Genomic DNA, 72,089 nt, shown 5'->3' on the forward strand with positions numbered 1-72,089 from the left:
AATCTCAATGAACTGGGACTAAGCGGTGAGCCCGTGGAACGTACAGTCTCTCCAACACAAGCAGAACTTGAACTTGAAAAGCTTGCATGCATATTTGCCATGACAATTCTATGCCAATTCAGCCGACTAAATTTTGCGAATCGCGTTCGAACTTCATTTAGTCCCAGGGCCCCCAGAAGCCCAAGCAATAAGTTCGTCGCCCGTCCCGACAATGGCCTATTCAAGCCAAGCAGAGAAGGGACTAGGTAAACTGGGACTCCACCGACAAATACAAAATGCAACAACGTGCAGTACTCTCCAATGAAAGCAAAATTAAACAAACTGGGACTCATCCTGACGCAGAGTACTCTCCAATGAAAGCAAAATTAAACAAATCGGGACTCACCCTAACACATGCATGAACAATGCAGCAATGAGTGATGTTCTCTAATAAAAGTAACGCAACAGGAAAACTCGCACCATTACCAAGTAACAGGGAAGTTCGACTGTGCTCGAACTCAAAATGGGTTACAATTCGACCTCGCTCTATTTAACACCCTTACGGCCATCGGCCATCGCCAAATGGGTTACAATTTGACCTTGCTCGATTTAACACCCTTACGGCCAACGGCCATCGCCAAACGGGTTACAATTCGACCTCACTCAATTTAACACCCTTACGACCATCGGCCATTACCAAATGGGTTACAATTCGGCCTCACTCGATTTAACACCCTTACTGCCATTGGCCATCGCCAAACGGGTAATAATTTGACCTCGCTCGCTTTAACACCCTTACGGCCATCGACCATTGCCAAACAGGTTACAATTTGACCTCGCTCGATTTAACACCCTTACGGCTATCGGCCATCGGCAAACGGGTTACAATTCAACCCTGCTCGATGTACATCGCAATAGTTGCACCTTATAAAAGGCCAAAAACAGAGAGATGAAAACGAACAAAAAAAACTAAGTACAAAAGCTGCAAGAAATTTTTTCACTCGACATCATCTCCATCGTCGTTCTCCCCAGCATCATCATCATCAGAAAGAAGTCCATCTTTAATCTTAGCATCCTCACTAGCCTCCGGTGTCGCAGGGTCATAACCACAAGCAAGACGAGCCTCGCGGGGCTTCGCCTGAGCGTCTTCAAAAGCGGCCTCAGGAACGCTCCTCGCCTCCTACAACCCTTGTATATATCTCGTTGGGCCTCAACATGGACCCATATCTCATACAAATGGCGGGGAACAGTAGTAGAGGCATATTCTTGAGGGGGAACCGGAGAGAACAGCTACGCCTTCTCGGTCTCAAGAGCCGCAACTCGGTCTCCTAGGCTTGAAGCCTCCCGATCAAGTTCACCAATCCGCTCCTCGAGCCGCGCCTCCCTCAGTGTGGTCGTCGCCCTCTCAGATTCCTGCTCAGACCTGAGGACGCGGATAGTGTCTTCTAGCGCCGCTGCCCTCGCTAAAGCCAACACCCGAGCCCCCTCGGCTATCTCCAACTCGGTCACCTTCTTTTCTAGCTCGGCCACCTTCTCCATCCATTCAACACTTAAATCAGTGACTCTAGCACCGTTTTGTTCAAGCTTGGCCAGCAAAGACTACACCTTTGCCTGAAGGTCTTCACACTCCGCCGCAACCCCTTTGCCTAATTCGATCTCCTCGTCCTTGGCATGGAGTAACTCCTCGAGCTCGCTGCATCTGCGGATAGACCGCATCAGTTCCTTATCCATTTCTCCAACTCTTCTCTAATGGACTAAGTATTACTGCCTACCCTAAGCTGCGCGTGCATCTCATGGCACTTGTCACGGTACCAGCGATACTTCGCATTCAGCCTTAGTCTCAGCCCTACGAGCACTCTCAATCTCCAGCATGTAAGTCTACAAAAAAAGGGAGTGGGAAGAAAAAGAGGGGATGAATAGCGAAGGCAAAATAGAGCAAAATAAAGAAAATGGCAAAAAGAAACTCACCCTCAAGGCCACCCCGGTCACACCTCATGACAAAGCAGAATCATTGATCTCTCGAAGAGACTTGCTTTCGATGGCAGAACACAGGAGGTCGAATTGAGGCACCAACTCCACCGTGTCCTCCAAAAGGTTGAAATCCGATGGAATCTCGAGAACACGAGAAGGACCTTCTGCCCTTACATCGACCCTGGTAAAGCCCTCCTCGAACATCCTCATATCCTCAGGGTCGATGTCGGAATCCGATTCATAATCATCCACAACCACGACCTTCCCCCTCTCATTAGTCGAAGAAGGGGCGAGGTTCTGCCGAGATGATGATGGGCCGCTCAGAACAATCGTGGTAGCCCTTGAACTCTGTCCTGCCGCCACGATGGTCTTTTCCGCAACTAGAATAGGCATTGCCTCCGCACCCCGGTCGGTGTCACCACCAGCTCCAGATACCGCCAGAGTAGGGTCGGCCCTCGAAGACGTCTCAACCAAAGACGCTCCCTCTGACAACCTCCACCTCTTTGATGGTGCCTCTCCGCTACTGTTGCGAGAAGGCTCGCCCGTTGAACGGACGACGAGAATCAGAGTATCTGACTGGGGAGAAACCTCCAAACAAACAGGCTCGGTCGCTGACGTGGTTTGTCGTGCAACCACATGTTGAGTGCTCTCATATGTAGGTGCCCTTTGAACGGGTCGGGTAGAGGAAGTCTGCGGGCGGAAAGCGAGCGCAACATCCCTCGCCCTTATCACTCCTCTCCGACCTACCAATGAGAAGAGATTCGATCAAGCAAAGATAAGGTAAAAGAAAATACAGAGCAAAGAACAAAGTAACGGGCCACAACGAGCCGACTCACTAACAAGAGGCTTGCGCCCAAACTTTTTATGGAAAGGTGTCATTCGCGAATATCAACAACTGGCGGAGGGGGTACTCTCTCGGCTGCAAAATCTAAAACAAACCCTTAACGAGGTCATTAAAGGGAGACGACCGACGACCATCTTAAGAAATGCATAAAGTAAAAAGAAAAGAAGACCTACGGGCAAAATTCCACATCTCAGGAAACCCCGTCAGGATCGACACAATGTGCTCTGTTCGGATGTAGAAGAAGCTCTTCCAAAAGAGGCGATTTGCCTTGTCGTCCATTTTTACCACCAAACTCTTGGTTCCTTGGTAACGCATGTGAATCATAGTACCCCGAAGAAAATGGGGGGCGAAGAGGTAAAACATATGTCGTAGAGAAATTCCTCGGCCGGCCAGCTCCGCGTACTTGATGAGCATAAGGAAACTCTTGTATGCGTATGGAGAGAGTTGAGCCGGGCACACCTCATAGAAGTGACAGAAATCCACCACCAAGGAAGGAAGAGGAAGCGTGTGCCCGATGATAAAGGGATACGCATAAAATGCGTAGTAGCCTGGACGGTGTAAATGCATTATGTCCTGATCCGCCGACACCAGTTCAATGTGATCAGGGATCCCCAATTTAGCTCTAAACGCCGTGAGCTCCACCACATCTATCGTAGAAGGAACAGGTTCCGGCTCATCTCCGGCATGGCTATTAAAGTCAGTCCTTGCCTTCCCTGGGCGTGGAACCACCTCATCCACCGTCGGAAAACCCTTGTCTTCCGCCATTTCCACTTCCTCTCCGAGCAGGGGTACGTCATCTTCCGGCACCGGAGCACCAACAACTCTATCAGAGTGGGAGGAAGCACTAGCCATTTTTTCTTTGATCAAAGAAATGAGAATGATAAGGGAAAAAGGTGGTGGTCACAGCAAATCCTAACAGAAATATAAATTTAAGAAACCGGAGAAGAAGAGTTGCAAAGTTCTCTATTGAGCGATTAAGAAGCGTAACATTCAAATGAGAGATTCTCCCCTATTTATAGGGATATAAATATCCTGAGCGGGAAAATCAAGCGCCGCCAGTTAAAAACAAAAAGGACACGGGAAACGACGCAAAACATAGAAAAGGTGCGTCATAATGATGCATGAGAAACATTAATGAAATTTTGAACTGACGTAATGGTCTAAGGTGCTCGTCTCTCGCACAAAGCATTCAGATCTCTCTTTCTCGAATCAACAAAGTCCTCCCATCGAGTTTGCCAAGAGGCGACCTCAATAGGCAGATGGACTAACTGTATGGGTCGAAATCTGACCAGACAAGAATCAGTGCGGAAAGGGGCGGCGAAAAGTTACTTGAAGCCGTCATATCCATATCACGCTGTAACAACACGCACCTAAGCTACGGACGAGGTCATGTATTTAGGATATCTGAGAGGCGAATTGGATATCCTGACATTTCAAGGGGACATCCCGTAATATAGTTAAATGACTTAAGTACTATGGTTAATGACCGTTGGGTAATGGAGAAGATCTAGTATATAAATTAAGTAAGAAGAAGAAGAAAGGGGGGCAGAACAAATCCAAATATAGAGATATTCCCTAAAAAGAGGAGGGATCTTCATCTCTCTCTCTCTCTCTCTCTCTCTCTCTCTCTCTCTTTCCCTTTCCTAAAAGGAGAAAGAAGCAAGGAAGCCCAGATCCTCAATGTATATCATTAATCTCACTGCACCAAGTGTATGAAGTTCTATCTTAATGAAGATCGGTGACCTTTTCCATCCATATATTTTTCTTTGTTGTTCAACATTATGGAAATCATCATCCTATTCTTATATAATGTAATCTGATCAATATTACAGTTAAATCTTATGTGTGCTATATTTGATTACTCTCATCTTCTATCTTAGATCTAGAGTAAATTATCGTTGGCTGAGATTTACCTAAAATCTTCTTATTTAATTAGTTTAACAAAAATATTAACTCTTTTTGGTCAAACAACTATCATCCATATTAATTACTAACTGCCGCCACCGCCTACCATTATCAGCTACCACTACCACCACCATCCTCAACCATAGCCGCCACCATTACCGCCACCCACCACTCCCATTATCATTATCATCAACCACACCACACACTCACCCACCTCAACTACCACAATCAACCACCCGTCACTATCAACAACCATAGCTGGCACCATCCACCATTATAAACTACCACTATCCATTATCACCACCACCATCCTCAACCATAATCGCCATCGCTACCAATCACCACTAGCTATTATCCAGAACCACCACTATCAATGAAAATCACCACTAACCATCATCTTTAATCGGTATTCACAAGCACCTTCGTTAGCCGTCATCAACACCAACTATCATATTTTAAAAATATATAAATTTTATTGATAAAATATTAGATTAATTAGTATTTTATTTAAATTTTATGTTTATTATTTTTAGATAAAGATAATTTTTATACATTCAGATATTAACAAAAAGAATTAATCATTTACTATTAAGAAATTAATACACATCTTATTATTTAGATGTGTATTCAAATTCAGATTAATCTTAATACATATTGATATTCAGATAATGTATTCAGATTCAGACATTTTAATCTAAAAATAAATAAATGAGGCCTAATTGCGTTTAATTTTTAAGCCTTAATCTTAATTATTCAAATCTTAATCGTTAAGTGTGTTTATTTTTTTTTGTTTCACAATCACTTAATGGGTCTTGAAGTGGAACCTTGGAGCAACAGTAAAGTTATTTCCATGTGACCTATAGATAATGAATTTGAGCAATGAAAGCAGCCACTAATGCTTGCATTAGGATAAGCTGTCTTCATCACACCCGTTGGGTGCGACCCTTCTTCGGAATAGGTATGAATGATTAAGATCTGTAATAAAGACTTAATTTTATTAAGATGCTATCATTCACATTCACTACTAACCGCCGCCGCCGCTCACTATTATTACCTACGGCCACCCACCTCTATTTTATACAACCACCACAACCAACTGCCACCATACTTAACTACTGCGCCGACCACCACTATCCTTAATCATAGACGACATCGCCATCATTATCAATTATCATCGCCCATCACCCCACCATTATCGACTACCATCACCTGCCATCCCCACCATTATCAACTAACATCACTACCATCATCTTCAATCACAATCACCCATCCATTCACCTCAACTACCACCACTGACTACCCCTACCACCATCATCAACCATAACTGCCATTGTCGATCATTATAAACTACTTCTACCACCCAGCATTACCATTAGCCATCACCACCACCAACTACCATATTATTTTTAAAAATATATTTTCTCAATAAAATATTAAATTAATTAGTATGTTATTTGATTTTTTATTTATTAATTTTTAAATAAAGATACATTTTGTACATTCAGATTGTTAAGAAAATTAACAGTGTTAATAATTTAATATTAAGATATTAATATACATCTCAATATTCAGATGTGTATTTAGATTCAGACGTTTTAATCGAAACACACATCTTAATATTCAAATGTGTATTCCGATTCAGATGTCCTAATCTTTAGAAAACAAATGGGGACTTAAGTATATCACCATTTAGGGACAAAGCTATTGATATATAGTTTCTTGATAAAGTACTTTTCTTTTATTATCTCGGTTTACATATCTAAATGTTATAAATGAATAATTTCTGGTAGAAAGCACCTTCTAAGATCTCATTTATTTGCACTTAATGAAGATCTGAATCTTAATTTGATCTCAGTCATTAAGTACGTTTGTTTTTTAGATATGAATCAAATAATTCAAATGTTAACCATTAAGTCTGTTTTTTCTTTAGTTTTACAACCGCTTAATGAGTCTAAGTAGATTTTAATGATTAAGATTTATAACAAAGTCGTAATTTCATTAATATATTATACATTTAAGAATTTATGTAAAAATAATATTTCACTATTATTCCTATACTTTCACTAGTAATCACCATCACAACTGCTATCATTGTCCCTCAAAATTATAGAGTATCACCACACACTAGTCACTACCCACCATCCATTACCATTATCCTCATCCACAACCACCAATCACACCGCTGCCAAGCACGAATATCAGTTGTCATTACCACTAACCATCATTTACAACAATCACCACCAACCATCATTATCACAGTAATTATCAATCACCACTATCAACCACCACTATATATCACCCATCACTGTTATCAGTTCCACTACCATCAACCACAACCGTATACTACTACTATCGTCCACCATTACTATTTATAATCACCGCTATCAACCAACACACCATCAACCACTACCTAGTCGGCACCCACAACCACCAGTGTTCGCCATCATCACCACCAACCACTATATAATTTTTAAAAAATAATTTATTAATATGGTATAGATTAATTAGTACTATTTAATTTGAATTTATATTTATTAATTTTTAAATAAAAATAAGTATTACAAATTCAGATATAGAGAAAACAAACAATTTTAACTATTCAGTATTCAAATCTTAATACAACATTTTAATATTTAAATATGTATTCGGATTGAAACATTTAAAACAAATGAGGCCTAATAAGTAGGCCTATTTAGTGCAATGAATAATTGAATATTTGTTATAAATAGAATTCTATTTAAGGTGAATGTCTATATTCTAGAGAGATTCTAGGGTTTATTACTTGGTGGCTAAGTCAACCTTTCCCTATAAATAAAGAGGTTCTATTCCATTGTAAATCATCCCATATCTATAAGAATTCCCTTTCTCTCTACTTTGCTCTGCAATACTCTTCTTCTTCTTTTATTGTTTCATAACACGTTATCAGCACGAGATTCTAACCAATTGAGTAGAAGCTTTGTGATTGAGCATAATGGTTGTCAATTGTTCCATGAACTTCCTTTATGATTAAATTCTGGATTAAAGGTAAGCATTTTACTTTTCTCTTTCGAATTCTTGACATTCTACAATTTGATTTTAAATACAAACAAAGACGATAAATTTTGATTGTAACTCTAATGGAGTTTGAAAGAAATTATAACCACTCGAAGTGGTAAAATTTCTATGTCTTGCCATGATCAAAGTCATGTATGATCGTGAGCACAAGAAGTGGAAACCCGTCCCATTGAATTTGTTTCATTCTCATTCCCTTACGAGAATGTAATAGCAGTATGTAATAAGTCTGAAAGAAGATAAAATTATTATTATGAATGTATCAATGGATGTGGACGTGGCAATAGATGAAATTATAATCGTCATTATTGTGGTAATGAGAACAATAAGGATTCTCAAAATAATCATTCACTCTGTGAAAGTAATATCTGTCATCGATTTGACATGAGATTTTATATAGCACATATAGATGATTATGGTCCATTCATGATGGGAATGTGACAACATCTGATTTATGAAGACATATTCATTCTTGGAAGAATATGAACGTGCTATTGATATTGAATATACCACACTCACCTCTAGAAGGAGGTTTGAGATGATATAAGAAAATAATGTCATTATTATGGCATGAATGGTCATTGTTCACGTACCTATTGTACGCCAAAATATTTTGGCAATATGATTATTAAAGGACAACAATAGTGCAAGAAACATATCTTGCATATAATTTTGACCATAACCATAATGGTATAACTTTCTCTTTAAAAGAGATATTCACCATATGGATGTTAATAAATATGTGGTAGTACCAAATTAATTAAGAACTCTGCAAGAGCCAATTATTACTATTTTGGAGAAACACAATTGATTACCAATAAGGTATTGTGTTGTAGTAAATCTCAAAGAAACTTATTCAGTTTCCAAAGTATACGCGAAAGCGGTTGATTATATTGAGACTATAAATAAAGAAAGATTTAATATCTTCTATTACTACAATTTGTAGCAGGATAATATGTATGTGAAAAGCTACCCACTTTATTCTCCAGTTTGTACTACACAAATAAAAGAATACCACAATAAACTGAATGTTTGTTGGTATGAAAACTCATATCATAATAAACTTGGAGTTTATTGATAATTGCACATATCATGATGTAAACCTGAAGTTTACTAATACAGACAATTTTATCAAGCATGGCGTATTGAGCAATCTTGATTTAAGTACGATGTGCAAAAATAAAAGAGAATTCACATGGGTAAACATTAAAGGACTAGAAAGTTCTTTATGAATTCTCTTATGTTGCTTGTTCTCACTAATTAATAGACCAACTAAAATTGGGATTGAATCCCATGAATTCTGAAAATATCAAAGGTGAATATGGGCTCATTCACCTGCCATGTATACCACATAAGATGCATCTATGAGATGATTACATGTGCGATTATTATTAACCCGCAACCTGGCCGGTGCTTGCGAGGTAACTTGCTCAGTAATTTAATTTCGAGCATAATTTCCAGATTTTCTATTCAAGAAGTTCATCTTGATAAGTTGGTTTACATCACAGTTGGTTTAGCAAAATAATTTATTGAGTGCCTCCACTTAATAGCTAAACTATTGCTTATGAGAACAAAGTTATCTATGTCAGTTTGATATAGGTTATATACGAAAGTATATTACATTCTCCCCTCGCAAGTGGTTCACAGTCAGGAACCAAATAATTCCATCTTATTATTATTGATGTGCGGTGTATATTTTGATTAACACCATAACACACAAAGATGATGAAGCAAGTTAGTTTTTCTAACATGATGGGGAGAGATGATAACATTTGAGAAAAAATTACGCGGAATGAATTATCATTTTTATATCTAGATCCTCGAATAAAATAATATGAACTTGAAGTTCGTAAAAAGATAATTCATTTGCAATATATTGCAAAGCATGCCAGACGCATTTGCTGACCCAAAGAAAGTAACTATATTCTCATTGCAAATGCTCCTATTAAGTCCTAGAAGGACAAAGTCTATGGTACGCTTAAACCATATAGACAATCGGTTTCAAATAAACTTCTTGATAAAGAAGATGAGCAAATGATCAAAGTGATCATAATAAAGGAGGCAAGTGATCTAGAAGATCACATGACATAACACATCATAAAATCTTATGAGAGATTCAGGTACCTGAATATATGAATGAAGAGATCTCTATGTTATGTTTTTATAGCGCTAAATATAGATGAGGATATTAAGTCTGTCGCCTATAGACACAAAAATATTGGCCAAATGGAAGAGACACAATTCGAATAGAATTGGTTTCATATAAAAGACATATAATTTTGTCTATGTTATTCAAATACTTGAAAGTATAAAGTCAATGGTATGTGCAATCAGTTTTCGATATCTTATATGTCTAGTATGACATAAAAACTTGATATGCATCTAAAGTCTATTATATGGCTTATATGACTTAACTTATATGACAATCCTTGAAGGATTTAAATCGCTTGAAGCATATACAATTCTTGGTCCCGAAGTACCGTATGATAAGTGTAATTTGTGCACATATGTATTTTGCTATAACTATAAGCATGATAATGTGATAGCGAGAATACCTCTACGGAGATATTGAAAAGGTCATTCTACGGCAGTTTATGAAGACATTACATCTCTATCAAGAATGATGATTCAAGATGCAATATATTCATTCAAGTTAATATGGCTGATTTGTTTATCAAGTCTCTACCAAAGATCGTTTGAAGATGGTGCACAAGATTGGAATGCAAATGCTTAAAGATGTGAATTAATGCTCTCATCAGGGGGAGTTAATGCGCGTTGCACTTTTTTTCCTTACAAAGTTTTTGTCTCACTGGGTTTTCCTTGCAAGGTTTTTAACGAGACAACCAAAAGGCGTATTGTTAGATATGTGTACTCTTTTTCTTTTACTAGAATTTTTTTCCCATTGAGTTTTATTTAGTTAAGGTTTTAACGATGCACATTATCTATTGAATAGACATTCAAGGGGGAGTGTTATAAATAGAATTCTATTCAAGGTGAATGTCTATATTCTAGAGAGATTTTAGGGTTTATTACTTGGTGGCTAAGTCACCCTCTCCCTATAAATAAAGGAGTTCTATTTCATTGTAAATCATCCCATATCTATAAGAATTCCCTTTCTCTCTATTTTGCTCTGTAATACTCTTCTTCTTTTATTGTTTGGTAACAATATTCATGTTGAATGTTTAAAGAAAAAAAAAATGCAGTACACGTAGACGCATAAAGCAATACTAGCACTTTAGAATAAATAAATAAATAATAAAGCAATAGCACAGAGCTACAAGGGGCAATAGAGTATTTAGAACGTGAAATGAGGTCCACCTGGTCTCTCTACGGTTGCGGGGTAGCAACACATTCGGTTCTGCAAATCGCCAAAGACCAAAAGACCATTTCTCGTTCATAATTCTAGATCCTTCGAGGCGACCAAGCAAAGTCATTTCTCTATCTCCGAACGATATCCGATCGGCCGGCGATCAAGGTGCAAAATTTTGTTACTTAGAAAATTCTCTGTTTGCTATAATATTACTCATGTATATTTTCAGATTTAATTCCCAAAAATCTTGTTAGGATGAAGTGATAATTTGGTAATTGCTACTCGATTAGGTCTATATCTAACCTAATTTGGAGAAAATGTACTCAGTATGTTGAAATTGCTTTTTTGTTGTGATATGAAGGTAAATTTGTGAACAAAATGTGTAAAAGCAAACAGCTCTTACCCGATTAGGTTTATTTCGAATCTAATATGGAGAAACTATCCTTTCTGTGAATCTAAGGTAATTCGTGAACAGCTATGGTAACAGTTAGTCAATTTATATTCAATTAGGTTTATAATATTTGGAGAAAAGGGCTTAATTTGTTGAATTTACGGTTTTCGGGCTATATGAAGGTGATTTGTGGACAGAATGAGTAAACAGTTAAACAATCTTCTGAGTAGGTGAATCGAGTAGGTGCATAATTCATTGAATTTAATGTGTCCTTTTTGTGACTCTTAGGTAATTCGTGAACAGATTGAGTATAACAATTAAACAAATTGTATTACTCAATTAAACAAATTGTATTCGGTTAGGTTTATTTCGAATCTATTGTGGAGAAAAGTTGTTTAATTTGTTGAATTTACCATTATTTTTATTATGTGAAGGTAATTTGTGAACAAGATGAGTCAGGTGTTTGAAGGATATGAGCGACAATACTGTGAGCTTTCAGCTAATTTAACGAAGAAGTGCACCTCGGCTAGTATCCTCGATGGAGGTGAGTAACAATAATAGCTCCTTTCTCCTCATTTCTTCTCAAATATCTGTGATTGATTGTCTTCAATCTTTGACATAAAAAAGTATATGGAAAGATCTTGAGCAGAGTGGATGCAGTGGATTCCTGTTACTCAAACCTACTGATTTGGGATTGAGACATAAAAAGGATATCGAAAAATATTGAGTTGAATGGACGCATAGGACCCATATAGCCGAACCCACATAGTTTGAGATTGATACATAAAGAATACAACAACAACAACCACTAAGCCAGCCCAAGCTTGTTAAGGTCGACTGTATTTATCCTCAATATCGAAAAAAAAAAAAACATTTGAGTGGCTTTGCCCTCTTTTTGCTGGAATACATGATGTGTTTGTACAACGAACTTTTAATTAACAATGAAAGGTTCAATTGGTGGCTAAAACTTGAGCTAAAATGTGGGTGGTGCGTTGTATAGTGAATTTGCTTCTTGATTAACTTTCTCATGGAGTTACTTAGCAAATTCTGATATATTTTTCTTTTACAAAATGCATGCGTTTTAAATTATTAGTTGTGTGCACTTCGATTGTTATAAGAGGAAAAAATGTAACCTTTATTTCAGATTCTGTCCAAAATGCTTTGACTCTATCACATAGAATAGGAAACAAGATAGTCTGAAAGGAGATAGCCAGAACAAGAAGGAGATGTTATATGTTTGACCTTAAGCTTTTATACACATAATTCTTTTTTTTTAATTCTAAGTTTTTTTTTTTAACGTATTTCTTGAAAAGTTATTTTATATAACTTTGTTAGAATTAGGTCAGAGATCTTCAAATTACGGCATTAATCTGATTAACTATTAGCCAGATAACTTCAGAGTATATACTGGCACTTTCTTTGTGATGATCACCACGTTGTTATACTTCTGATGTATTTTACTTGTTCTTCTATGCATCATTGGTTAAGGTTTTTGTATGGACGTAACTTATAGGTTATAACCGTTCAAAAGAAAGTTTGAGAAGGAAGTCAAAATCCAAGAACTGGAATGGATAAGGCAGGGGAGAACATTCTTGTAGATGCCATGGTTCTAAATTTACAGTGTCAAATGAACTAAACAAATACATGCTTTCTAGATTTATTTTCCTTGATATTTTTTCAATGCATTAGCTGTCTGCTAAGTAACCAGGCTGCTTAATTCAAGATTATCCCTTTTCTTAATAAGAAAATGGATTTTGGTCTAACTCAAGCTCAAAAGAGCTAACTCATGAGGGAAGGATTGCCTCCTCAACCAATGTGAGACAATCTAACAACCCCCCGCACGTTGGCCTTGATGATTTGAGCATGGATAAGATAACGCGGGGCTCAACATAGGGTAAACCAAAACTAAGAATAGGTCTGGCTTTGATACCATGATAGGAAAATGGATCTTGCCACAAAAAAGTTAGATCATGAGGTGAGGATTTTCCAAGACCATATGAAAGACAACATCCCATCTTTTCAACCAATGTGGGACCATCTAACATATTTTAGAAGTTACTTTTTCAGATATCTTTTGCTGCTTGAATTTTGATTCATGTGTATTGCATTTTAACAACTACATAATGTTGTTTCCTCTTAACTGCTTATCTGTCGTCTGTTCTTCACGATCGCAGAACAGAAGAAACAAAAAGTGTCTGAAATAAAAGCTGGTCTGGATGATGCTGAGGCTTTGGTAATTCAGAGAAAAGTTCCGTCAGCTAAATGTTTTTGCTTGTCTGTTTGTTGACTCTGTTTATCCACGTTTCAGATTCGGAAAATGGACCTAGAGGCTCGGAGCTTACCACCTAATGTGAAGGCCACACTTCTTGCCAAGTTAAGAGAATACAAAAGTGATCTGAACAATTTGAAAACTGAAGTTAAAAGAATCACATCAGCGAATGCTAACCTAGCTGCAAGGGATGAGTTGCTGGAATCTGGAATGTCAGATGCCATGATGGTAATCAGCTCTCTTCTAGCGTTCTCTGAACGCTTTTCATTTTTTTTTATCAAGGAACAATAAGTTGATTTTAACCCTTGAGAGGATTGCGTAAGTAGATTCACTCTTACTTTGATTCCTCCTTAAAAATGCTGCTACTTTTTTCCTCTTGTTTACTGATTGGAAAAAACAAAAGCTGCTACTTTTCAGTCTCCAGTCGTACAACTATGATACCTTTGGGTTCTCCATCCTATATCATTTTTAGTTTGTCTTTTCTGTCATTTGAGTAGAGAAAAAAAAAGTAGGTTTAATAGTTTCCTATAATTAGCCCATCTCTTAGGCCTTTTTTTTTCTTCCAAGAAGTTGTTTCTTGTATTTCAGAATATCTTTGTTTTGGGTCAGTTAATATTTGACAGTAAAAGATTATTTCTCATTCTTTATTATGATCCACAAGCCTCGTTGAGCTATCTATGATTTTCTTTTCCTTCGAATTGCTCTTTGAGCCATTGTGCTATCTCCCTTTGCTACTTCCTCCGTTTCAATATATATGACAGTGTATCTTATCAAAAAAAATATTATCAAAAATTTATATGACGGTGTTTGACTGTGTACGGAATTCAGAAAAAAAAAAAAATTTCAAACTTGTGGTCTAAATAAGCCATAGACATTTATGTGACTAAAAATCATCTCATTAAGAGTAAAATGAGAATTATTTCTAAGCGAGGAAATCTGACATTCTTTTTGATAGAAGCTAAAAAGGAAGTATGACATATAAATTTGGACAGAGAGGGAGTAATATTCTACTTCTAGTGATAACATTGCTTTCATCAGAGATTAAGCAATTGCTCAATCAAATGTTGATGCATTGGGATATAGGTCTCTGCTGATCAAAGACAAAGGTTGATGATGTCAACAGAGAGACTAAACCAGTCAAGTGACAGGATCAGGCAAGGTCGAAAAGTGATGCTCGAAACGGAGGAGCTTGGGGTCTCAATTCTTCAAGATTTGCATGGGCAACGTCAGTCTCTCCTGCATGCACATGACACAGTATGTCTTTTATCTGTTAGTCTCCTCTGCTAGAATGAAGAACTAAGAAGAAAAAGACATACACAGAAAAAGAGATCCTCCAATTTTAATATGCCGTTTTTCTAAAGATTCTATATGATGTGAACTAAAATTAAGTTATTGTTTTCATGTGAAGAAGGTAAATGTTAAAGTAAGGTCGAGCTTAGAGTATCTAAATATGCAAATGTGATGATCAAACAAGTTTCTTTGTTTCACAGCTTCATGGGGTAGATGATAACATTAGTAGGAGCAAGAAGATACTGACAACCATGTCAAGGAGGATGAGCAGGAATAAATGGATCATTGGTTCGATCGTTGCTGTGTTGGTCCTCGCAATCCTCTTAATTCTTTATTTTAAGCTGTCCCATTAGCTCAATGGACGACTTTCAGTACAGAAAAACGTGTATTTTTTTGATGCGTTGATTTGAATTCATCGTATGGTCGTGAGGTCAGTTTGGGTTTTTTGCTGCTTGTGTTTCGCAAAACCTTAAACATGCTTCTCATCCTAAGTAATTCTCCGTGCTGTCAATTAACATGTCTGGATCTTGTGATCCCTGACTGATTACGAGTAGCGTGTATTTAAGTCTATGCAACTAAGTAATTTCTTTGCTTTACCTTACCCCAAGACGCCCTCCCTTGCATTGGTCCTGATATTGCTCCTATTTGTCCTTTCAATTGATGTAAGAATTCGTAAACTTACATTGGATCTCTTTCCAGATGATGGATTAGATAAACTCCAAGACGATTTAGAAATTTTCGTCTGTTGGGAGTTCATCTAGCTCGAGTGATTGTCTTAAGTTATATGGTAGATGGTTGTCCTTGAACATTGTGCCTGTCTTCAAAGTAATTACAAAATGTTGGATTTCTCATTTAATCTTCTTCGCCAGGGTACGCCATGTCAAAAATGTACCCTGCAATTGTCCTTCACATTTAAACCTTTTTTTATGTGTAGACAGGTAAGCTGGTTATTGTTTCTGCCACTTCAATCTACAAAAGCTATTTATTATAGGGATGAACTTGTATACTTTTATCAAATATTTGCGTAATGGAACAGTTAGGCTAAGGTGCCGAATTTGAAGTGGCTTGAGCTCATGAATCCCTTTTCCTTTTTCTTTTTGTAGCAAAATTATTTCCCCTTTTGGGTACTATTAGGGCTTATTTATTCTAAGTAGGGGAGAGATTAGGGGATTATTCCATGGCTATGAATTTAACATGTTTTGTAGAATGTAAAGCATCGACTAAATGGGCGGGGAAAAGGACCGAAGAGTTTGCTATAACTGTACTGAAGGAGACTAAAGTTGCAATTATCTCTTCTTTTTGCATCATACTTTGAGACCAATGCTTTTGAAGATGAACTCCAGAAAATGTTATATGTTGTTTTCTGAAGCACAACTTGTTTAAAGGGAAGCGGCAATTCCAGGTTAGAAGGTCTTCCCACAATAGCACCAACTCTTCCCACAACTGAGCCATTATCGAGAAGGTTATGTCGTATAGATCGGATTCCAAAGCAATAAGAACAAAGCCTAGCACGCACATTTCACTCGCTGAGTTCTTTTGCATCCACGCCTGTATCGTCAGGCTATGGAACACGGAATCAGAAGTGAATTGTGAGTCGAACTGAAATGCAGAGAAGAATGACCGGCTTCATTTCCGATTCAGGATAGAAAGAGACCGAAGTGTAACTACTTGATAGCAAAGAGTATCCAACGCAAAAACACTTTACCATCCCGTTGCTTAACACTAGGGGGACCTTGCATTACCTAACTTGTTTATGATAGAAACTAACAGGATCATCTACTTTCCTTCCGAAAGGACGGCTCCCTTTTGGATCTGATACAAATTTTATCCCTACTTGTGATCAAAACATTATATACGATGCCATACCCTTCTCCTTCTTGTAAAGCTTGTCAGAGAAAAGTTCAATAAAAAATTACGCGTATCTTGACCTTTTTATTTCTGTAGAGCTATATCTATTGCTGCATTAAGTCACTCGGATGTTAAGACAAACAACAGAGGGATGTGTATAAAGGTCATTCATACTTGTAATAAGTTGAAAAATCACCCAATATATGAGATTAGAGGAAGCAATGTCATTTTTGTCAGACAGTACAGGCTACTCCCTCATTAGAGAACTACATAGCCATCAGAAGCAAATTGTAAAGACACTTAAGTTATCCTGTCAATGAGGCACCTCATCGATCAGGAGGAATGCACAACTAACTTTTTCGCCACCAAGCGGATGCCTGCAGTCTGTTGGTAGTCGTATGAATCCACCGAGAAATATGCATCCAACAGAGTTCCTGGTGTAATCAAGGAATCCAGTTCTGCCACATCAAACCTATTGAACATGAGCTTCTGTGTTGTGGAAGACTCTTTCTGGTATATCTCTGTGACCCAGCGAGAGATATTAGCATCCACCGCAGTTGGTAAACTGCACACATACAGTATAATATCAGTTTGAAGCGTGAGAGGGATATTGATTCAGTAAAAGGGCTCGTTGTCCTGGTAAGTGGAGCTGTGGAGGTGTGAACGACAGGAGAGACAAAATATCATAATACTTTCAATAGAAATTAGGAAAGCCTGGATTAGCCATGCACTAAAAGCTCATCTATTACTTGTGCATCAGGTTGGAAAATCTTAAGGAAGACTAGCATATGCACTAGCAGACATGTCTGATCTTACATTAGAAAGCATAACGGAAAAGGAAAATTTGATCTCATATGCATCAAGGGCATACCAGGAAAATACAGTACAAGTAAAAGCTCTCCTGGTCTCTAATAACAGGAAAAATTGGCAGATTCACTTGTCTGGAAAAGAAAGAAAGGAAGTTCAGAACTTACTTTAAACGAATGGTAGGACAGTTCATAAAGCCAGGCTTTCTGCTTACCACAGGCCTCCATTCTGACATGCTACCTGTATCCTCATTTAATTTCTGCACAAGATTATCAATTGCATCCAAAAGTTGGCATAGGTCTGATGATGCCTCCACCACAAAACTCAACCGTGGCCGACCAGCATAATCAACAAACCTAGTACTAATTCCAAACCGCACCTTCAGGGATCTAGAGCAAACTTGCAATTCAGCATTGTTGTACAAGATTTGTAGCTTCTGAGTCCCACGATAAAAGGGCGCTAGAATTACGGAGACAGAAGAAATTGAAATATTATTTGGTTCTAAGAAGTCAGTGCAGCCAATGTAACCTCCTGTTGCAGTTGATGCAGAAGATTGTCGAGAATCTGCTGAACCAGGTTCTTCTTCCATGTCGTCTAACTGAATGGATTCCCTTACTTCGGCGCTCAATTGGACCAAGTTAAAAGCGTCGGGCCTAGAGGAATTTGTTTCAGGAAGATGTGGTATCTCCACATTTCTGCTTACAAGTGGAAATATTGGATGATCTGATTCTATGTTGTCTTCTGCAATAGATTTCAGACTTTCTATCTTGACACTCGATGAAGGTATATCTGTACTGGAGCCCATCCCCTCCAGAACAGCATTTCCGTTAGTGCGACTTCTTATAGCAGTATTAGGAGACACCCAACTGTTCTCAGTTAATATCTCAGGCAGGCTGGATTCCTGCAGGTACAACAATTTAGCTATTCAACCCACGGCAAAGTTCAATTGTCTATTCGGCTCAGAACATAAGTTCTGGAAATGAGAGAAAAATATCAATATATATCCTCGTAAGATGCGGTAGCATGGCCATGCAGTTAGATTGTACAGTGTCAACTGCCGTATCTAAAAGCTTGTCTGTAAGAGAAATGATTTTTTTTAGAGGAAGAGAAATGACATTTTTATAATTTGTTTTAGATCTCTGAAGAATTGTCTTAAGATTTGAGCTCCAGATCTGATACCATTTTGAACCATATGACTCAACAAAAGTTTAAGCTGTTAGTGAGTTGACACTTCTATGTTTACTTTAGATTTGCAACAATTCACTTGCTTTTCTTGGGTTCATCTTTGATCAGTTCTTGAGCTTCAACTTTGATTCAACATTTTAATTTTATCAACAAATATGCAACTATGCTCTAAAGCCCTTTTGCAAGTCCAAATTGGACAGCCTGTCAAAAGGTGGCCCCAATAATCAAAATCAGAGGCTCAGCATCCGCACTGCATAGCTTAAACTGAAAGGCTTGCAGTAATCTTGTTCCAAGTAATGGAGTAGTTCCTCTTTCTCATATATTTTCATGCAACCATTAAACATAATAACACAGATTTTTCCATCATATTACACTTGATGCTGAATTCTAGCCTGTCGAAGTTGTCAGTTTCAAAAGCCAATTCACACCTCAGTTAAGGCAGGCAGAAGGAATATTGCCTTAATTTACAAAAAGAGATTCGTGTAAAGAACTCAGAAGAGAATGGTTGAGAATTTTTCCAGCTGCAGACCATACTTGCTTTGGGTGTCAGGTTTTCTTTTAACTTTTTCCCTCTTCATTTATTGAAGTTGAGGCATTGGGGTAGAGGGTGTAGGAGGGGCTAACCAAGGATGAAGTTACACAAAGGGAAGGTATAACAATCTAATGCAAGTAGTCTACAGTTATGACATTGCGGCAATAGGCCCTAAGATATGAAAGAAAGAAAAATAGTACACTTCCTTTAGATCTGTTTCTCCGTAATTCTAACACATATGGCTGGCCGTATGGACAAATAGGAAAAAGGAAAACAATGCAACGAAAAGAAAAAACAAAAGCATGTCAAATTAGACTTCCAAGTATCTTTTTTCGAACTTAACTTCAAATAATACTTTTTTCCAAATATCAATCAATTCATATCCAAACGCTCAAGATTCTCCAAGTTTGAGAATCATTGTTAATATTAGCAACCTAGACTGGAAGAGAAAAAAAACAAAAGTACGGTCGAGGAACAGCTTACCAAAAACAAGACAGTTGCACAGTATTTTAGTACTTCAAAATTCATTCGAACATCATCCAAACTCCTGAAAAGTAGAACATCAAGGTTGAGAAAGTGAGAAAAAATACCCCAACAAGCTTGCAGTTCACACTGCATGGAGCAAAACCATCTAAATCACCTTCAATAGCATAGATTGTGTTTCCTATTGGAAAAAAATAGCAACACATTTTTCGGTTATTTGACAGTTAACTAACATCAAAATCTGCTGAAAGTAAAGTGAATGTCTCACACACACCAGGGACTTAAAGCAAAACTAACTAAATAAAAGCTAAAGTCAGGGAAGTTATGTCGAAAAACAAACTAGAAGAGAACGACATGAACCAAACAACAAAAACATATTCAATTTTGCCTATCAGGTCATACTGAGCAAGACACCTCTAACTGAAAAGTTCCAAGTAAATACAATAACACCCTATCCCGTTTCTTCAGTCCAGTCCACAAGTTAATAAGATAATATGTGCCTGGTCCACAGGGATGACTTATTTCGTTCTGATACCAACAACAAAAAAAAACCAATAGCAGAATCCAATCGCTACTCCACTTATTATGCTAAATTAAGGAACTACTTAATTATAAGCTGAAATGGGATTATTAATCCCATAAAAGAGTCTCGGCCAATTAGAATTTTATTTTGATAAGTTCTTATTGATGAAATACCAAGATGGTACAGGATAGTACAAGACTCAACAACATACCATACAACGGACTATCATGTTTCCCTCCAAACAAACTCAAAAAATCCATATACTGATCCAAGCTTTCTGTAAAGGTACTTCTTAGGAATTTGGCTAAGCCATTTCTTCACTTTATACGAAGTGCTTCTATTGTATATAATATAGTTGGAACACCTTAGGTTCTCTTCCTCTAGTTTGATTGTTATTTCATTTTTATAATGGGTGTTAACATGATTATGCCAATAAAAATGCTGTACTTATAGTCTGCTTGGTCAAGATTCTACAATCAGCTTATTTTAAAAAGTGCTTTTCCCAAAAGTACTTTTCATGAAAGTGCTCTTTGTGAAAAAGAGTTTGTGTTTGGCTACTTAATTTGAAAAGCACTTTTATGCAGCAATTCGTGTTTGGCCAAGCTTTTAGAAAGTACTTTTAAGTGTATTTTTCTTAAAAGTGCTTTTCAAAAAAGTGCTTTAGGGGAGAAGCTACTTTTTCTGCTTCTCAAAAACTGCTTCTATTTCTAGTCAAAAGCACTTTTTTCCAAAAAGAAGCTTGGCCGAACAGGCTATCCGAATTTAGATTATATAAATGTCTATTTTATTAGATTAATTTAATTATTCCTAAGAGTAGTTGCTTTAGTCAATATTCTCAAAACCAAATGCAGTATAGAGTAATATTATATCATATTCCTTTTGTTACATAGAAGAATTTAGTCGATTTAATCTTACACTTTATAAGACACTAACCAAGTACGCGAGAAGTTCAATAAAAGGATAATGACTTTATAAGTGTTCGTTCTCTTTTAACCCAACACATAACGTACTACTTTGACTCATTCATGCATACTTGATGTCCTTATATTTTATCCACAGACGAAACATGCCCATGAAGAGGATAGCTAAAGAGCATTAAGCTAATGATTTTAAAAAAGGAGAAAAACTCTGTTACCTATGTGTTTGCTGTCCAAGGCCAAAATAAGTAGCAAGAGAGGCCATCTGCAAACAGAATGAAACCAATTCAGTATTCAAACATTTGAAAAGATATCACTTCTTTTTGCAAAAGGCCCATAAGTGTTTTCCAAATGAAGGCAAAAAAACAAACACTTCTCCAACAATTGAGAATTCTTTAAGCCAACTGTCTCCGAGTCAAATTATCTAATTTCTCTACTTTTTCATGAAGAAGGCAGATAAATTTTGATACCTTCATGTTACCAGCTCTCCTTCCAAATCTTTGGGTCAACAAAGCAAGAGTATCAATTGTTCCCTTGGGTTCTGGTGCAGGCCTATTAATTCCAGCAAACGCCTCCCGAATCCTTGGACAATCGAATTTCAGAATATTGTGGCCCGCCCATATCCTCCCTACACAAACAACATAACAAGCACAGAGCAAAAGCAAAATCAGCCAATTCCACATAAAAGATAACAGCATCATACTCAACATATGTCCAATAAATTTAATCCAAAAGTACCTTTACCAAAAGCAGCTCTTAAAAGTATGTTTATACAAAATATATCTGTATAAAAATATGTGTAGTAAGTTTGCACACACTACCACAGATTTGTAGATCAGATTATGGTACTCCATATCAACTAACTTAAAATTCTGAATCCCTACCTCCATAGGAAGGTAAGGGAAGGAAACTTAAAACGGTCTATTTACCGAGCAGTGTGGTACAACCCACTAGCAGAGGTGCCAAGTAAACATGCCCATCAAGACTTCTCGCATCAGGCACTAACAAAATTTTAACGTCTAATTAGATCATGAATCATTCAAATTGAGAACATAAGCTCGTTGCTTTTTCTTTCCCTATAATTTAATTCCAACTTTGCCGAATCACTTATGTTATGATCTTCTACATCCTAGGTCTCCTTGTTTCATCATCTCGCTTATGTTCTGGACCGTGAGATTTATTCCTTTCGATCTTCATCTTTTTACCCGTAATAGGTATTGGTATATACCCGGATTTCATTCTTTCATTAGCAGTTGACAAGGTCGAAGTTATTCTATCAAATTTTTACATGATCACTTTGATTCAATCATATATCTTGGAATCAGCTTAAGTATTCCTTTTTTCTTATGTTTTTTCAACCCATTTTATCTAATTTCTACTGCAGGAAAAAAATACAGCAAAATCCACGTAAGCATGCCCATCAAGATTGGAGCATATAGACTCGTACAGAGTGTTACAGCTAAATTTCGAACCTGAGAATGTTACTCCTATAGTTCAACGACTTAACAATTCCCTTGAGAGCAAAAATCAAAATGGTTTTATCTGGTGTTCAATTAAAAAATTTCAGCCATTTCAAAAAAGGAAGAATCTTACTCCTCTATAAAGCAGTAGATACACATGTGAAAGAGATAAAAGAGATGGGTGTAGGGGTTAGAAACTGACCATGGAGAATGTCAAAAACTTTGTCGGCAATATCAGCGAAGGTAGGGGCAGAAGTGACAGCATCTCCGGTAATACCATTGCACCGAACAGAAAGTTGGGAAATGAGAGAGAGGTCGTCAGGTCGTACGAGGGTGGAGTAATTCTCCTGCTCCACAAGCTTCCTCGGGCAAATGAGAATTGCCCCAAATTCCAAGAGTGCATATCCCTGTCCGGTTCGTGTCGGAATTGTTGTCTCAACGTCGAAAAATACTATCTCCGACCTATCTTCCATGGTTTCTTATATAGCTCCCAAAATAACAAAGAATTAAGAAAGGAAATGGATGAAATAGTTGTGGCGGTGTGTTTGGATTTGAATATGTATAAACGTGGACGACTATATATGTTTTACTGGTAGATGTGCTCAAAAGGGATGACTATTGTAATTGGAGAAGATTGCTTGCGGTGGACGATTTTGAAGTGGGGTATGACCCGGGGGTGGGGGGTGGGTGGGTTGTGCTTTGCAGGCGGAAGAAGGAACTACCACAAAAAGTTTCACCTCACACGCAAGGAAGGAATACCAAAAGCAGATTTATGATTTTATTCTTTTTTAGTTTGTTATAGACTGTTTGGCCAAGCTGTAAAAATCATAGCTTATTTTGAGAAGTGTTTTTTTTTTCAAAAGTGTTTTTCTCAAAAGTACTTTTGGCGAGAAGCAGTTTGTGTTTGGCTAATTAGTTTGAAAAACACTTCTGAGTAACAATTAGTATTTGGCCAAACTTTAAAAAATTATTTCTAAGTGTATTTTTCTCAAAAGTGTTTTTCAAAAAAGTGCTTTTGGAGAGAAACTATTTTTTTCTGTTTCTCCAAAACTGCTTCTGCTTCTCATCAAAAGCACTTTTTTTCCTTCCAAAAGCTTGGCCAAACACCTTAAATTTTGGCCTAAAAGCACTTTTGGCCAAAAAGAAGCTTGGCCAAACAGGCTATTACACTCTGTTTGGATCTCTCATTGGAAAAAAGAGGTAAAAAAGACTTCTCAAGTCTTGTGGAAGAATATAGGACACAAGGAGTTCGGGGGTCAAATTAAAAATAACAAAAGTTGTGGGTAGTTTTGAACATCTCCAACATCTCCCATGATGTTTGAAACATCTCAATGATATTTGAAACATCCCGAGATGTTTCAAACATCCCGATGACGTTTCAAATATCTCCCGGGATAGTTGAAACATCTCTCGGGAGATGTTTCAAATGTCCTGGGGATGTTTCAAACATCACGAGAGATGTTTCAAACATCCATCGGGGTGAAGGAGGAAGGGGATGTTTTTGTAAATAAGAAAACTTTGGGGGTTTTAAAGTGTCCCTTCTACTCCATTCTTAACACTTTCGTCTTAAAAATTTATAGTATAAGTTTTAAAGTGTCTTAAAATTTTAAATCCCCCCTCATTGTTCCCCATCGTTTTATAATGTATTCTATCGGATCGTATCGTATCATTTTATGAATATAATATTTGGATAGATTATATTATTTGTTATTGTTAAATAATATTTTGTTGTTTGGTTTGACTGTATCGTACTGTAACTAATAAGTTTACTAAAATACTCTCAACTGTTTAAATATTAAAGTTATCAAAAAATATGCATAAAAATATTTTTAAAAAACAAAACTGAAGAAGGAAAACTACCTTAAAATTGAGTTAAAAGCAAATTAGGAGAAAAAATAAAAGAGAAGGCGGAAAAATATCTTTAACGTTGGCGGCAAAAGTTCTGGAAAAAAAATAAAGTAGGTTATAGGTTGGAGATTTGGAGTTAAAATAGAAAAAAAAGGTAAATGGTAAATAGAATTGTGGAGTAATAAGTTAGGACTATTGGAAAGAAAATTAGGAAACAATCCCATCACATCAAATAAGTTGTTTTAAAAAAGGAGACTTTTCATTGTTCCGAAACAATAAATTTAACAATACAATACAACCAATTTTAATGAAACAATCAAAACAAACATTATTTTGGAATAACAATACAATACGACACAAGGGGAACAACCATCCAAACAAGTTGTTAGTTGAGCATTCACGCTGTAAAAGCGGGAGAAGTGTTCTCTATCGCATTTTGTAATTATTTTGTATTCTATCTGTGTATGTTATTTTTGCAAATGAATTTCGTTTATCATGACATACTTATCATAATAGAAGGTTTATCCAAGTAGATTGTTGATAAAATTATTATGCGTAGGAGGACGTTTAATACAATGCAGAAAAAGCATGATTACATTTGGATTTTATGATGTATATCTTTGTAATGAATAAATTAAGCAAGTGAGCAAAAAGTAAATAATAGACGATACAGTAAAAAAAAATCTATATATGAGTTGTTGTTATAAAATAAAAACTGTAAAGTAAAGACAGGTATAGAGAGAAACTGTTATATTATTCGAATTCAAACTGATGTACATAATGAACTGAAATCTCTTTTATTTATAGAAGAAAGGAAGCTGTTGTGTAAGCTGCTACTATACCAGATATGAATAATCTTCTACTGAGAGCAATGTTTATCCATAACGGAGTACTGAAAGGATAAGCTTATTATACCCGATATGGATAATCTTCTACCGGGGGTAATGTTTATCCATAACTGGGTACTGAAGGGATAAGCTTATTATACCCGGTATGGATAATCTTCTACCGGGGGTAATATTTATCCATAACTGGGTACTGAAAGGATAAGCTTATTATACCCGGTATGGATAATCTTCTACCGGGGGTAATATTTATCCATAACCGGGTACAGAAGTGATAAGCTTCTTCATGAAGCTTATTTTCAATAGAGTACTAAATAGATAAATATATTTACGGTGGAGTCCTATATGGATAAGCTTCTTCAGGAAACTTATTTACAACGAAGTACTAAATGAACATCCATAATATAATATATTTATAACACTCTCCCTTGGATGTTCGTTAAAAGATAATGTGCCTCATTAAAACCTTACCAGGAAAAACCACGTGGGAAAAAAATCTCAGTGAAGAAAAAAGAGTATACATATTTAGTAAGACTCATTGCTAGGTGCCTCATTAAAAACCTTATAAGGAAAACCCCATGAGAAAAAACCTTAGTATGGGAAAAAGAGTGCATCGCGTATTTTACTCCCCTGATGAAAACCTTGTTTCAAATATTTGAGTCTCCGCATTCCAATCTTGTATACCATCTTCTCAAAAGTTGAAGTTGGCAAAGATTTAGTGAATAAATCTGCTGGATTATCACTTGAACGGATTTGTTGCACATCAATGTCACCACTTTTCTGAAGATCGTGTGTGTAGAATAATTTTGGTGAAATGTGCTTCGTTCTATCTCCTTTTATAAATCCTCCCTTCAATTGGGCTATGCATGCAACATTGTCTTCGTATAAAATTGTGGGTCTTTTCTCACATTCCAAACCACATTTTTCTCGAATAAAATGAATTATTGATCTCAACCATACGCATTCCCTACTTGCTTCATGAATAGCTATTATCTCAGCGTGATTTGAAGAAGTAGCAACAATAGATTGCTTTGTGGAGCGCCATGATATGACAGTACCTCCATATGTAAATACGTAGCCGGTTTGAGATCGAGCTTTATGGGGATCAGATAAATAACCTGCATCTGCATAACCAACAAGGTCTGCACTATCTTTGTTAGCATAAAACAAACCCATATCAAGAGTTCCCTTTAAATATCGCAATATATGCTTAATCCCGTTCCAATGTCTCCGTGTAGGAGAAGAACTATATCTTGCTAGTAAATTAACAGAAAATGCTATGTCAGGCCTTGTAGCATTAGCAAGATACATTAGTGCACCAATTGCACTGAGATAGGGTACTTCGGGACCAAGGAGTTCCTCGTCCTCTTCTGGAGGTCGGAACAAATCCTTATTCACTTCAAGTGATCGAACAACCATTGGTGTACTCAATGGGTGCGCTTTGTCCATGTAAAAGCGTTTTAAGACCCTTTCTGTATAGGCAGATTGATGGATAAAGATCCCGTCTGCTAAATGTTCAATTTGCAGACCAAGACAAAGTTTTGTCTTTCCAAGATCTTTCATCTCAAATTCTTTCTTAAGATATTCAATTGCCTTTTGGAGCTCTTCTGGAGTTCCAACAAGATTTATGTCATCAACATAAACAACAAGTATAACAAATTCTGATGCCATTTTCTTTATAAAAATACATGGACAAATAACATCATTTATGTAACCTTCTTTCAGCAAATATTCACTAAGGCGATTATACCACATGCGCCCAGATTGCTTTAAACCGTACAAAGATCTTTGTAATCTGATTGAATACATTTCCTGAGATTTTGCTTCAGGCATTTTAAATCCTTCAGGGATTTTCATATAAATTTCATTATCAAGTGAACCGTACAGATAAGCTGTAACTACATCCATTAGATGTATTTCAAGCTTTTCATGTAGTGCTAAACTGATGAGATATCGAAATGTTATGGCATCCATAACAGGTGAATATGTTTCATCAAAATCGACTCCAGGTCGTTGTGAGAATCCTTGTGCAACAAGGCGAGCTTTGTATCTTTCAACTTCATTTTTATCATTCCTTTTTCGCACAAAAACCCATTTATGACCAACTGATTTTATACCAGCAAGTGTTTGGACTACTGGTCCAAAGACCTCTCTTTTAGCAAGTGACTTCAATTCCGATTGAATTGCCTCTTGCCATTTTGGCCAATCAGATCTTTGTCGACATTTTTCGACAGATCGAGGTTCAAGATCCTCACTATCTTGCATAATATTAAGTGCAACATTATATGCAAAAATATTATCCACCACTATTTCAGATCGATTTAAATTAATCCCATCACCGATCGAACTTATTAAAAGTTCCTCACTCACATGAGCTTCGGGTTCATTGATTTCTTCAGGAATCTCAGAATTAATCAGATTTTGGGTCTCTTCAGGAGATCCCTTCATAGTATCGTTTTGATCATTTATCGATTTTCTTTTTCGAGGATTTCGATCCTTAGAACCCAAAGGCCTACCACGCTTCAGGCGTGCTTTAGGTTCACTAGCTCTCATGCTAGTAGATGGTCCTACTTGGACATCAATTCGGATAGGCACATTCTCTGCTGGGATATGTGACTTAGTTATCCTTTTCAAATCAGTAAATGCGTCTGGCATTTGATTTGCTATATTCTGTAAATAGATGATCTTCTGGACCTTCTGATTACATATAGGGCTACGGGGATCAAAGTGAGATAATGGTGAAATTTTCCACACAATTTCTCTTTTGATTTCCTTTTTCTCTCCCCCTAATTGTGGAAAATTTGTTTCATCAAACCGACAATCTGCAAATCGAGCAGTAAATAAATCTCCTGTCAATGGTTCAAGATAGCGAATAATAGAGGGTGATTCAAACCCAACATATATTCCTATCCTTCTTTGTGGTCCCATCTTACTACGTTGTGGTGGTGCTACTGGCACATATACAACACATCCAAAAATTCGTAGATGGGCAATATTTGGTTCATGATCAAAAACTAATTGTGACGGAGAATATTTATTATAATGTGTCGGTCTGAGACGGATAAGTGATGCTGCATGCAAGATAGCATGGCCCAAGCAGTAGTGGGCAATTTTGTTTTCATAAGTAGTGGTCTTGATATCAATTACAGGCGTTTAATAAATGACTCTGCAAGGCCATTTTGAGTATGAACATAAGCTACAGGATGTTCAACTTTTATCCCAACGGATAGACAATAATCATCAAAAGCTTGAGATGAGAATTCTCCAGCATTATCAAGGCGAATAGCCTTTATAGGATAATCTGGGAATTGTGCCCTTAATCGAATTATTTGGGCTAATAGCTTTGCAAACGCCAGGTTGCGAGATGATAGTAGGCACACATGAGACCATCTTGAAGATGCATCTATTAGGACCATAAAATATCTAAACAACCCACTTGGTGGGTGAATAGGTCCACATATATCCCCATGTATACGCTCTAAAAAGGCAGGGGATTCAATACCAACCTTCATTGGTGATGGTCTAGTGATCATTTTTCCTTGATAACAAGCATCACAAGAAAATTCGTCATTTGTAAGAATCTTCAAGTTCTTTAATGGATGCCCACTCGAATTTTCAGTAATTCGTCTCATCATTATTGATCCGGGATGGCCCAAACGGCCATGCCAAAGCACAAAAGTATTTGAATCCGTAAACTTCTGGTTTACGATAGAGTGTGCTTCAATTGTACTAATTTTTGAATAGTATAAGCCAGAAGATAAAGTTGGTAACTTTTCTACAATGCATTTCTGGCCAGAAATATTCTTTGTAATACAAAGATATTCCCTGTTCATTTCATCTATTGTCTCTACATGATACCCATTTCGGCGGATATCTATAAAACTCAACAAGTTTCTTCGGGACTTGGAGGAGAACAATGCATTGTCTATAATAAGTTTTGTTCCCTTAGACAGAAATATTCTTCCAGAGCCTTCAATCAAACTTATATTACGAGAAATTGTTGAAACATTTGCTTTTTCCTTATGCAAATAAGAAAAGTATTTCTGATCGTTGAATATGGCATGAGTTGTTCCACTATCAATAACACAAATATCTTCATGATTTGTCTTTGATCCAAACATAATTTGAGGGTTATCCATATTCTTCAAAATAACATAAATAAAATATATTATAGTAAACATCATTATCAAAGCATAACTTTTATTTATGTACAACAATTACATAACCATACTATCTATTACAAACAACAAAAATTAAAATATTTACATTTCTACAGATTCACTACCGATTACATGACTTGTTTCTCCTTCTGGGAGTGCAAAGTAATCAGCTACATCCAAATGCATGAAGTCTAAATTATCTTCAGAAATAAAATTTGCTTCAGCATTTTTCTCTGTCTTCTTCAGGGAGGCTTGATAAAGCTCAACCAGGTGCTTTGGCGTACGACAAGTACGTGACCAGTGCCCTTTTCCTCCACATCTATAGCATGCATTTTCTGCATTTGGCGCTTGCACCGCTTCATGCTTTTGTTCCTTCCTTTTCCACTGCTGGTGGTGAGGAGGCTTCTTTGGTGCATTATTATTACCATGATTGGGGTTTCTTCCCCGACCACGGCCATGACCACGACTGGGGCCACGACCTCTTCCACGTTTAGCTTGGTGGAAGTTCGTCTCATTCACTTCAGGGAATGGACAAGAACCAATAGGTCGGCTTTCATGATTTTTCATTAATAGCCCATTATGTTGCTCTGCTATAAGAAGATGTGAGATAAGTTCAGAATACTTTTTAAATCCCATCTCTCGATATTGCTGCTGCAGGAGCATATTCGAGGCATGAAAAGTGGTGAAAGTTTTCTCCAACATATCATGATCAGTAATATTATCACCACATAATTTCAATTGGGAAATAATTCTGAACATAGCAGAATTATACTCACTGATAGATTTAAAATCTTGTAGCCTTAGATGAGTCCAATCATAACGTGCCTGTGGAAGAATGACCATCTTCAGGTGGTCATATCTATCTTTCAAATTATTCCACAGTATGACTGGATCTTTAATAGTGAGATATTCCATTTTCAGGCCCTCATCAAGGTAATGACGTAGGAATATCATTGCTTTGGCACAGTCTTGGTTTGATGCCTGATTTTTATCCTTGATGGTGTCTGCTAGACCCATCGCATCAAGATGAATTTCAGCATCAAGCACCCAAGACATGTAGCTTTTGCCTGATATCTAGGGCTACAAATTCAAGTTTAGAAAGATTTGACATTATTTGGGAAAAGAAAGTTCTTACCACTAATACTTTCAAAGTATTTGCTCGAGATGTCAGAGTCTCGTGCTGATAACGTGTTATAAAATAAAGATTGTAAAGTAAAGACAAGTATAGAGAGAAACTGTTATATTATTCGAATTCAAACTGATGTACATAATGAACTGAAATCTCTTCTATTTATAGAAGAAAAGAAGCTGCTGTGTAAGCTGCTACTATACCAGATATGGATAATCTTCTACTGAGAGCAATGTTTATCCATAACGGAGTACTGAAAGGATAAGCTTATTATACCCGATATGGATAATCTTCTACCGGGGGTAATGTTTATCCATAACTGGGTACTGAAAGGATAAGCTTATTATACCCGGTATGGATAATCTTCTACCGGGGGTAATGTTTATCCATAACTGGGTACTGAAAGGATAAGCTTATTATACCCGGTATGGATAATCTTCTACCGGGGGTAATATTTATCCATAACCGGGTACCGAAGTGATAATCTTCTTCAGGAAGCTTATTTCCAATAGAGTACTAAATAGATAAACATATTTACGGTGGAGTCCCATATGGATAAGGTTCTTCAGGAAACTTATTTACAACGGAGTACTAAATGAACATCTATAATATAATATATTTATAACAGTTGTGCCTTATTCCTTATTCTACTCGCCGCTTTTCAATCTTCACAGAATGACAGAAATAACAGAAAAGTATATAGAATTGACAATTATCGGACTACGTTTTCTTGGATAGATTGGTAAAGTAAACAATGATAGTAAATATCATATTCTTTGTCTAACTTGGGGGATATGCTAAAAGGATCTATTGAAAACCCAAAAATGGAAGCCAATTGAATCATCAGTGCAGTACTAATGTATAATCCAGCAACTGTTCAGATTATAATCACGGTATACCGTCAAATTCAGGCTTGCTCCTTTTGTATGACTGATCGAGACTGGAACGCGACAAGCCAAAGTTTGGCCTCGTATTATATCGAACCATGATGCAAAGTTAGGTTGCCGAGCTCGTGGCCCAAAGACCAATTAAGATCGAGATCAACTAAGATCGAGATCGAACAAGATAGAGATCGAGGGAAGCTTACCGAATCGAATAACGGAAAGACGAAATATTCGCAATTCGGCGAGGATCACGACACGAATCCCGGTACATAGCAAGAAGAGGCCGATTAATTAGCCAATCATGGGATTTCTTACCTCATATAAAATTATACTTAGAGTAGGAGTCCCCTACCATATAAAGGGGAGTCTGATCATTTGTAAAGGCATCATATTCACACAATACAAAGCAATATACTGTCATTTTCTAGCTTTCAGTATCTTGTTATTCTGTTCATAAGCAAATTGAAACATATTTGGTTCAAGGGTAACTGAACTCGAGGGCCAAGGCTGTTCAATTCGTGCGGTTTAATTATTTCTTTCATCGTTAATATCAATACTAGTTTATTCTACTTAATTTGTACCAAGTTATATCACGTGTCCTTAAAACCGCGTATAAATTCAATTGTTATCTGATTTTAGGGTAAACAGTTTGGCGCCCACCGTGGGGCTAAGGATAATAGTGATTACCTGGTACAAACTTTCGTAGCACACAATATTTTACACTTGTTCTTTGAAGTATATTTGATTACAGGATTAAAAAATATCAAACTCTCAGTCAGCACCCCAACACAATGATCTCGGCCACCACAACGAAAATGTGAACATTGCACTAGGAAACATTGTAACCCCTGTTGGGTTCGATGGAATTCTGGCCGTAGATCCAATCGATGTCAGTTCACATGTAGCCATTAATGAAAATTTGGTTGTTGATCCCTAAAGTAGCATCCCCGGGGATGCCCGATCAGCTACTTAGAGCGCACGTGGCGGTGAAGATGGCGGGGTCAGCCTGCGGGTGATCTTCAAAATGTTGCAGGCTCAACAAGCAGCAATAACCAAACTCCAAAATCAGAACCATACACCGAGCAGGGTCGAACTCGAGCCATCCTAGGAAATCGTACACATGGTCAAATCGGTTTCCAGGAAATCGAACGAGAAGGAATCGGAGACCAATCCTTCTATCATAAAGATGCTCAAAGAACTGATAAAGCGAATCGAGACAGAGGAAAAGAAAATCGAGCAAAATGACAAGAAGGTGGAAACCTATAACTCCAGGGTCGACCAAACCCCGGGGCAATACCAATATTGAAAGGATTAGATTCCAAAAAGTTCGTACAAAAACCTTTCCCCCCGAGTGCGACTTCGAAGCCAATCCCCAAGAAGTTTCGTATGCCCAAGATTCCTAAGTATAATGGGATGACTGATCCAAACAAACACGTCACCTCCTACACGTGTGCTATTAAAGGAAATGACTTGGAAGATGACGAGATCAAATCCGTCTTGCTGAAGAAATTCGGGGAGACTCTATCGAAGGGTGCTATGATATGGTATCATAATTTACCGCCTAATTTTATTGACTCATTTGCTGTGCTTGCAGATTCTTTTGTAAAGGCACACGCCGGGGCCATTAAGGTCGCAACCAGGAAGTCGGACGTTTTCAAGGTAAGGTAGAAGGACAACAAGATGCTCAGAGAATTCGTATCTCGATTCCAAATGGAACGGATGGACTTGTTGCCAGTCGTTGATGATTGGGTTGTTCATGTTTTCACTCAAGGGCTCAACAATTGAAGCTTAGTGGCTTCACAGCAATTGAAGCACAACTTGATAGAATATACGGCCGTTACTTGGGCCGATGTGCATAATCGGTATCACTCAAAGATCAGGGTTGGGGATGACCAACTTGGTGCTACTTCGGGGTTTGTTTATCCTATCAGACACGTCGATAGAATCAAGAGGGATATAGACCGAGAACCGAGGTCGAACATGGATCGATATCAGCCTTATAATGGAGACCGTTGAGGCAGCGGATCTAGGTGAAATTCTGCATGAAATGAGAGGAGAAATGATTGAGGTCAAAGTTCACGGGGAATCATGAGTAAAAACAGCTTCGATAGATCTATCGATCCCAAAGAAGCACTACGATTGTCTGAGTACAACTTTAATATGGACACAACTGCCATCGTATCGGCCATTGGACGCATCAAAGATATTAAGTAGCCTCGATCTACCTTTTCAAATGGATCCAGCACAAAGGGATCCCAACCAAATATGCAAAAATCATGGCACACATGGCCACAGGACAGAGGATTGTCGACAATTGAGGGAGGAAGTAGCCCGTTTGTTCAACGACGGTCATCTTTGAGAATTTCCGAGTGATCGAGCTAAGAATCACTTTAGAAACAAGGATTCCAACAAACAAAATGGACAAGACGAACCCCATCACATCATCCATATGATCAACGAAGGGGTCAATGTTCCTCAAGGTCCGATGATGAAGCGCACCAAAGTGCCAATCACGAGAGAAAAATGAATTCCGGATTACTTACCAGAAGGGACTCTATCTTTCAATGACAAGGACGCATAAGGAATCATGTAACCTCATAATGATGCACTGGTAATCTCTTTACTTACGAATAAAACTAGAGTTAAATGCGTGCTAATTGATCCAGGTAGCTCGGCCAACATCATTCGATCGAGGGTCATAGAACAACTCGGCCTGCAAGACTAGATCGTACCTGCGGCTCGAGTGCTGAATGGATTCAACATGGGTTGCGAAACTACTAAGGGAGAAATAACATTGTCGGTACCATCTAGGAAACCAAGTTCTATGTAATCGAGGGGGACATGAGATACAACGCCCTATTCGGGAGACCATGGAACCACAACATGAGGGCCATACCTTCGAACCTTCACCAGGTATTAAAATTCCCAACACCGGAGGGGATAAAGACGGTTTATGGGGAACAACCGCCGCAAAGGAGATGTTTTCCATCGATGAAGTAATTCCGATATCAAACCTCTTATCAACAAAGGACTCAAGTTTGAAAGCGAAGCAGGAAGCCAAATAGCAATCATCAATGCCAGCTTCGACCCAATCGGACAAACAAGGGATTGATGAAGATGATGACTTCGGGTTCCCCGATATTTTATTGCCCCCGATAATTCTGACACTACCAAGTCAACAGTCGAAGAACTGGAGTAGGCCGTGCTAATCGAATATCTGCCCGATCGGAAGGCATACCTGGGCACAGGCTTAACTCCCGAGCTCAAGAAAAAACTCATTCAATTTCTTATAACTAGTATGGATTGTTTTGCTTGGTCCCATCTCGATATGACAGGGATCCCACCGGAGATCACTACTCACAAACTGAGCTTGGACCCGAAGTTTCACCCGGTAAAACATAAAAAGAGACCCCAGTCCGAGATCAAACATGCCTTCATCAAGGACGAGGTAACTAAGCTCCTTAAAATAGGATCCATCTGGGAGGTCAAATACCCGGAATAGTTAGCAAACGTAGTCGTGGTTACTAAGAAAGGGAACAAACTTAGAATGTGTGTAGATTATAAAGACCTAAATAAAGAATGCCCAAAGATTCTTTCCCTTTCCCTAACATCGATCGCATGATCAATGCCACGGCCAGCCACGAGACTCTAAGTTTTCTCGATGCATATTTCGGGTACAACCAATTACGGATGAACCCGAGTGACCAAGAAAAAACCTCTTTCATCACTAAATATGGCACATACTACTATAACGTAATGCCATTCGGATTAAAAAATGTTGGTGCCACTTACCAACGACTAGTAAACCGAATGTTCGAAGAACAAATAGGAAAAAACATGGAAGTTTATATTAATGATATGCTAGTTAAGTCTCTGCGAGCAGAGGACCATTTAAATCACTTGCAGGAAACCTTCAGTATATTAAAGAGGTACAACATAAAGCTGCAATCAAAAAAATATGCATTCGGGGCCGGGTCCGGCAAGATTCTCGGATTCGTGGTATCCCATCAAGGGATCGAGATCAACCCCGATAAGATCAAATCTATCGATGATATCATGGTAGTGGATAATGTGAAGGCTGTACAAAGGCTAACAGGGTGCATTGCAGCCCTGAGGTGATTCATCTCGAGGTCGTCCGATAAAAGTCATCGATTTTTCTCGCTACTGAAAAAGAAAAACAACTTCACATGGACCTCAGAATGTCAATGAGCTATAGAGGAGCTTAAGCAATACTTGTCGAGCCCGCCATTACTTCACACGCCGAGGGCGAGGGAACGACTGTACTTTTACCTAGCGGTATCGAAAATAGCGGTAAATGGATTCCTAGTCCGAGAAGAACAAGGTACCACAACATGTTTATCGACCCACTGGCACTCCTCTTTAAGTTTTTCAAGGAGATCATCGGTTATCATGCATATGTATCTCGAAACCGGTTCCCATTGACCGTGTACTGAGGAGGTTTTTTCAATCCTAAAATCGGTGATAGTAGGTCAACCTCCCAGAACGAAATCCTCAAGGGGAGGTTCCGCTGCAGCTCCGTCGTCGGCGGGCCGTGATGAAGAGGCGGTCTCCATTTGTGGTAAGGTTTTAGAAGTTTTTGCCATTGTAAAGTAGAAGAGAAGGGAATTAGGATGATATGTGATTTGCTTAAGATTCAAGAGATATGGGATCAAGAGTTACAAGGCAAAGAGATTTCAGAAGAGTAGCAACAATCAGAAGAAACTCTGAGCGTAAAGTTTAAGTGGAAGGAGGTGGCGGTACTTATAACTTGTTGGTGGCGGTTCAGATCCGATGGTGGCCGACCAACAACTGACAAGCATTTAATGCCTCGGTAACCAAATCGACGAGACATTTCAATACCCACTTATCGTTGATGTCATAATCAGGCTCGTTGCTTATGTCATGGCGTATCGAGACGGGATTGGAAAAATTCATATCGTTTCTCGTCATCTTCTCTCCAAGAAATGAGGGGAGTATCTGTATATGGTTAAATTCGGTCTTGTCCTTTTTATATGACTGATCGAGACTGGAACGTAATAAGACAAATTTCGGCCTCATATTATATCGAACCATGATGCAAAGTTAGGTTGCCAAGCTCGTGGCCCAGAGACCAATTAAGATCGAGATCGACCAAGATCAAGACCGAACAAGATAGATATCGAGGGAAGCTTACCGAGTGGAATAACAAAAAGATGAAATATCTGCAATCGGGCAAGAATCACGGCGAGAATCCCCGCACATATCAAGAAGAGGCCGATTAATTAGCCAATCATGGAATTTCTTACCTCATATAGAATTGTACTTAGAGTAGGACTCCCCTTATATATAAAGGGGAGTCTAATAATTTGTAAAGGCATCATGTTTACGCAATACAAAGCAATATACTGTCATTTTCTAGCTTTCATTATCTTCTTATTCCATTCATAAGCAAGTTGAAACATATTTGGTTCAAGGGTGACTGAACTCGAGGGACAAGGCTGTTCAATTCGTGCGGTTTGCATTATTTCTTTCATCGTTAATATCAATACTAGTTTATTCTACTTAATTTATACCAAGTTATATCACGTGTCCTTAAAACCACGTATAAATTCAATTGTTATCCGATTAAGGTAAACAATGCACAAGTTGTCATTGAGATAATGTATATATGTTTCCTGTACATCTTTAATTCTGGAATTTAGAGGATGCCAGGACATCAAGCAATTCCCTCTATCGACGAACCTTCTTGTATAACTTATTTACCTCTTGATGGAAAAACTTACTCGTCAAATCATACTAATTTTGCAATATTAGACTTGAGATAATGTTTAGCGGCTAACTCTACAATTATTTTCTCAGGCTAGTTGTGCTCCATCTTCTCAGCATTTAGAGTTCAATATCAGGAAAAAAGATTCTCAGTCAAGCCTTTGTCTCTAGAACTTGTCACCTACTGCAAAAGAAATCTTGAAGACAATTAACTAATAAAAAAAGATATAAGAAAACGAAAAAGTTATTCTCGAATTAGTACCAAAAATTATTTTGAACACAATTAATTTCCAATCTCCGGCAATGTCACCAATATTTGACAAGCGTATACATTTAAAACTCGCTAATTAAAAATAATATAAAAAATTATCATCTCCATAAGGATTGGATTAAATAATATTCGAGTAATTTTCGGCTTAATATCTATTCATGATGATTAACATTTTGATTGAGATTAATGAAATCACAAGTAACAAACTAAAATTGTAAACTAATAAGATCGATCATAGAAGACTAGAGAATTGAGCTAAAACAAGTTATTCTCAATATGAGAAATAAGGGTTGAAACATGATAGGTTCAAGATAATTATTACTTATTCGGATCTAACTTTGTTTAAATTCACTTTTAATGTTCTAATGATTTTCACGAATTCGCTAGATAATTTGCTTACTCGTAAGGTCAAGATCCATCTCTGAATTAAATCTAAGCTCTACGAGATAAATCAATATGATACACTGTGAAGATATGTAAGAACACATTAGTGGAATAGTCTTTAGGAAAACGTCTCTCGAATATTTTCCTAACTTGGTTTAATCAAAGATTCAAAAAGCTCTTACGATTACTTAGAAGACTCACTAAATTAAACCAAATAAAATAAGACAAAGATACCAAAATATTCCTCTTTCGATTAAATAAATCGGTGGATAAATTCACAATCAATTAAAGCTCCATACACAAATTCATGCAATAAAATTAAAGTTAAATCCATAAATATTGCTCAAAATACGATATCTGTCAAAACCCTAGGGAAGAACTACTCCATAAATATGGAGAAATTCATCACAATTAAATTCGAAGAAGTAGAAAAATATCAAAAATAATATTAAGATACAAACTCTTGTTCTGCACCAATGGTTGGTTGACAATTCGATGAACTCTTGTGTTTTCACACCTTAGTCGCTCTCCAATACTCTCCTAGGTCGAATTCCCTCTCAAAAAGTAATATCTAATGTATTTATGCTGTATATAAATGTCCCGACCCAAAATTCACTAGTCGTGATGGCACCTAACCCAACCCGCTAGGTAAGCCAACTAATAACTATCTAATTTCAATAATATTAAAAAGACGATTAAACAAGGAATTATCTGAATCTTATATATTTCCTAAGGACTGGTAGTACAAATCACGAGCTTCTAAGAGTAGAGTTTACAAAGCTGGTATGAAATAAATACATCATCTATTTGAAAAGTACATAAACAGAATTTTATGAATCTATAATTTACAGCTACCATGAACAAGTGGCAGCTGTAACGGGGACCCAGACACACCTTCATATCCAGCAACCATCGAACACATCAACAACAGCCAATATTTGCACGCAATGTGCAGAAGTGTAGTATCAGTACTACCGACCCCTTGTACTGGTAAATAACAAACCTAACCTTAGGTTGAAAGTAGTGATAAGTTCGAAGATGGTCGAATCCAACACCAGTAGCTAACAACAAATCATAACAACATAGAGCATATAAATAAGGAAGTAACTTAGACATGAAATGCTCATCTTTTCCAAAGTTTTCAAAAAATAGTTCCGCTTTTCAAGAATATCAGTGAAAATCCAAACCTTTACCGAAATCGTCGAAATATATGATATAGTTTGAAAACTCTAATTTTTCCCAAAAATCCTTTCCACAATAAATAAGATGTTTCATTTTCTTTCAAGGTAGGAAGTGTGAAATGCCTCTCTATTGCCACATATATGTATAAATAGTCACGAATGACGTGATGCCGTACAACATGAGAAAAATGTATCTCTACGCTTGTATGTCATGTGCATATCAAATGCGATGAGACTTAGTAATAAGACCAGATACATACTCTCAGAGTATCAATTCACTCAGTCCTCCCAGTCACTCAGTCCTCACAACCACTCAGTCCTCACAACCACTCAATCCTCTCAATCACTCGAACTCGCACTCGGTAGGTACCTGCGTTCACTGAGAGTCTGGGGATGTGTACAGACTCCGGAGGGGCTGCTTCAGCCCAACCGCTATAACAAGCCAATCATGCATAAATCAGTGAACCATGCTGCGACGTGCAACCCGATCCCATAAATATCCTTATAATTAGGCCCTCGACCTCACTCAGTCATGAGTTTCTACGTGTTTCTTTCATCATTGACAGTATATAAAGGTGTTAGAACGAGGCTTTGTTTGATAAAAGGTTTATTACTAGCATTGAGTTGTTTTGAGCAACTACTGTGATTGGAAATTATCGCTGAGTATTTGAGTTTTGCGGTATATCATGTGATTTCATCTTGGGTTATGGATATGGCTTGATACAACTTGTTCAGACTTACACAGTGTGTAGATGCGAGGTTCTGATCTTATAGTAAATTCCGGATGTTGGAAATTGAATTCTAAAGCTTAAGGGCTAGGTTGAATTAAGAAATTCAGTTATGTTATTTTATCAGACCTATATGGGATAGGGTGACGTAGGATCACCCTCGAGTATGTGCATGGTAAGGTTTACGCTGCGGCTTGATGGCTTTGAGAACAACTCTGGGTACGTTCGATGACGAAAGTATGTTCAAGTGGGGGAGGATGTAACGACTTGCACTTCGCTCGCTAGTTCTCAGGCATGCGTAGCTTCGTATGATGCATTATGACTTATGTGAATCGTCGGTTTTGGTTTTCAGGTTATTCAAAATTGATTTGGAAGAATGCTTCTGAGCTAGAAGCTTTAAAATTTGAAAGGTTTGACCAAGTTTGACTTTTTAGTATTTGACCTCGAATTGGGTTTTTGATGGTTCTGTTAGCTCTGTTGGGTGATTTTGGACTTAGGAGCATGTCCGGATTTTGATTTGGAGGTCTGTAATAGAATTTGGCTTGAAATGACAAAAGTTAAAATTTTAGAAAGTTTGAACGAGAGTGAACTTTTTGATATGAGGGTCAGATTCTAATTCTGAAAGTTGGAGCAGGTCCGTAATGTCAAATGTGATTTGTGTTCAAAATTTGAGGTTAATCGGACGTGATTTGATAGGTTTCGACATCGGTTGTGGAAGTTTGAAGTTTCAAAGTTCATTGATTTTAAATTGAGGTGCGATTCATGTTTTTGGTGTTGTTTGATGTGATTTGAGGCCTCGACTAAGTCCGTGATATGTTTTGAGACTTGTTGGTATATTCGGACGGGGTCCCGAGGGGCTCGAATGAGTTTCGGGGTGGTTTCAGACCATTTCTAGGCCATTTTTAGTTGCTAGTTTTTGGCTACAGGGGTGTAAAGTGCGTTAGTGTAGATTTGGCAGCATTAGCAAAGAGAAAAATGGGGAAAACGGAGTTGTGCTATGCGATTGCGGAAGCTTTCACGCGATCGCATAGAGTAAAATCGTTGTTGCACTGACCTGACTTTGGAAGCTTATATCTCACAATCTATAAGGAATTTGGAGATGATCCAAAAATTAAAATTGTAGCCCTTGATGTCTAGGTTTTACAAAGTCAAACCAATTGTGGAGTTTTGTATAAAGAATTATGACCATGATACTAGAGGCTGTCCGGAAGAGTTGGAGAAGGTTGTTGGAGAAATTTGTTGTTCACGATCGCGGGAGAGTGGCCGCGATCGCATAGAGTAAAAAAAGGGCTAGAAAATTTTGTGCTTCGCTATCGTATTAGTTTGTACGCGATAGCATAGGGTAAATACCTGGACAGATTATAAAGTACTCTATTTCGAGGGTTTCGACTATTTTTGCATTTTTGGAGCTAGAAAGCTCGGATTGAGGCGATTCTTGAAGCAATTTTCACCATATGAATCGGGGTAAGTGTTCTCTACTCGGTTTTGATTATATTTCATGAATCTATCTTCGATTTTAGCTCTTGGTTGAGGAATTTTAAAGAGGAAATTGGGGGTTTTGGCCTAAAGTTTCATAATATAAATTTTTGAGTTTTGAACATCGAATTGGAGTCGGAATTGAATGAAACTAGTATGGTTGAACTCGTAATTTAATGGGTTATTGATTTTGTGAGTTTTGTTGGGTTCCGAGGTGCGGGCCCGGGTGTGATTTTTTTTCCGGATTTGGGATTTGGTTTAGGATTCGATCTTTATTATTTGGAATTATTTCCTTGGGATTTATTTTATGTATGTGAGTTGCTTTTGGCTAGTTTTGAGTCGTTCAGAGGTCGCTACGTGCGAGGTGGCATTCTTGGAGCATCCCTTGGCTTGCTCGGTATTGGAATTTGCCACAGAAATAAACAAAATAGGGCCACTAAACAGCGCCCAAAAAATGCGGAGTCACAATTCACAGGTTGCACGCCCACACACCCGTCACCTAGCATGTGCATGACCTCATCATCAATCACATAGCACGTAATTCGGGGTTTCATACCCTCACCACTAAGTTTAGAAGAGGTACTTACCTCGAACAAGCAAATTCCAATACCAAGCAAGCCAAGCGATGCTCCAAGAATGCCACCTCGCACATAGCGACCTCCGAACAGCTCAAAACTAGCCAAAAGCAACTCAAATATATATCAAATAAAGCCTAAGAAAATAATTCCAAATGATAAAGACAGAATCCTAAATCAAATCCCAAATCCAACTAAAAAATCACACCCGGGCCCGTACCTCAGAACCCGAACAAACTTATAAAATCCGGCAACACATTCTATTACGAGTTCATCCATGCTAGTTTCACTCAATTCTGACTCCAATTTGATGTTCAAAACTCAAAAATTCATATTATGAAACTTTAGACCCAAACCCCCAATTTCCTCTTTAAAAATTCCTCAACCAAGAGCTAAAATTGAAGATAGATTCATGAAATATGACTAAAATCGAGTAGAGAACAATTACCCTGATTCATATGGTGAAAATTGCTTCAAGAATCGCCTCAATCCAAGCTCCCTAGCTCCAAAAATGCAAAATTGGCCGAAACCCTCGAAATAGAGTACTTTATAATCTGCCTAGGCATTTAACCTATGCTATCGCGAGAAAACTAATGCAATAGCGAAGCACAAAATTTTCCAGCCCGTTTTTTACTCCATGCGATCGCGGCCATTCTCTCGCGATCGCGAAGAATAAATTTTTCCAACAACCTTCTCCAACTCTTCCGGAGAACAATGGTCATAATCTTTTTACAAAATTCCAAATTACAATTGGTTTGACATTCTGAACACTAGACATCAAGGGCTGCAACTTTTATTTTTGGATCATCTCCAAATTTCTTATAGATTGTGAGATATAAGCTTCCAAAGTCAAGTCAGTGCAACAACGATTTTACTCTATGCGATCACGTGAAAGCTTCTGCAATCGCATTGCATAGATACGTTTTCCCCTTTTTTCTCTTTGCTAACGCGACCAGATCTACGCTAACGCATTGTACACCCCTGTAACTAAAAACCAGCAACTAGAAATGGCGTAGAAATGGTCCGAAACTACCCCGAAACTCATCCGAGCCCCTTGGAACCCCGTCCGAACATAGCAACAAGTATCAAAACATATCACAGACTTAGTCGAGGCTTCAAATCACATCAAACAACGCTAAAAACACGAATCACAACTCAATTCAAAATCAATGAACTTTGAAACTTTAAACTTCCACAATCGATGCTGAAACCTATCAAATCATGTTCGATTGACCTTAGATTTTGTACACAAGTCACATTTGGTATTACAGACCTAACTATCAAAAATTCTACTCCCGGTCAAACTTTTCAAAATTCCAACTTTCGCCATTTCAAGCCAAATTCTACCACGGACCTCCAAATTAAAATCCGGATGTGCTCCTAAGTCCAAAATCACCCAACGGAGCTAACGGAACCATCAAAAATCCAATCCGAGCTCAAATACTGAAAAGTCAAACTTGGTCAAACCTTTCAAATTTTGAAGCTTCTAGCTTAGAATCATTCTTCCAAATCAATTCCGAATAACCTGAAAACCAAAATCGATAATTCACATAAGTCATAATACTTCATACGGAGCTACTCATGCTTGAGAACTAGCGAGTGTAGTGCGAATGCTCAGAACGACTGGTCGGGACGTTACAAAAAATAGTTTGAGATCAAAATACCCTTAATGGGGTGGAATAAAATTAGACAGGGCCAACAAATAGCTTGCTACGCTGTCCAGCATGTCGCATGGCACGATGTGACCGTGCAAATTTTCAAAAGAGTGCAAACTTGCTGCCTGACAACCAAAATGGGAAGCAACATGAGGTACATCATGTCGTCCAACACGAAGTGCCTTGCTAGTTTGCTAGGATGTTATTTTCTTAGTTTTGATGAGATCCTTAGTCCCTCTTTGGACACGTCATATCTCATGCCGTGATAGCCCCTTTTATGGCCTTGAGCATTTTTCTTCAAACCTTTTGTATGTGCATTTGGTCTTCGGCTCCCGAACTCAAACCCGACTTAACTCTCGAACTTTTACCCAAACACCAAAATTCTTTTTTATCCAATTTAGCTTCAAAAACTCATCTTAACTCAGAATATCAACCTACATAATAGAAAACACGTAACGAGTATATATTCTTTATATTTTAGCTCAAAAATGATTAAAGTGTAGCAAATAATAGGTGAAGTAACGTAAAATATCCATATTTCTAGCCTGCCATCAACACCTCACACTTAGACCATTGCCCGCCCTCAAACAATACAAACTACACTCTAGAGAAGGACGACCTTTTTCAAATAACTCTCCTAACTCGTCATGCAAAGAATATTTAAAACAAGATAAAACCATATTATAACATCCCGGCCTCAAGACTCGACTCAAAACCACCAATTATTTCAAAACTTGCTCACTTTCTCTAATAAAGAAGTTAAAGAATATCATATATCCTTCACAAGTCATGTGTCTCTCACAACAAATAATAGAGAGTTCTCCCACACATAATAAAATTCAAGAATAATTAGGAACTATAAATAAAAAGAATTAGCTCACTCCAAAAAAAAATCATGTTCCACAAAAAATGTACCATAGACTTACCTTTGGTGTAATACTCACTACTTCAAGCTTACTTAGTCTCAGATCAAGTAGGACTTTATTTGATTGTAGTGTAGGGTGCAAGACGTGCAAGATACAATTTGGACATTATTGAATACACATCCATATGCACTTTAATACATACATTTTAACAATTCAAATTCCAAACTTGTATTGAACAACCTTCCCCAACCTTCAAAATATACTAATGCCAAGTTCCCAATTTTTTAAAGCACTGCAAGCAAGAGTTACCACTAGCAAGGAATATTTGTTTTCTAAACTACACAAAACACTTCTTTTTTAGATTTTTTATTTTTCTTCTCACCCTTTTTTCTTTCGAATCCCTATAAGTGGCTCTCACATTTTTTTTAAAAGGTGCACCTTTCTCTTTTTTTAAAAGTTTCACTCAAGATCCAACCAAACATTCTCTTAGCTTTTACAAACTTATTAAAATTTCAAGTACTCAAGAGAGGTAAAAGGTTCAAAAAGATGGTCAATTCAAAGAAATAGTCAGGCTTGTAGTATCATTGCCAAAGAATCAGGATTATAGGCTCAAAGAGGTTAACTAGGATACACAACAATTAGGTGGATAAAAGGGCGCATATCTGGCTCAACAAAAAAAATGCCTATATCATTTTCTCGACTGAACAAGATCACCATTTCGCTTTGCACACACTCGGATCAAGCTCTAGACATCAAATAACATGTACAAAATATTAACAAATTAAATATCACACACATTGACACACAACTCACTCATGACCGGGACTATCTAGACTATCTCATCAAAGTAATGAAGCAAAATTTAGCCTTTTAAGGCACTTACACTAGATTCAAGACATGAGCATAGGCGTCATAACTATAACACTCATTGCTGTCAAAGCACAACAAAAAAGAATTACCTCCAATTATCATTGTTTACCCGTAAAATGGTAAAATTAAATTTATTATGTAATTTAGAGACACATGAATTAATCTGATCCAACAATATAAAATAACTAAGAACATAAATAATTAATTTAAGCAACTTGAAGAAAATAAAAGCCTGACTGTGAAATGAGCGTCTCTGGAAGCATGAATAAGAATATGTATAGAGAAGAAGGAGAGAATGATGTTAATAGAATAAAAGTAAATTTAGCCTTTTTTTCATACAGATATACCGTGTCTATAATAAATACAAATTCTTCTATTTATAGCTCAATTCAAGAAAACAAGATCCCCAAATCAAGCTCTTCTTTAATATGAATAAAGACCCCTCTTGATGGCTGCATAATGGTTGAATATAAATGCAAATATTCTTATAATGACTGCTCATGAATGCTACCTTTTCCAACCAATATATTCCTTTTAAATTTTCGTGAGTTCCAGCGTCTTCGGAACTCACTCAACACCGATGACATGTTCGTAACCGGTATCATCTATTTGCTGACTCATATCCTATTTATCTTCACTGCCCACGTGTTAACTCGACGAGCATCCACCTGAAATTCATTAATTTTATCCCATACAGATAGTCCCCCTACTTTTCAGTGACTAAACGTTATGTTACCGGGAAGTAGATAAGACTTCTTTTCTTGGTGGGAAAGTTTCTGAACGATTTTTGACACTTGAAAAGACGCACGCCTCTTTGCATTTAATGAGCCGAATACGTGTTATCCCGTGATTCATCAAATAATTTTGCCAGTTACCTAGAATATCCTTGTACTATGCCGCTTATAAACTTCTCCCCTTATTACCACTTTTACCTTTCACTTTTTCAAACCTTTCTTCTTCAATTTCCTTAGAGCTTTTCTGAAACTCCGTATTTCTCAGTAGTGTCACACCTCCTTTTTACACTACACCCATGAAAAGGGAGTATAATAAAGAGAGTTTTTCCAATTAAAGGACAATCAAAATGAGATCATATTATTAAAAAGATTCAGAGTCGCCACTTGGGAGATTTATAGTGTCCCAAGTCACCGGTTCAAATCTCGAATCGAGGAAAAGGTTGACTCTGTTTAACAGTCCGCGAACCAGAAATCCGGATAAGGAATTCTGTTAACCCGGGAGAAGATGTTAGGCATTCCCGAGTTCCATGGTTCTAGCACGGTCGCTCAACTGTTATATTCAGCTTAATTATTTGATTTTAAACAAGTTTTAAACCTATGAGCAAGTTTTGACTCTTTAACCGCTTCATTTAATTATTTAAAGAAGATTGCAACATTATTAAAACACGTCTCGAACCACGTCACATAAATACACCCGTGGTCCTTGACATACTTTAACATCATTGAGATTTGGATTTGGGTCACATAAATGCACACCCGAATTTAGGAAAGTAACTTTATTAAAATATCACACCTAAAGCAACTACGCGTTTTTAACTTTGCGAGGGCCATGGAAATTTACTAAATGGCACGCCACGAATTCTAAATAATTTTAAAGACATAATTAAAGAGGACCACGCGATTTGTCATTTTACTTGGCGCGGCGTGCCTCGATTCCATTTTTAAGAGGATATTCAAACTATAACTTGAATGGCCATGAGTTATGAGTTATCTAATTATGACTCACCTCCAACCTATTTGATGGGCTTAATTAATTAACTCTAAATGTAGTTAAAGGTTCCATTCAAACTAACTAGGAAAGCTTATGTGAGGAAAACTTAATTCATTACATAAAGGGCTTGGGCCAACCTAATTTGATGCAAGAAAACACTTTCCGAATTGGGCCTCAAAGTGAGCCCAAATTCTGAGCCTTAGAGCTGTTGAGTCAAGAACCAATCATCGAATCCCTACCCCGTTTGAGGCTGTCAATGAATTCAACATGAGACAAGGAAGGGACTGGTTCCTGTACAAGCAAGCAAGCTTGGGAGTCATTTTAACTCCTTATTAACCAGTTAGACAACACCCAATAATGATCCGATCATGGAATCACTCGTGAGTTCCAATTCCAATTACTAACAATAGGCGATGGAATTTAAAAACTTCAGTCTCATAACAACACAGTTAATCAGATTGCTCCTGTACAGAGGCTACCATATCTACTGATTTTAGTCATTCAATCATCTAATTAAGCGGGCTGCTGCTTAAAGTTATGTGCAGAACTTCATCGTTGATTCAACTAAAAAAACATGATGTTTAAGCTTTCAGGAAGATTCGAAACTAAATGTCATGACAAAGTCTATTTATACATCATTGGTTTTCAAATCACCGAGCATTCGACCAAAATTGAACCTCATGTCTATTTCAAATCAGACTAACCCTTAAGGAGCATTGTCACTGACCGACACACAAACATGAATATATACAAACTAAAGTTTCCAAATAAAGACAAAAATTAAGCTCCTACAATAAGAACAAATGGCCAACATGCTTCAAGTCTTCCAGATTTCCATATCACAAGGTTTTTACATTGAGAAGAGTTAAATAAGTACTTGAAATCACAAATAAGATAGAGAGTAAGAAGATCAGCAACGCAATAACAAAAAGCAAGGGTCAGCAACAAAGCAAATCAACAGAATCGACCATCAGCTCCAAAAATCGAATTTCAAACCCAGAAGTTGAAATAAACAACCAGAAACCAATTCGATCCAAACAATGGACCTGGAAAACCTCAACCCAAGCTGATTTTAATCCATTTCTTAGGTGGACTAGTCAGGATTTGTTGTATTATCAGGAAAACTTCAGAAATTAGCCAAAGAACTCAATGGAACAGTACCCTTTCTGAATTTTTCGTCTAAAATTTTCAGAGATTTTTAGCCCTTCCCAGTTTCTTGGGTCTGTATTTTAGCTCTTGAATCCTTCTAATTCTGCCTTGAATGACAAGGAAGAGATGCCTTTATAGGCAAGCAAATAAGGCAGACCCAAGGAGATACATTTTTGCCATTCAATCATTTTTTTACTTTCTATTTTAGCTTAAACACCCCTGGTTTAAATTCATATTTTACAAAGTAGTCCCCTCCCCAGCTTCCTAGAAGTTTCCCAGACAGTCACAAGTAGATTCCCTCACTAAGACTACCCAAACTAACCCCCATACCCCTGTTATTTACCTTAAACCCCAAATGAGACATGGGTCAAATTAACCCACGGCTAAATTTACCCCAAGAAACCAAACCAATTTGGACGGGCTGCTCTTTGCCAAATGGACCATAGACAAACCAAAGCCCAAACGAACACTTATCTATTTGAAAAAGAAAAATCTACAAGCCATGATAACATGAAATGATTTCAAAGCAAATCTACTAACTTACTGATCAATTAGCGATGACTAGGCAAGGATTTAACTCAGTTGAAGTAACTTAATTTAAAAAAAAATAACTTGGATGGCTAAATAGAAAACAAGATCGGAGAATTATCCATGCTATTAACACAACGAACTAAAGAAATCAGAAAACAAACTTTCACGAAGAAGAGAAGGACAATGACCGGAAGACCAATCTAAACTCGAGAGATTAGTCGAGTTTCAACCAGACTAATATAAGAAGATTAAGCTAAAGAAAAGGGGAGGAAGAAGAGAATAAGACAATCAAAAAGGAAGTGAAGTTAAGAGAAGAAAAGGGCTTACCGATTTAGACTCGGAATCCATCGGAGATGAAAGCCCTAACAAAGCTAAGGTCAAACATATGAATCCGAACTTCAGACCTCAAAGAATGGTGCCTTCTGCCCATGCATGTACCAGGATTGACGACAGAGTGGTTTTGAACTTTTGGGGTTGACCTCAGATTCGAGATTCGCGGAGCTCCGGGCCGATTCGAAGGAGATTAGTTATGGATTTGGCATGAGGGGGTCCTGAGGGTTGTGGGGTGTTAGTTTGGGGCTGAACGGAGGTGGCTCCGCCACCGGATAGCACAAGGGCGGCGCTAGGGTTTTCTTTCAAAACCATATTCTAGACGTTCTGGGTTGATTCGAGGCAATTGGAGGGGGAATTGGAACGAGGGGCTATGATGGTCATGGGGTGTTATTTTGGGAGTGGTTGGAGGTGGCGCCGCCGGTGGATGGTGGCGGAAAAAGGGGTGGTTCCGTTAGGGTTAGGTTTGGGCTATCTGAAGACGGGGGTGTTGGAACGATGAAACGGGGGGTAGGGGGTAGGGTGCGTTCGGACATATATATATTGAAACCCCCCAGTTCTGATCCGTTGGATTAGGCGATATCAACGGCCCAGATAAAGCTTGCTGAAACGACGTCCTATGGTACTGGGGGGTTTGGACCGGGTTGGACGGTCTGGGCCTGGGTCAAACGGACGGGTACGGGGAAAAATGGCTTTGGGCCTGGGCACTTTTAACTGAAGACAGCCCAATTCTTTTTCCAATTTTCCATTAATTCTCAATTCCTTTTCTTATAAAAATCTTTTCTTTTTCCAAAATTAAGATTAAAACCTAAACCAAATTATCCTACCAAATTAAATTAATTAACCCAAATAATTGCTACAACAAATAATTAACAACCAAATTAAAGGAAAAACTACCAAAATTAAAAATTAAAAATTAAAAGTGCAAAATAAACTATTTTTGTGATTTTTTCCTATTTTTATAAAATAATTTATAAATTAATCCTAAAAATGTAAAATTAAATCCTAAATGAAAAAGCAACATATTTTTTTTTGTAATTTTCATTAATAAAATAAAAATACACAGACAAATGCAAACAATTACCAGAAAATGCCACGAAAATCCCCGAAATTGCGAACACTGAAAGAAATTGCTTTGTTTTGAATTTATGGGAGTAATTCATATAGGGCATAAATCACGTGCTCACAGCTGCCCCTCTTTGCCCGGAAACACGAAGAGTTTTCGTGCAAAGATAAGTGAGCGGATATGAGCGATTTTTGCCCGTTTGAATACTCCGCGTGAAGCATTTTTGAAAGATTTGACCGTACCGTGCTTCTGAGGTTGCCTACATATCCTTGGCTAAAAAAGAATCAGGTCAGTGTAGTTCGGGAAGGTCTGGTAGCTGGGATTTCACTGCAACTGCTGCTGCTACTGCTTGCTGAACCTCCTTATTACACCATGTCAAAATAAAATAAGAAGCTAGACTAGACTATGATCTATGGATTACAAAAGTCCTATCTATATCTATTGAACTTGATCTTGTGCTTCTTGTTGCCTTGTTGTTCTCCATTCTTTCGAAGACATCCATTTGTTGCCACCTTGAATTGTAAACTGAGATGTTTTCCCCTTCTTCAGGTGGGGCCTGACTGCTGAACTTGATATGTATTCTCATGGTATCCAGGCGGGCTCCTGACTTCAAAACGTGAATGTATTCCCATGCTATCCAGGCGGGCTCCTGGCTGCTGACTTAAAATGCATTCCCTGCTCTTCAGGCGGGCTCCTGACTTCAAAACGTGAATGTATTCCCATGCTATCTAGGCGGGCTCCTGACTGCTGACTTAAAATGCATTCCCTGCTCTTCAGGCGGGCTCCTGACTTCAAAACATAAATGTATTCCCATGCTATCCAGGCGGGCTCCTGACTTAAAATGTATTCCCTGCTCTTCAGGCGGGCTCCTGACTTCAAAATAAACAAAGCAAAGAATTTGAAAGCTAAAACTTAAATGGTACTCCCTTGTTCTCCAGGCGGGCTCCTGACTGCTACGCTTGAATGTATTCCCTGCTCTCCAGGCGGGCTCCTGACTGCTAGAACTTGAACTGTATTCCCTTGTTCTCTAGGTGGGAGCCTGACTTCTGACTGGAAATGTATTCCCTTGTTCCTCAGGCGGGCTCCTGACTTCATAATAGACAAAACAAGGAATTTGAAAGCTAAAATTTAAATTGTACTCCCTTGTTCTCCAGGCAGGCTCCTGACTGCTGCGCTTGAAAGTATTCCCTGCTCTCCAGGCGGGCTCCTGACTTCAAAATAGATAAAACAAAGAATTTGAACGCTAAAAACTTAAATTGTACTCCCTTGTTCTCCAGGCGGGCTTCTGACTTCAACTTGAACTGTATTCCCTGTTCTCTAGGCAGGCTCCTGACTTCAACTTGAAATGTATTCCCTGCTCTCCAGGCGGGCTCCTGACTTCAACAAAACAGACAACAACAAATAAATTTTTTTGCCCCAGTTTGGTGGCTGGGGACAGATGTGATTGTAAAACTAAATCATATTACCAAGTATTACTAAGGATTTGAAAGCTAGGTCCCATTATGCAAGGGGGTCCTGACAACTCTTAACTAAACGACAATTTTAAATCTAAGTTATATCTCTACAGGTGTGACTTCTGCTAAATCTTGCTATCTAAGAGAATCTTTAAGCTACTTCCCTTTATCCAGGAAGGTCCTGAAAATCAAATGTCAAATTTTATCTTAAGGGTGACAACTTTCATGTCTGAATCGTACTACTCTACAGTAGAGTTTACGCTAAATGTCATTATCTAATCGAAATTTTAAAGCTAAGTCCCATTATTCAGGAGGGTCCTGAAGACTCCTAATTAAATCCTATCTCGAACATGCAAACTTCTAAGCTAACTTATATTCTTTTGGGATACATTTATGCTAGATTATGCTATTTCTTAACTTCAAACTAGGTCCCATTCTCCAGGAGGGTCCTGAAAATTAAAAATCAAACATGTTTGGTGACTGCCTTTCTTTATGGAGGGTTTCTCCAAAACAACCGAAATTTTCTGCCCCTGTTTCAATCAAAGAAAATCTTGTCAGTTTAAAATGGTGGTTAGATGATGGCATTCTTGCTGAAGATCTTTCCGCTGCATTGTTTTGTTCTGACTGGCTTCCCCGAACTGGTCCTAAACCGCTTTGACTTTCTGACTGACTTTCAAACCCCATTACCTTTGGCGAACCGAGTGTCCTATACCCATGCTATTGTTTTGCCTCTGACCCCTTTATCCAAACCTTTGCGTCTCCCATGACATTACCAAATCATTCCACTGATGAAACTTCCGGTGATTCCTTGTACCCCCCTCTTACATCATGTTATCCTTAGTATGCTCCGACCACGATGTGCTTTGCAATTTTGGAACTTGGTAGTGAGCTTTGACTTGCTTTGAACAAGACTGACATTGAAACATCTTAGACAAATAAACCCAAAAGAAAAACGAAATGCAATGACTTTGTGGGTTAAGGATAAGAAGAATCCAAAACCAGATGACAGTACCAAAGGAAAAAGAAAAAGAAACTTATTTGAGTGGAACAACTGGTACCAATGATCATGACATGCATTTCGGATTAATCGGCCTAATCTGTTCGACCAATCAACTTTCAGTTGTCGTACTTTGTTGCCTCAGAACTTCCATGACTTGATTACTTTACCCATACCTTGACCTTGTTCATCCTGCGGTGCCTTGAAAGGTTTTCACCGGCAGACCTCTTTCATACATTCATCTCTCAACTCACTTTCGCCTTATAGTGCCCATGAGGGTTTTCACCAATAAGACTCTCTCATTTTTATTTCTCTCAACTCCCGTCGCCTTACGGTGCCTGTGAAGATTTTCACCAATAATACTCTCTCATTTTTATTTTTCCTGCTTGAACCAGAGTTTTGCCCCTGACATGAATTACATTTACCTGCCTGACTTGGCATTTCTCGGAGACTGATCAAAAGGTCTTTCTTTGGGCCGTAATGTAGGCTTCTGGACAGGGTTAGCAAGAAAGGGTATAAAAGGCTCAAAACAATTCACATGGGTTCAAAATTACAACTTTCGGAATCAGATTTCTTACAACAACCACAACTTCTGCCCCAGTTTCTTGCTTGGGGACTTTTGGATTTTTATTTTGATGAGACCGAACCGTGAGGCTGCCTATGTATCCTTAAAAGGAATCAGGTCAAACGTAGTTCATGTCATAGAAATTACTTCGTTGTTGTGATTTTTCTTTTCTCTTTTTCTTTTCTTTCTCTCGTTTTCTTCTGTTATTCTTCTTTTTTTCTTTTTTTTTCTTTTCTCTCTTTTTTTTCCTTTATGCTTTTCTCTTTTCTTTTCTTTTCTTTCTCTTTCTTCTCTCTTTTCATTTTTCTTCTCCTTTTCCTTTCTTGTTCACTCTTTCCTTTCCCTTTCACTTACTTATCCTCCGCACTTGCGTTTCTAAATTGTGCCGTTGATCCCGAAAGAGGGGTATAAAAGAAAATAAATAAGGCTCAAAAAGGGGTGACAAGGGATAAAGTGTTTAGATAGCAGAACAAAATGCCTTCGTCATTTCAATCTTCAAAATATGCCAAATACAAACAAGTATAATCAAATAAAGAAATCATACATAATATCTTTTGACTGCATCGGAATTGATAGCCATTTCTACACATTTCCCTTCCACATCTGTCAAATATAACGCGCCATTGGACAACACTCTAGTTACAACAAATGGCCCCTGCCAGTTTGGGGCGAACTTTCCCTTTGCTTCAGCCTGATGAGGCAAGATATGTCTCAACACTAACTGACCCACTTCAAACTTCCGTGGACGTACCTTCTTGTTATATGCCCTCGCCATTCTCTGTTGGTACAATTGGCCGTGACACACGACTGCCAATCTCTTTTCATCGATCAGACTTAATTGTTCCAAGCGGGTTTTGACCCATTCAACATCATCAATATCTGCCTCAGCGACAATCCGAAGGGATGGGATTTCGATTTCTGCGGGTATCACCGCCTCCGTTCCATACACCAACAAATAAGGAGTGGCCCCTACCGAAGTACGGACAGTAGTGCGATAACCCAGCAATGCAAACAGAAGCTTTTCATGCCACTGTCTAGAACCTTCCACCATTTTTCGAAGTATCTTCTTTATATTCTTTTTGGCTGCCTCGACCGCTCCATTCGCCTTAGGGCAGTAAGGGGTGGAATTGCGATGTATAATCTTAAATTGCTAACATGTCTCTATCATCAGATGACTGTTGAGATTAGCGCCATTGTCCGTGATGATTACCTTCAGAATCCCAAACCGACAGATGATATTTGAATGCACAAAGTCCACCACTGCTTTCTTGGTCACAGATTTGAACGTTTTCGCTTCAACCCACTTAGTGAAATAATCAATGGCTACCAGGATAAACCTGTGTCCGTTCGATGCTGCCGGCTCAATTAGCCCAATGACATCCATGCCCCAAGCAATAAAAGGCCATGGTGCAGACATTGTATGTAATTCAGATGGTGGAGAATGAATCAAATCTCCATGCACTTGGCACTGATGGCATTTACGCACAAAATTGATGCAATCCCGCTCCATAGTGAGCCAGTAGTAACCTGCTCGGAGAATCTTCTTTGCTAGAACGTACCTACTCATATGTGGTCCGGAGTGTACCTCAGTCATCATAACTGTGGCTTGTCTGGCATCTATGCATCTTAGCAATCCAAGATCTGGAGTTCTTTTGTATAACACCCCTTCACTAAAGAAAAATCCACTTGCCAATCGTCGAATTGTTCTTTTCTGATCACCTGTGGCCTGTACCGGATATACCCCCATCCGGAGGTATTCTTTGATATCATGGAACCATGGCTCCCCATTAAGTTCTTCTTCTACCATATTACAGTAAGCATGCTGATCACAGACCTGAATCTGCAAAAGGTCCACATAAGACTTATCTGGATGATGTAACATTGGCGCCAGAGTGTCCAAAGCATCGATGACTTCATTATGGATCCTTGGGATATGCCTGAATTCTATCGACTGAAACCGCTGACAAAGATCATGCAAACATTGTCGGTATGGTATGAGTTTCAAATCCCGTGTTTCCCACTCTCCTTGAATTTGGTGCACCAGGAGGTCCGAGTCACCCAAGACTAAGACTTCCTGGATACCCATATCCACAACTAACCTCAAACCCAGAATACAGGCCTCGTACTCAGCCATGTTATTGGTACAGTAAAAATGAAGCTGGGCCGTAACAGGGTAGTGGTGCCCTGTTTTAAAAATAAGTACCACTCCTGTGCCCACACCCTTCATGTTTGCAGCCCCATCAAAGAAATGTTTCCATCCCGGCTTCTCGACTTGTTCCAACTCATCAATGTGCATCACCTCTTCATTAAGGAAATAAGTTTTCAAAGGTTCATAATCTTCATCAACCGGGTTCTCGGCCAAATGGTCCGCCAAGGCCTATGCTTTCATTGCAGTTCGAGTCACGTAGTGTCAAATTCTATGAGCCGGATCTGCCACTTTGCAAAACTCCCTGTGGGCATAGGCTTCTGAAAGATATACTTCAATGGAACCAAGCGAGATATGAGATAGGTAGTGTAAGATGACAAATAATGTTTCAGCTTCTGCACCACCCAGGTTAGGGCACAACATGTCCTCTCAAGCTGAGTGTACTTGACCTCGTACGGTGTGAATTTCTTGCTGAGATAATATATGGCTTGCTCCTTCCTACCAGTGATATCATGTTGACCCAATACACAACCGAATGAATTGTCCAATACCGTCAAATATAGAATCAAAGGCCGCCCTGGTTCTGGCGGGACCAACACGGGTGGATTTGACAAATACCCCTTTATCTTATCAAACGCCTCCTAACATTCATCTGTCCACTTGACCGCATCGTCTTTCTTTAACAGCTTGAAGATAGGCTCACAAGTTGTCGTGAGCTGAGCGATGAACCTGCTGATATAATTCAATCTCCCCAACAAACTCATCACCTCGGTCTTGTTCTTCGGAGGTGGCAATTCCTGGATGGCCTTGATTTTTGATGGGTCTAATTCAATACTCCGGCGGCTGACTACGAACCCCAACAACTTTCCAGACGGCACCCCAAAAGCACACTTTGTAGGATTAAGCTTGAGATTGTACCTGCGAAGCCTTCAGAAGAACTTCTTCATATCCCTGACATGGTCGGACTGCTTTCTATACTTCACGATCACATCATCCACGTACACCTCAATTTCCTGGTGTATCATATCATGGAATATTGTTGTCATTGCCCTCATGTAGGTTGCCCCAGCATTTTTTAAACCGAATGGCATGACCCGATAGCAGTACGTTCCCCATGGCGTGATGAATGTCGTATTTCCTGCATCTTCCTCGTCTATTAATATCTGATGATAACCCGCGTAACAATCCACAAAAGAACCAATCTCATGTTTGGCGCAATTGTCAATCAAGATATGGATGTTCGGCAGCGGGAAATTGTCTTTTGGACTTGCCTTGTTGAGATCCCGATAGTCAACACACACCCTGGTTTTGCCATCCTTCTTCGGTACAGGCACAACATTGGCTAACCAGGTGGGATACCGGGTGACCCGAGTGACTTTGGCATCGAACCGCTTGGTGACCTCTTCCTTGATCTTTACACTCATATCCGTTTTGAATTTTCTCAGCTTCTATTTGACAGGAGGGAACACCGGGTCAATGGGCAACTTATGAATCACCAAATCAGTGCTTAGACCCGACATGTCGTCATAGTATCATGCAAAAACATCTTTGTATTCGAACAGTGCTTTAATGATCTCTTCCCTGAGTTGAGGTTCCAGATGGACACTTATTTTAGTTTCACGGACATTTTCTTGGTCCCCTAGATTAACTGCTTCTGTGTCATTCAAATTAGGTTTGGGCTTTTCCTCAAAATGACTTAGTTCCTTACTAATTTCTTCATAGGCCTCATCATCCTCAAATTCCAACTCGTCATCACACTCAATTTCTTTTATTATTATTTTAGAGTTAGATTGGCTTTTAAAACTGGGCCGAAGATTCCTCACGCATGTCATGTCATTGATATCAACATAAAAAGAACTATACAAAAGAAGAAAACAAAACAAGAATAAAATTAGAAGAAATGAAGGAAAAGGGACAATTGCATTTCATTGAATATAAAGATAACATGGTTTTAACACATCCAACTGAACGGAACATAATATCTGAATTACAGACCCTGGAATAATCCAGATAACTAAAAGAAAATCAAAACCCACTACCAAGACTCCCTCCGGATAGGAAGAGGAGTAGCTTCCCAGTTGTTGACTTTTGCACGTGGTCCCACAAATTGCACATCTGCCTTGCTGGACCCTTCCCCAGCCTGAACCATATTAACCTTGGCGAATAACCTTTCGAACCCCTTCTCCAAGTCTCCATCGGCTCCAATCAGTGGTCCATGGACCTTTGACAACAGTTGCTTTCTGGTACCCGGCCTGACGAAGGACCTAGACAGACACGGGACTGGCTTTGGCAATGCCCATGCTTTCTTTTTCATTTTCCTAGCTCTTCTCACGTCTGCAATGGTAGGGTTGAACCCCAGACCAAAAGTATCTAGATTCCTTGGAAGGGAGACTGGCTGCACAATACCCTGCAGAGATGTACCCAGACCCTTGCCCGGTACAAAACCGTTTTTCAACATTTCGACAGCTACCATGACTGATGCCGCAACCATCTTTGGAGTTGGCACGCACTTTCCTTCCAGAATTTTCTCTACCGATACTGTGTCGGAAACCTGATAAACCCATGGTCCCTTGCCATCGTAAACCTCTATGAACGGAACAATGGCACCATTGGGCACACACAAATTATCTTTGCCATGTACAACAATTTCCTGTCGATCCCATTCAAACTTGACCATTTGATGCAGAGTAGACGGGACTGCTTTGGCAGCATGGATCCAGGGTCGTCCCAACAATAGATTGTACAAAACAGCCACATCAAGCACCTGGAATTCCATAGTAAATTCAACTGGCCCTATTGTGAGCTCAAGCATTATGTCCTCGACTGAATCCTTCCCTCCACCGTCGAATCCCCGGACGCAAATACTGTTCTTGTGAATTCTTTCATCCTCCACTTGCAATTTGTTCAATGTGGAGAGAGGACAAATGTTCGCACTAGACCCATTATCAACCAGCAACCGAGTAACCACAGAATCTTCGCATTTCACCGTCAGATAGAGGGCTCTATTGTGCTCGGTACCCTCCATGGGTAACTCATCATCAGAAAAAGTGACCCAGTTTACCTCAAATATCTTGTTAGCTATCTTTTCCAAGTGGTTTATTGAGATTTTGTCGGAACATGGGCTTCGTTCAAGATCTTCATCAAAGCACAACGGTGTTCGTCTGAATGGATCAGTAATGACAAGAGCGAGATCTGAGCTGGTGTCTTCCTTAACTGCTCCACAATGGAGTAGTCTTGCACTTTCATCTTTCTCAGAAATTCTTCTGCTTCTTCCTCAGTCACTGCTTTCTTCACCAACACTGGATTATCCTTTGAGGTCTTAGCTTTTCTCAACTCTTCAGGGGCAAAGCATCTCCCTGATCGAGTCAAGCCATGGGTCTCACACACTTCTTCTCTGACCTCTTCCCCTTTGTAAGTTACTGTCACTCGTTCATAGTTCCACGGGACTTCCTTGCTGTTGATCATTGGAAGCTGAGTTGATAGTTTTATGATAACAGGCTCTGCGCGAGCACCCTTCACGACCACAACAGGTTTACTTGTAACCCCTGGTACCACCACTTTAGCTTTCTCTGGTTTCACTGCAACAGTACTTGATGACCCTTTCTCGGCTACCACAACTGGCTTGTTGTCTACCTCTTTCAACTGAACCAATGGTTTCCCGCTGGTTACCTTTTCCTTTGAACTGGTTTCACTGGAGCGGATCATCATCACCGTCTGCGAGGGTTTCTTAGCCTCCCGTCCCTTGTGTATCAACTCAATCATATGGGTCTCATGGTGAGCTGGTAGCGGATTTTGGTTGATATTTGGTGTTTTTGGGGCGTGAACCTCGATCCTATGAGTATCAATGAGCTCTTGTACAACTGTTTTTAGTTTCTAGCATTTCTCTGTGTCATGGCCCAGGGCCCCTGAACAATACTCACAACTCACCGAGCGATCAAGATTTATGGGAAGGGGATTCTGCATTTTGGCCTCGATCGGATTCAACATACCCAACTGTTTCAGTCTGTGGAATAAGCTGATATATGATCCCAATGGAGTGAAAGTCTTCTGCTTCTGCAACCTCTCATTCTTAAAGGCTTGATTGGGTCGAAAACCTATTCTAGGAGGGTTTTTGTAGGCGTTTTGGGGTGGATGGGTATTTTGTGGAGCTTTGTAGGGACTCTGTGGAGCCGGCGCACGCCATTGTGCGTGAGCGGGAGGTTGGGTATTGGTTTGTGCGTGATAGACAAAAAAATGGGGATCTGGCGGTGGGTAGTAGTGTTGTGGTGGGGTATATGGAGTGTGGGGGTATGTTTGGGGATATGATTGAGGCTGGTTGTAGAACGATGGAAGGTTCCTGGATCCACCCAAGCTGCCGACTCGATCGTTGCAACATCCTCTTTCTTCTTCTTTCCGAGCACACCCCCAATACCGTTTTGAATGGCCTGAGTGGTTGCTTTGATTGCTGAATAACTCATGATCTTATTGGACTTGAGTCCCTCTTCAACCATGCCTCCTATTTTCGCAATTTCATTAAAGGACTTGCCCACTGATGACACCAAATGACCAAAATAAGTGGGCTCCAAAGCCTGCAAGAAATAATCAACCATCTCACTCTCTTTCATCGGGGGGTCAACCCTCGCTTCTTGCTCTCTCCAACGGAACCCATATTCTCGAAAACTCTCACCGGGCTTCTTCTCAATCTTCATCAATGACAGACGGTCTAGGATGATTTCAAGATTATACTAAAAATGACAGGCGAAGGCTTGGGCCAAATCATCCCATGTGTACCACCTGCTATGATCTTGTCTGGTGTACCATTCTAGTGCTGACCCACTCAAACTTTGGCTGAAATATGCCATCAGCAATTCGTCTCTTCCACCTGCTGCTTACATCTTGCTACAGAATCCTCTTAAGTGTGCTACCAGGTCACCATGCCCATCGTACAGATCAAACTTGGGCATTTTGAACCCCACTGGCAACTGAACATCTGGGAACAGACATAAATCTTTGTAGGCCACACTTACTTGGCCCCCTAACCCCCTCATGTCTCAGAATGATTGCTCTAAGCTTTTGACCTTTCTGATCATCTCTTCATGCTCGGGATTTTTGGGCAGTTTCTCGGTCTCCGCCGGGATATCAAGATGAGGAGTGTAAGGATACGGTTTTGGAACTTTGAAGGTGGGTTCAGGGGGATAGTACTGGTTGTCGTGAGTTTGAAATTGGGGTTCACTGGAAGAACGGTGTAATGTAGCAGGTGGAGGTGCCACAAAAATAGGTGTAATTGGTGGAGGAGGGTATGAGACTTGTTTGGGTGGTAGAACTTGAGAAGTATAGGAAGTGGCGCCATGACATTGTTGGTAGAGGGGAAAGGCTGGAGATGAGTTCACAGTGGGAGGCTTTAGAGATTGGGCTGATGGTGGTATATAAGCAGGATTGGCGGGATAAACCGGTGGTGGATGCCCCTTCGCCCAAGCTTGGTACATTTCAGCCATCTGCTGTTTCAGCTTATACATTTCTTCCCTCATTGCATTAACGCCCATTTCTTCCACCTCTTTCGATGGGTCGACAATACTTGTTTCCGATTCCTGGTCGACCATATTCAGCCTATCTATCGATCGGGTGTTGTAGGAGTGAGTTACCAGAATGCCAGTCAACTAACCACATGCCTGGACTTAATACATCAAACAAACAACCTTGTTAGCGATTAGGCTTTAACAGGTTGGTAACCTCACATTGGGCATGAATGCACCTAAACAGTTAACCGTCTCTATTATATATTTGATCGGTTGCATGCGTCATCCCGGCCTTTCCTTTCTTTTAATTGCAAACATCCCCTTTTCTTTTCTTTTCTTTCCTTTCCTTTCATTCTGGCCTCTGTTCTCTCTTTGTTTTTACTCTCTCTTATTTTCTCTTTTCTTTCTTGTTTTTCCGCTCTTTCCTTTTCTTTGCTCTCTTGTTTTTCCTCTTATTTTCTTTTCCTCTTTTTTTTTTATTATTTGGTTGCGGTCGAATCCTATGGAGATTGCCTACGTATCATGACCCCGCATGAATCAGACCAAGCGTAGTTCTTGTAGATAAGTGTGAAAGTAAAATAAAATATTTTTTAGGATTTTCAGTTTTATAAACACATATGCTTCGATTACAAAGGCTCAATACTAACAAATTTCAAAAGACGAACAGACTCTGATGCAAAGACAAAATACCAACTCCTAAATTAAGCTATCATACTCCAAAGAAATACAGACTCAAAAACAGAAAGAAAATACAAACCCAACATGACTTATAGACTCTGACAGAAAAGGAAATACAGACTCAACGGAAAATCACGAGTACAACAATGCTCCTGGTGCCCACGGGACATCATTCGGTCTCGCCACGGGCCTACGTGCAAGATCCCTTTGAAGTCTATCCAAGTCGTTCATTATTTATTTAACAAAGGTCATCACCACTGCAAAGAATGTAGTGCGAGTCATATCATCACAGACGTGGCACTTCATAACGATGTAGTCAGCGATGTTTCTAATTCTCTCTCTTATGATGCCCTTTTCTTGTAACAAACGCCCAATCTGCTGGGCCCTGGCCTCCAAAGTTTGCTCAGCAACATAATTTTGTTCCTGAAGTTGTTGCAAATCTATTTCTAGCTGCGCCAATGCCGTATAACAATGTTCCCTTTCAACTTTGAAGTCTTTTGCCTGCTTGATCATTTTGTTTTCCGTGCCGATGACCTTTTTCTTTAACCCTGCGACCTCATCGTCGTATCTTTCTCTTAATTTCTTAACCAGGCGTACCCGTTCGTCTGCGTTTTTAGCCAATTGTTTTTGATCCTTGGCTAGTTCACTTTCTGCTTTGTTCAAATCGAAACTATAGTCACTCACTTTCTGCCTTAGGTTAGCTATGAGTTTTTCATCCCTGTCACTTCGGGCTGGATTTTCTGCCACTACTTTCATCTTCTGAATTTTAGCTCGAAGGGCTTCATTTTATTTAGCTAGCCTTTTTTTTCCCTTCATCCGCCGCAATCTGCAAGCTACTCTCGAATTGAAGCTCCCTGATTTGTTTTTCCAATTTTCCTATTGTGTCCCTGTACTCATTCTCCTTAGCCACCCAAGCCCACTGTTCTTGTGACGCTTCAACGAATTCCTAAACGTGAGGCTTTTTGGATGGTCTTTCTGGTTCAGCCCTTATAGTGTTCTTCTTTCTATACCAAGCAAGATAGGCAGGTGAGACTTCACCTCTAGATAAATTACGCACTCGAGTGTTTACTGTCAAGTACTGGCATTCATTCCAAATAGAACGAACTGTCTCTTCATGAAATTGACCGTCAGAACTAACCTCGACCGCATGCGTACTAAGATCTTCATCTGGGTGCATCACCTGACACCTTCCCAACTGTCTCATTGCCCGGTAAGGAGCGTAAAACTGAATACCCCGCAGACCCATCAGGAGGAAGTAAGGACCAGTGGCAGGCATGTACACAATTTCTTCAACAGGAAGCCAACCCAATGTCCACTCTATTTGCCCTGTAGTAATGGAGCGAAGGTAGGATACCCACTCTTCAAACCCCTCTGGCAGCTTAAACCCTGCAATTCTTATGTCAAACTCTTCAATACAACTTTTCTCTGTGGATCCATAACTCATATACTGAGGGTGATGGCACAGGTGCTCGATCATCCACATCTGTAATAGCAAATTGCACCCCTCGAAGAAATCTGCCCCAGCTTTACAGGCTGTGAGAGCTCGGTATATCTCAGACACTATCATAGGGGCGAGAATGCTCTTGGCATTGGTAATCAGAACCTTGACGACTCCGGCCACCCGCAAATCAATATTTTCGTCTTTTCAGGGAAATACCACAAGGCCTAAAAAACCTACCATGAAGGCGAAACGCCTATGCTCATCCCATTTTGTTCGGTTTCCTTTGCTACTAACACCGCTTGCCGGATCGTTGAACCCTCCCACATGTCCGTACCTATGGTATATAAAACGTAGTGTAGCAAAACCATTATCCAACTCGGAATAAGGGACTTCCTTGCTTATCTTTAGCAAATCCATGAACTTGTGAGAGTTAACGGCTCTTGGAGCGATCAGATACTTATGCCTTATCCCCTCAGTACTTCCCGTATAACCTGCTATCTCTTCCAAGGTTGGGGTGAGTTCAAAATCTGAAAAGTGAAATATATTATGGGCCAGATCCCAAAACGTAACCAAAGCCTTTACGACATCTCTTCTGGGCCTGATTTTTAACAACCCGATGAGACCTCCCAAATGTATATTGACCTTATCTTGCTTTGATTTTCCCAAATCTCCCACCACATATGCAACTCCAAAGGGATCTTGTTCATGACTGCTATCGGCAAACTTGGACTCGTGCTCATTCTGCACATTTATTAGGGTGGTTAAGCAAAATCAAGACTCATTTGACTCAAAGACAAAATCGACACTTTTGTTTTCTTTTGTTTTTCAAAAATGAAATCCGGTTTTGCAAATACGGCCTTTCAGCACCTCGAAGACGAAGATTTTAAGGCTGTGTTGGCTAACCGGTGAAAACCTTGAAAAATGACTCCAAGCAGTTGTTCTTGCAAAACCAGCCTTCCAGCGCCCTTTTAGGGACATTCGGCTATTTCTGACAAGAATGACATCACCCTAACTATTTTCAAATAAAAGTAAATTTTTTGTTCTTTTGGATTATTTTTGCAAAAAGGAAGTTGGACCCGATGAGGGTTGCCTACGTATCTCACACCCTGTGAGAATCAAACTGGCGTAGTTCAGGCAAATAAAACAAACTATTTTTTTTGAAAACAAAACTCTTTTTTTCATTCCATTGGCAAATAAAACAAACTAATTTCTCAAAAATTCGGCAGAGTTTCGACACTATTTGGACATTGGTTTTTTTCAAAATAGGCGATTAACTCTCTTCAGCCCTCGTACTGCCATTTCTTTCCCAATGATCTCCTTTTAAAAGCCGGTCAGCATGCAAATCCGATGCAAATAAATGCACAAGTAGCAATTAAGATGCATCAGGATGGTCTTTTGTTTCGAGTGCACCTGTACTAGACAGACCCAACCCCTGTGTTGAGTCTCCAAAGTCAAATATGCACATGATGCAAACAAACGTTCCTACTAGGGATCCGACATGAGGCATTGTTATACTAGGTTTAAAACCCTGGGTTTATTTGTTCTAGACCTGGCTTACCCGAGCGGACAACTCGAGCCGAGGAGGGGGCTGCGTACCGGTAACCAAAGGATCATCCGGCTTTGCAACTTGTCCGAGCCTCGTTCTATTTGGGATTTGACACTAACTGAAAGAAGTCACGACCAGCGTGCACTCCTCAGGAGAGAGAAGAGAGGGGTTTCGCAACAGTTTATATACAGTTCAGATAATATCAAAGCGATAAAAGCAACATTTGGCACATTAGGCCCAAACATGTAATAAAATCAGATAATAAATAAAGCCAAATATAACAATTCATCTAAGCTCGAATTCTGAACCCTGAACCATAGATTCTAGGTTCGATCCCCAGCAGAGTCGCCAGAGCTGTCACACCTCCTTTTTACAATACACCCATGAGAAGGGAGTATAATAAAGGGAGTTTTTCCAATTAAAGGACAATCAAAACGGGATCATATTATTAAAAAGATTCAAAGTCGCCACTTGGGAGATTTATGGTGTCCCAAGCGGTTTAAATCCCGAATCGAGGAAAAGGTTGACTCTGTTTAACAGTCCGCGAACCAGAAATCTGGGTAAGGAATTCTGTTAACCCGGGAGAAGGTGTTAGGCATTCCCGAGTTCTGTGGTTCTAGCACGGTCGCTCAACTGTTATATTCAGCTTAATTATTTGATTTTAAACAAGTTTTAAACCTATGAGCAAATTCTAACTCTTTAACCGCTTCATTTAATTATTTAAAGAAGATTTCAACATTATTAAAACACGTCTCGAACCACGTCACATAAATGCACCCATGGTCCTTGACATACTTTAACATCATTGAGATTTGGATTTGGGTCACATAAATGCGCACCCAAATTTAGGAAAGTAACTTTATTAAAATATCGCACCTAAAGCAACTACGCGTTTTTAACTTTGCGAGGGCCATGAAAATTTACTAAATGGCACGCCTCGAATTCTAAATAATTTTAAAGACATAATTAAATAGGGCCACGCGATTTGTCATTTTACTTGACGCGGCGCACCTCGATTCCATTTTTAAGAGGATATTCAAACTATAGCTTTAAGGGCCATGAGTTATAAGTTATCTAATTATGACTCACCTCCAACCTATTTGATGGGCTTAATTAATTAACACTAAATGTAGTTAAAGGTTCCATTCAAACTAACTAGAAAGGCTTATGTGAGGGAAACTTAATTCATTACATAAAGGGCTTGGGCCAACCCAATTTGATGCAAGAAAACACTTTCCGAATTGGGCCTCAAAGTGAGCCCAAAATTTTGAGCCTTGCAGCTGTTGAGTCAAGAACCAATCATCGAATCCCTACCCCGTTTTAGGCTGTCAGTGAATTCAACATGAGCCAAGGAAGGGACTGATGCCTGTACATTCAAGCTTGGGAGTCATTTTAACTCCTTATTAACCAGTTAGACAACACCCAATAATGATCCGATCATGGAAGCACTCGTGAGTTTCAATTCCAATTACTAACAATAGGCAATGGAATTTAACAACTTCAGTCTCATAACAACACAATTAATCAGATTGCTCCTGTACAGAGGCTACCATATCTACTGATTTTAGTCATTCAATCATCTAATTAAGCGGGCTGCTGCTTAAAGTTATGTGCAGAACTTCATCGTTGATTCAACTAAAAGAACATGATGTTTAAGCTTTCAGGCAGATTCGAAACTAAATGTCATGACAAAGTCTATTTATACATCATTGGTTTTCAAATCACCGAGCATTCGACCAAAATTGAACCTCGTGTCTATTTCAAATCAGACTCACCCTCAAGGAGCATTGTCACTGACCTACACACAAACATGAATATATACAAACTAAAGTTTCCAAATAAAGACAAAATTAAGCTCCTACAATAAGAACAAATGACCAACATGCTTCAAGTCTTCCAGATTTCCATATCACAAGGTTTTTACATTAAAAAGAGTTAAATAAGTACCTGAAATCACAAATAAGAGAGAGAGTAAGAAGATCAGCAACGCAATAACAAAAAGCAAGGGTCAACAGCAAAGCAGATCAACAGAATCGTCCATCAGCTCCAAAAATCGAATTTCAAACCCAGAAGTTGAAATAAACAACCAGAAACCAATTCGATCCAAACAATGGACTTGGAAAACCTCAACCTAAGCTGATTTTAATCCATTTCTAAGATCGACTAGTCAGGATTTGTTGTATTATCAAGAAAACATCAGAAATTAGCCAAAGAACTCAATGGAACAGTACCCTTTCTGAATTTTTCGTCTAGAATTTTCAGAGATTTTTAGTCCTTCCCAGTTTCTTGGGTCTGTATTTTAGATCTTGAATCCTTCTAATTCTGCCTTGAATGACAAGGAAGAGATGCCTTTATAGGCAAGCAAATAGGGCAGACCCAAGGAGATACATTTTTGCCATTCAGTCCTTTTTTTAGTTTCTATTTTAGCTTAAACACCCCTGGTTTAAATTCAGATTTTGCAAAGTAGTCCCCTCCCCAGCTTCCTAGAAGCTTCCCAGACAGTTACAAGTAGATTCCCTCACTAAGACTACCCAAACTAACCCCCATACCCTTGTTATTTACCTTAAACCCCAAATGAGACATGGGTCAAATTAACCCACGGCTGAATTTACCCCAAGAAACCAAACCAATTTGGACGGGCTGCTCTTTGCCAAATGGACCAAAGACAAACCAAAACCCAGACGCACACTTATCTATTTGAAAAAGAAAAATCTACAAGCCATGATAACATGAAATGATTTCAAAGCAAATCTACTAACTTACTGATCAATTAACGATGACTAGGCAAGGATTTAACTCAGTTGAAGTAACTTAATTTTAAAAAAATAACTTGGATGGCTAAACAGAAAACAAGATCGGAGAATTATCCATGCTATTAACACAACGGACTAAAGAGATCAGAAAACAAACTTTCACGAAGAAGAGAAGGACAATGACCGGAAGACCAATCTAAACTCGAGAGATTAGTCAAGTTTCAACCAGACTAATATAAGAAGATTAGTCTAAAGCAAAAGGGGAGGAAGAAGAGAATAAGACAATCAAAAAGGAAGAGAAGTTAAGAGAAGAAAAGGGCTTACCGATTTAGACTCGGAATCCATGGGAGATGAAAGCCCTAACAAAGCTAAGGTCGAACATTTGAATCCGAACTTCAGACCTCGAAGAACGGTGCCTTCTGCCCATGCATGTACCAGGATTGACGATAGAGTGGTTTTGAACTTTTGGGGTTGACCTCAGATTCGAGATTCGCGGAGCTCCGGGCCGATTCGAAGGAGAGTAGTTATGAATTTGGCATGAGGGGGTCCTGGGGGTTGTGGGGTTTTAGTTTGGGGCTGAACGGAGGCGGCGACGCCACCGGAGAGCACAAGGACGGCGATAGAGTTTTCTTTCAAAACCAGATTCGAGACGTTCTAGGTTGATTCGAGGCAAACGGAGGGGGAATTTGGAATGAGGGGCTCTTGATGGTCATGGGGTGTTATTTTGGGAGTGGTTGGAGGTGGCGCTGCCGGTGGATGGTGGCGGAAAAAGGGCGGTTCCGTTAGGGTTAAGTTTGGGCTCTCTGAAGACGGGGGTGTTGGAACGATGAAACGAGGGGGGAGGTAGGGTGCGTTCGGACATATATATATTGAAACCCCCTCCAGTTCTGATCCGTTGGATCAGGCGATATCAACGGCCCGGATCAAGCTTGCTGAAACGGTGTCGTATGGTACTGGGGGGGTTTGGACCGGGTTGGAAGGTCTGGGCCTGGGTCAAACGGATGGGCACGGGGAAAAATGGCTTTGGGCCTGGGCACTTTTAACTGAAGGCAAACCAATTCTATCTCTTCAATTCTTATTCCAATTTTCCATTAATTCTCAATTCCTTTTCTTTTAAAAATCTTTTCTTTTTCCAAAATTAAGATTAAAACCTAAATTAAATCTTAAACCAAATTATCCTACCAAATTAAATTAATTAACCCTAATAATTGCTACTACAAATAATTAAAAACCAAATTAAAGGAAAAACTACCAAAATTAAAAATTAAAAATTAAAAATTAAAATTGCAAAATAAACTATTTTTGTGATTTTTTTCCTATTTTTATAAAATAATTTGTCAATTAATCCTAAAAATGTAAAATTAAATCCTAAATGCAAATGCAACATATTTTTTTTTGTAATTTTCATTAATAAATGCACAGACAAATGCAAATAATTACCAGAAAATGCCACGAAAATCCCCGAAATTGCGAACACTGAAAGAAATTGCTTTGTTTTGAATTTATGGGAGGAATTCATATAGGGAAAAAATCACGTGCTCACAAGTAGAACTTTCAAATTCAAATTTTCCATCACCATGTCTTCTACTACCTCTTCCCCTAGTTACTTAGGCACTTGCATCAATGGCGACCCATCCATGAACAACAAATCTAAGGAAGCCGATGCCGGTCCTCCTACTATTAGGACAATCATCCTGTCTCAACTAAATAGTGAGACGGATCTCCAAGTTCAACAAGTTCTTCCATTTATCCTGTTAGTATTTTCATTGTGAAAGAAGATTATGGTTGGAACAACATTGAAGTTTTAGCCCCTAATGAAGCGTAAAGGGTCACTTTTAGCAAACCAAGGTGCATGTACATTTATATGTACCCTTTCACTTTAAGAATGTGCTGAGAAATTGATCCCATTATTTTAGAGTTTTGCCAAAACTACCAAGTTTGCTTGGCTCAGGTAGGTCCGTCAATATGGTGAATGGTAGCTTGCTTGCAATTTCTGTGCTCCCGGGCCAGTGAAACCTTTACTCTTTCTCATTTGATCAACCTTTACGCTCCAAAGTTTTTCTATGGATGCATGATCAAACTCAGCAAATGCGATCATCACGCCATCATCACCAGTGTTGATGATGATAATGACCGTGGTTGGATGGTGATGTTCGTTGTTATTGCTACTAGGGATATTCTAACTGCGACAACACCTCCTATCCCTGAATCCTAAAACTTCACTCGTAAGTTTTTCGAATATCCCTCTTTCATTGCGTCAAAGAAAATTCTCTCCTTTGCTAACTTTCCCTTATCTCATTTTAGCAACTCGTTGGGTTCCTCCAATTTTTCATAACCTAACCCAATGAGTAAATTTTTTTTTAGAAATTTTCACATCAGACTCCCGTAAGTGAAAAGAAATTTCACTCAAATTCAACTGGAAGACAAAGAACCATAGTAAGTAATACTTTCCTTTTTCCTTTTTAATCTTCAACATGATGCAATATAAATTTGTTGACTTCCTTTCATAATATGTAGGCCTTCCGAAGGGTTCTTTTACCTGCCCTACTGTCGAGGTTTCCATGAGTCCATGACCCAAGGGTAGCTCATCAACAAATTCAAGAAGCCCTTGACTAGAAGAGGACTCGTGATGCCGCTCTTGCTTCTGGTGAAGGCCTTTCTTTACTGAGTCCCCAGTCTAAGGAGAAAAAACCAAAAAGAAGATGTACCTCCATAGTTGAGGCTCGGGAGAAGCCTCCGATAAAAAAACCCCAGTAGGACCGGCCACAATGGTCCTTGATGAAGATGAAATCAAAGACGATGATGAAGCAGTTTCTCTTCAAAGAAAAAGAATAAAAACTCCCCTACTCCACCATATGCTCAATTAGAAGACATTCGAGGACTCTTTACAAGGTTGGAAATGGTTGAAAATGCTGAGTCCTATTTCCGGGCTCTAGTGTTGCTTCCAGTCAGAGGAGTTCCACCTCTTATGTTCCTCTACCTCCAACTTCAATACTAGCTTTTGCACCACCAACTTTTGCTTCACTAGCGGCCCTAATTGAACAAATGAAAGATGTTCGTTCCCCTCGGTCACCCAATCATGGGAACATTGAGAACACTTTCCCGGCGCCCATTCGAAACCCTAATGGTAAATGTAGTAATGGTAAATGTAGTGTCACTCTTTCGGTTTTGAATGACTGTAATTACTTTCCAAGTCAGGGGGAGTTTCCAATTACTTGAAGTCTTTGGCTTCAGACAAGGATCGACGGAAGATGGAGGCTCTTCTACGAAATGTTAGATCAATAACAACATGCACTTTGCTGCTTAGGTATCATCTTACTCTTCTCCTTTACCTTTTTTCCTTGATAACCATTGTCTCCAATAATTTTAATTTTTGACTTTTTAGGCTAACCTCCTTACCTCCTAGGGTTTGCAGAAGATGATCAAAGCCTAATAAGAACTTGCTGGCGAGCAGGATCAAATTTCTGCTGAATGAGACCAACTCGCTGAGTGCCTCCCGGCTTTAGAGGCAAGACTTACTCAGATGGGCGAGCTTGAAGCCCGGTTAGGGCAATATGAGAAAGAAAGATGGTTCATATCCAAGAGGCCACTCAGTTGCATACAGAGCTTGCCGAGTTGAAGGTCAAATGGGCTGAGCTACAGGATCCTGTGACTATGGCAACGGAATATGAGTCTACTTCCATGGAATAAATTAACAACCTGGAAGCAAACTTGCATTGCAAAACCTAAACAGTTACTGCGATCGAGGAGAAGAGAGAAATAATGGACGAAAGAGTCAAAAGGATCATGGAGTAAACCGCGAACATGCAAAGACAAATATTGACCTTTGTCGGACCAATGAAATCATGAGGGCTGAAAATGACCGGCTGTAGTCCAAAAAAAAACTCAAAGCCAAACTCTAGGATCGAGAGGATCCTTTCCTTCTTGAGAAAACTTTTGCAATTTATCATATAAAGAGGGAGACTTTGGAGGATTCCAAAAAAGGCATTCCTATAGACAACTGCATTGCTGAAGCTCTATTTTTGGAGACAATTGCCTTCGAGAATATTCTTGGCAGGCCCATTTCTTTCAGCTCCTCGAGAACTTATTCCGAGTCCTCAAAAACTGAGGAGAAAGCTGAAGAAGATGAAAATAGATACAAGGATGAAAGTGCTAAACATGATGCGGAACAACCTTCATCTTCAAAAGAAGCAACAAAGACTTCTCTTCCTTCAGATTCTGCTGATAAAATGAATTAATGTAATTTCTTTTTGTAATTATGCCGAAACCTCTATTGAGTTCAGCATTTTGAGAAATAAAAGACATCTTTTATTTAATTTCTGTGCAAAGATATCTTTTTGCATTTCCCAGACCCTTCGGGATGCATGGTGCTCAGAGTTTGAGCAGCTACGCGAGGGTACTATGATAGTGTCGAGAGTATGCCATCAGATTCAGTGAGTTGCTAGACATGCACCTACCTTGATTTCTATGGTCAGAGAGCGAGTCCCCAAATTCATCGAGAGGCTTAACTATGGTATTAGATTCAGCATGACTCGAGAGTTGGAGACAAATACTCTGTACCAGCAGGTGGTAGAGATCACGTGGAGGTTGGAGGGTATGCGGGGCCATAAGAAAGAGGATAGGGAGGCCAAGAGGCTTCATGATTCTTGAGGTATAGTGGTGCCCGCGCCCCAGCAGTAGTCCGTTATGGTAGAGGCTATGCGAGCCATCCAGTTCATTCAGCACTTCCAACTTCTAGTGGTACTCCGGCTATTCCGAGGTCTCAGGTTGCACATTTTGCTCAACCACTATCTAGTGTACCTCCTGAACATGGTTCCTTCAGTGGTTAGTC

At 38.9% G+C, this 72,089-nt stretch overlaps 2 protein-coding genes across 2 annotated transcripts; one reads left to right on the plus strand and one right to left on the minus strand.

The window, feature by feature from the left end:
• The first annotated feature begins 11,028 nt into the window (after positions 1 to 11,028).
• On the plus strand, positions 11,029 to 15,611 carry LOC104217376 (vesicle transport v-SNARE 13-like). The gene is made up of 6 exons (XM_009767612.2): positions 11,029 to 11,225; positions 11,886 to 11,995; positions 13,626 to 13,684; positions 13,760 to 13,948; positions 14,804 to 14,974; positions 15,211 to 15,611. Exons 2-6 carry the CDS (start codon positions 11,902 to 11,904, stop codon positions 15,361 to 15,363), a joined length of 666 nt encoding a protein of 221 aa, XP_009765914.1. The 5' UTR covers positions 11,029 to 11,225; positions 11,886 to 11,901; the 3' UTR covers positions 15,364 to 15,611.
• A 1,401-nt stretch (positions 15,612 to 17,012) lies between these two features.
• On the minus strand, positions 17,013 to 23,514 carry LOC104217375 (protein NEN1-like). Its single transcript, XM_009767610.2, has 6 exons — positions 22,968 to 23,514; positions 21,776 to 21,933; positions 21,524 to 21,570; positions 19,866 to 19,929; positions 17,833 to 18,566; positions 17,013 to 17,423 (listed from the first exon to the last, which is right to left on the minus strand). The coding sequence occupies exons 1-6, from the start codon at positions 23,236 to 23,238 to the stop codon at positions 17,192 to 17,194; spliced, it is 1,506 nt and encodes a 501-aa protein (XP_009765912.1). The 5' UTR covers positions 23,239 to 23,514; the 3' UTR covers positions 17,013 to 17,191.
• Between the last annotated feature and the right edge of the window lie 48,575 nt (positions 23,515 to 72,089).

Source organism: Nicotiana sylvestris, chromosome 10 (genome assembly GCF_000393655.2).
Source record: "Nicotiana sylvestris chromosome 10, ASM39365v2, whole genome shotgun sequence".
Classification (NCBI taxonomy): domain Eukaryota; kingdom Viridiplantae; phylum Streptophyta; class Magnoliopsida; order Solanales; family Solanaceae; genus Nicotiana; species Nicotiana sylvestris.

What these genes read in the sequence shown, in the direction of transcription:
- LOC104217376 (XM_009767612.2), top strand. Translation starts at nt 11,902, where the DNA reads ATGAGTCAGGTGTTTGAAGGATATGAGCGACAATACTGTGAGCTTTCA. An exon ending in GAATGTCAGATGCCATGATG is followed by an intron (nt 13,949 to 14,803) that starts GTAATCAGCTCT and finishes ATTGGGATATAG; the next exon opens with GTCTCTGCTGATCAAAGACA. An exon ending in TCCTGCATGCACATGACACA is followed by an intron (nt 14,975 to 15,210) that starts GTATGTCTTTTA and finishes TTTGTTTCACAG; the next exon opens with CTTCATGGGGTAGATGATAA.
- LOC104217375 (XM_009767610.2), bottom strand. Translation starts at nt 23,238, where the DNA reads ATGGAAGATAGGTCGGAGATAGTATTTTTCGACGTTGAGACAACAATT. An exon ending in AGTTTTTGACATTCTCCATG is followed by an intron (nt 21,934 to 22,967) that starts GTCAGTTTCTAA and finishes TTGTTTGTGTAG; the next exon opens with GGAGGATATGGGCGGGCCAC. An exon ending in GTGCAACTGTCTTGTTTTTG is followed by an intron (nt 18,567 to 19,865) that starts GTAAGCTGTTCC and finishes TTGTACCTGCAG; the next exon opens with GAATCCAGCCTGCCTGAGAT.